The sequence below is a fragment of the Plecotus auritus genome, assembly GCF_963455305.1.
Source record: "Plecotus auritus genome assembly, chromosome: 10".
NCBI lineage: Eukaryota > Metazoa > Chordata > Mammalia > Chiroptera > Vespertilionidae > Plecotus > Plecotus auritus.
This window is the reverse complement of record NC_137785.1, coordinates 16984243-17056331: the sequence shown is the minus strand read 5'-3', so window position 1 is coordinate 17056331 and position 72089 is coordinate 16984243. Positions and strand designations below refer to the sequence as shown.

Below are 72089 nucleotides of genomic sequence, written 5' to 3'. Positions count from 1 at the left end.
TTGTCAGCTTTAGTTTGTGGCCCCATTTTCATCCACACCTCCGCCTTTGGGTCATAAATCAAACGGAATGATTCATTGATGACCAACCTTTTGGTTGGAAATGTGGTCCCATGGTGCTAGAAAGGCTCATCGCTAGGAAGTCTTAGTTCATCCAGCTGAACAATTGACCATTGGGGATAGGGCAAGACTGCAACCTTGGATGGAAGTCAAGGTCAAATTTTCTCAAAAGTGAAAAGCAGGTAAATGGTAGCCAGTCAGGTTCCACAGGTCTTCATTAAGAAAAACACTTTGTCCCTGACCAGTGTCGCTAAGTGATTAGAGTATCAGTCTGCAGTTCTTGGTCAAGGTCATGTGTCTGGGTTGCAGGATCAATCCATGTTCCCAATCAGGATGTGTGCAGGAGGCAGCCAATCATCTCTCTCTCTCTTTTTCTCTCTCCTCCTCTCCCTCCTCTCTCCCTTCTAGTCTTTCTAAAAATCAATGGAAACAATATCCTTGGTTTAGGATTTTAAAAAAACACACAAGAAAAACATTTTGGATCATTCCTAACCTATAAGCTATCATGATCCAAATTTTGCTGTCTGTCTCATTTCTCTGTATTTTTCAACATCTGCTTATAGTTTGAAGGCACACAATACACCTCTTCAGTTTTCACAATCTGCTCATGAGATGGGTTCCCATTTGCAATGGTCCACTCATTTCCCATTGGAAACACTCAAGGCCCATTCATTATTAACCTGATTCCTGCTGGTTGTGTAATTTGGAACTGTAATCATGAAGTTTATTTCGGGACAAGGCTGTAAGAACCCAATGCCGTATATTGCAATTACCATCTAAAAATTTCTTAGAACAGGAATACAGTAAGAGTATTATAAGTAAATTTCCTGTGCCTCAGCAGCAGTTATAGAGGGCCAAGTTTTCATAGCTACTTCAGCTTCATTTGAATTAATATAGTTAGTAGTCTTTGTTGGGTTAGTGTGTAAGCATATCCCCATAATTAGGTTCTAGCATTTCCACATAAAATTTCTCAATATTTCTTTTCCACTAACCTCTACAGCTTCCCTTGTTTCCAGTTTGTCTCTTTTTACTCATTCAGAAATAATTAACTTGTTAGGTCAAACTATTTACTTTTAACTTCTCTTAAAAACACCCAGCCTGGCTGGCGTGGCTCAGTGGTTGAGTATCAACCTATGCACCAAGAGGTCACAGTTGGATTCCCAGTCTGGGCACATGCCTGGGTTGTAGGCTTGACCCCCCAATGTGGGGTATGCAGGGGGCATCCAATCAATGATTCTCTCTTATCATTGACATTTCCATCTCTCCCTCCCTTTCCATTCCTCCCTGAAATCAATAAAAATATTTTTAAAAAACACACCCAGTTCTCTTTCCTTCCTTTTGCAATAGCATTCCCTCTACATTTCAAAATGTTATCAAAAATAAAAGCCAGGCCCTGAGCCATTTTGCCTAAGACCAGCTGGTAGTGTGCAGGTACTTGACTTCATGCAGGAAAGGTTTCAGAATATGAGTCCAGGTGACTTTGAGACTATGTTTATTAAAGCTGGGGACAGTGGAATAAGGAAGGGCATGGAATAGAAGAAGCAGTAGGAGAGTGACAAGGTGTGGCTGCTTCGGCTCTCTAGAAACTTTATGGGAGAGAAGTGAGCCTATGCAAGGCTGCTGTCAGCTCACTGGAGAGCCAGAGACAAGGGGACTTGGGGACAAGTTCAGGGGGTTAGCCCAAGATGACCTACTGTTGCCTATTGTTCCCCTGGTTGCAAGTCTCCTGGGTACCACTTAGAGTGTAGGTGAAAGAAAATTCATTGGTAAAGGAGATTTGACGGGGTGTGCCCCAATGGGAGCACATGCTGGCTTCTTTGTCTTGAGGGGTTTTATCTACTTTTCACAGGTGGGGACTTAGGGGAGGTCTTAGGGAAGATCTCAATAGAATATTTATCAAGCATTTCCAGGTTTGCCCTTTCAGATGGTGGTCTCCACTGATTGGTCAACAGCAGGACAGGAGGTCTAATCCTCATGACCAATGGTATGCCAGGATAGGAAAGGCCACCCTGAAGGCAAGATCTAGGAACAGTTTTGCCCATTGCTAGGTACCTGAGGCTTTCTGCCCTGGTGACCTCCTGTATCTGGCTGTAAATTGCTAGGCCAGTTTATTCAGCTCTCTGTCTCAGTTTCCCCATTCTACATGCCAAGGAATATTCCTAGCTTCTTACTACAATTTGACTACATTTCTTGTGAAAGTCTTTCAAATATTTCTGAAAGACTAGTGATGTGTCAAATGAACCAGTCACCAATATTCTTAAAACGGAAGGCTTCTAGTAAATAAGTTCTTATTTGTTTTTTTAAAGGATCTTATTTATATAGGACAAAATTGTTTCAGTTGAGCTAGAGTTGGCAGAAAAAATGAATGTTCAACAGAATAGAGTCACCCATGGGGTTAATAGCCAGTTAAACCAGAGGGGAAAACAGAAGGATCAGGGGGAAAGTCCACCTTACTTAATCCCCTCACATAGGCCCTGGATCTAAAGTTCTGGAACCCTTGTCCTGTACTCACCTTAGGGAGTCTGGGGCTAGGAGAGGTTTGTGAACTCCCACAGAGGGATGAGTACACAGAGATTGAAGAAAAAAGGAACAAAGCAATTGCTTCTTTAAATATCCATCCTCATTAACAACATCATAAATTAGAGGATTTAATATTGTTAACTGTCCATACTACTCAAAGCCACCTGCAGACTCAATAAAATATATTGTAGTCCCAAAGCATCATATCTAATAAAAGAGTAATATGCAAATTGACCGACACTCCAAAACACCAGATGGCTGCCCCCATGTGGTCAATGATGGCTGCCCCCATGTGTACCCAAGATGGCCACCATAAGATGGCCTGCAGGGGAGGGCAGTTGTGGGCAATCAGGCCAGCAGGGGAGGGCAGTTAGGGGTGAGCAGACCAGCAGAGGAGTGCAGTTGGGTGAGACCAGGCCAGCAGGAGAAGGCAGTTGGGAGGGACCAGGCCTCCAAGGATGGACAGTTGGGGGGACCGAGGCCTGCAGGGGAGGACAGTTGGGGGGGACCATGCCTGCAGGAGAGGGTAGTTGGATGAGACCAGGCCAGCAGGGGAGGGCAGCTGGGGGGTACCAGGCTTGCAGGGAAGGGCAGTTGGGGGGATCCAGTCCAGCAGGGGAGGGCAGTTAGGGGTGACTGGGCCAGCAGAGGATGGCAGTTGGGAGGGACCAGGCCTACAAGGGAGGACAGTAGTGGAGGACCCAGACCAGAAGGGGAGGGCAGTTGGGGGGACCAGGCCTGCAGGCGAGGGCAGTTGTGGGCGATCAGGCCTGCAGGGGAGGACAGTTAAGGGTAACTGGGCTGGCAGAGGAGGGTAGTTGGAGAAGATCAGGACAGCAGGAGAGGGCAGCTGGGGGGCGGGACCAGGCCAGCAGGGGAGGGCAGTTAGGGGTGACCAAGCTTGCAGAGGAGGGCAGTTGTTGGTGACCAGGCTGGCAGAAGAGGGCAGTTGGGAGGGAGCAGGCCTGCAAGGAAGGACAGTTGGGCGAGACCCAGGCCTGCAGGGGAGGACAGTTGCGGGGGGACCCAGGCCAGCAGGGGAGGGCAGTTGCGGGGGGACCCAGGCCAGCAGGGGAGGGCAGTTGGGGGGACAAGGCCTGCAGGGGAGGACAGTTGGGGGGACCAGGCCTTCAGGGGTGGGCAGTTGTGGCTGATCAGGCCAGCAGGGAGGGCAGTGAGGGGTGACTGGGCCGGCAGAGGTGGGCAGTTGGGGGAGACTGTGTCAGCAGGGTAGGGCAGTAGCGGGGGCAGGCCTGCAGGGGAGGGCAGTTGGGGGAACCCAGGCCTGCAGGGGAGGAAAGTTGGGGGGGACCCAAACCTGCAGGGGAGAGCAGTTGTGGCATCCAGGCCTGAAGGGGAGGGCACTTGGGGGGAACCAAGCCTGCAGGGGAGGACAGTTAGGGGTGATCAGGTTGGCAGGGGAGGGCAGTTAGGGATGACCAGGCTGGCAGGGGAGGGCCGTTAGGGGCAATCGGGCCAGCAGGGGAGCAGTTAGGTGTCGATCAGGCTAGCAGGGGAGTGGATAGGGGGTGATCAGGCTGGCAGGCAGAAGCAGTTAGGGGCAATCAGGCAGGCAGGCAGGCGAGTGGTTGGGAGCCAGCAGTCCTGGATTGTGAGAGGGCAGTCGGACATCCCTTAAGGGGTCCCAGATTGGAGAGGGTGCAGGCTGGGCTGAGCGACACCCCCCTACCCCGTGGAAGATTTCATTCCCCGGCCTCTAGTTTTTAAATAAATAAAAATATTCTTAATTCTTATGATATCTCAAGGAACCCTGAGGAGACAAAACAATCTTCAAAAATTGCCAAGTTAGAGGCTTGTGTTTCCTAATTTCAAAACACACTACAAAGCTAACGTAAGAGTAGAGTGGTACTGGCATAAAGATAGACACACAGACCAATGGAACAGAATAGAGAGCCCAGAAATAAACATGTTTTATATTATCAAATAATCCTCAACAAAGGTGCGAAGACCACACAATGGGGAAAACACAGACTTTCACAAAAGGCATTGGGAAAATTGGATATTCTCATGTAAAAGAATCTTATGAAACATATAAAAATTAATTCAAAATGTATTAAAGATCTAAATGTAATACCAAAAGCATAACACTCACAGAATAGCCAAGGGAAAAACTTTGACAATAGTTTCTTGCATATGATACCAAAAGCTCAGGAACAAAGGGAAATAGAAAATGGGGCTATAGCCCATCTGGCGTGGCTCAGTGTTTGAGCATTGGCCTAAGAATCAGGAGATTGAGGTTTGATTCCCAGTCAGGGCACATGCCAGGTTGTGGGCTCCATATCTAGTAGGGAACTTGCAGGAGGCCTCTGATCAGGGATTCTCTCTCATAATTGACCTCTCTCTCTCTCTCTCTCTCTCTCTCTCTCTCTCTCTCTCTCTCTCTCTCTCTTCCTTGCTCTCTGAATCAATACGAATATATTTAAAAAGAATATGGGGCTATATTAAGCTTAAAAACTATTGGCCATCAAAAAAACAATCAACTGAGTGAAAAGTAAAACTTCAGAATGAGAAAAAGTAATTGAAAATTGTATATATATATATATATATATATATATATATATAAAATTATATATATATATATATATATATATATATAGAGAGAGAGAGAGAGAGAGAGAGAGAGAGAGAGAGAGAGAGAGAGAGGGAGGTACATTTAGGGTATATAAAGAAATTCTGCAATTCAACAATAAAAAACAAGACAAAATTGCCTGATTAAAAAATGGTCAAATCACTATAATAGATATTTCTCTAAAGAAGACATACAGCCCTAAATGGTTTGGATCAGTGGATCGAGCTTCAGCCTGCGGACTGAAGGGTCACAGGTTTGATGCTGGTTGCTGGCACATCCCCAGTAGGGGGTGTGCAGGAGGCAGCTGATTGGTGTTTCTAACTCTCTATCCCTCTCTCTTCCTCTCTGTAAAATATCAATAAAAATATATTTTTTTAAAAAAGACATACAATTGGCCAAAAAGCTTATTAAAAGATGCCCAACATCATTATTCAATAGAGAAATCAAATCCAAACAAAAGTGAAATATCCCTCCATACCCATTAGGATGGTCTTGCAATTTTGCCAAATTTGTTTATTAGATTTAGCTTTTTGGTTGAATGTTTTGGGCTCCCTATGTACCATATCATGTCATCTGTAAATAATGACAGTTTTACTTCTTCTCTTTCAATTTGGATACCTGTTATTTCTTCTTGTTGTCTGATCACTGTAGCTAGAACGTCCAGTGCTGTGCTGAATAAGAGTGGTGAAAGCAGAAATCCCTGTCTTTTTTCTGATCCTAAGGGAAACACTTTTAGTTTTGCCCATTGAGTATAATGTGGTTATAGGTTTTTCAAATATGACTTTTATTACATTGATGTATGTTTTCTGTATTCCCAGTTTGTTGAGATTTTTGTTTTTTATCATAAATGGATTCTGGATATTATTGAATGGTTTTTCTGCATCTATTGATATGATCATGTGATTTTTTTATCTTTTATTTTGTTTATGTTATGTAACATATTTATTGATTTGCAAATTTTGTATAGACCTTGCACCTCCAGAATAAATATCACTTTATCATGTTTTTTTTTTTTATTTTTAAATGTATTACTGGATCTGATATGATAATATTTTGTTGGGTATGTTAGCATGCCTGTTCATCAGGGATATTAACCTATAATTTTCTTTCTTCATAGTGTTTTTACCTTTTTTGGGTACTAGGATAATTTTGGCCTCATAAAAAGAGTTTGGAAATCTTTCCTCTTATTCAATATTTGGAATTGCTTTAGGAGGCTTTCTTTCTTGAATGTTCAGTAAAATTCATCTATGAAACCTTCCAGTCTCCGACATTTTTTCTTGGAATTTTTTAAGAAAAATTTATTACTGTTTTGCTTTCATTAATTGTTATTGGTGCTTTCAGGTGTCTATTTCTTCCTGATTCAGTTTAAAAAAATTCTATATTTCTAGGAATTTTTCTGTTTTGCCTAGGTTGACTATTTTGTTGGCACATAGTTGTTAATGCTATTCTCTTACAATCATTTGTATTTCTGTGATGTCAGTGGTTACCTCCCCCTTTCATTTCTGATTGGACTTATTTGGATCCTCTCTCTTTTTTTTCTTGATGAGTCCAGTTAAAGGTCAATCAATCTTGTTTATCCTTTGAAAGATCCAGCTTTTGGTTTCATTGATAATTTGTTCTTTTTAGAGTCTATGTAGTTTATTTCTGTTCTGATCTTTATTATTTTCTTCCTTCTATTTACTGTGAACTTTTTCTGCTGTACTTTTCCCAGTTCTTTTAGGTGTAGGGTAATATTGTTTATGACAGAATTTTTTGCTTCTTTAGGTACGCCTGTAATGCTATGAACTTCACTTTCAGGACAGCTTTTGCTGTGTCCCATAGATTTGGGGTCATTATGTGTTCATTTTTGTTTGTTTCCAGAAAATTTATGATTTCTTCCTGGATCTCTTGGTTATCCATTCATTATTTAATAACATGCTCTTTATCCTCCATATGTATGAATATTTTTGAGGTTTTAAATAATTTATGTTTTTATTTTTTCCATCACCTTTTATCTCTTCTGTGCCTTGTTCCACCTCCACCCACCCTCCTCCACCCCACAATCAACACATTGTTGTCTATATCAATGAGTTCTTTCTCTCTCTCTCTTTTTTCTTTATTGGTCAATCCCTCTCTCATCCCCTGAGCTGTCTGCCTGCTCTCTATGAGTCACAGCTTTTTTTTTTTTTTTTTTTTTTTTTACTGTAGTTGATTTCTAGTTTCATGACATTGTGATCCAATAGGATGGTTGATATGATTTCTAGATTCTTGAATTTCTGAAAACTTAGTTTGTGCCCTAACATGTAGTCTATCTATAAAAATGCTCCATGTGCACTTCAGCAAAATGTATATTCTGCTGCTTTGGGATGAAATGTTCTGTAAATATCAATTTAATCTATCTGATCTAGTGGGTCAGTTAAAGTCTCAGTTTCTCTTTTGATTTTTTGTTGGGAAGATCTATCCATTGACAATGGGGTGTTTAAGTACCCTACTATCCATCTATTGCTGTCGATCTGTCCTTTAAAGTCCACTAAAATTTTAAAACATATTTAGATGTTTCTATATTGGGAGGATATATGTTTCCTAGTGGCCTGGGGCATGAAATCCATGCCCGGGGGGTTGGCAGAGGGGGTGAGAGGAGTATCCCTCAGCCCGGCCTGCACCCTCTCCTATCTGGGACCCTTGGGGGATGTCTGACTACTGGTATAGGCCCGATCCTATAGGCAAGGATCAGGCCTAAACCAGCAGTCAGATATCCCTCTTGCAATCCGGGACTGCTGGCTCCTAACCATTCTCCTGCCTGCCTGCCTGATGGCCCCTAATTGCTCCCCTGCTGGCCTGATTGCCCACAAATGCCCTCCCCTGCCGCGACCTGCCTCATCCACCAGGACCCTCCTCCTCTGCGAGAGTTGGCAGAGATGCAGGGACCGGCCTCCTCAGCACCGCCCAGAGCCCCAGGATCCCCAGGTCTCACCATGTAGAGTGGCTGTCAGGCCTCCGCTGTGTGCACGGGCATCTTGTGGCAGCCATCTTTGTGGCAGCCTCCTGGTGGCAGCCATCTGGTGGCAATGTCATGCATGAGGGCACAAGGATCACCTAGGCTTTTATTATTATAGATAAGGGTGAGAGCCTCTTGTTGTATCAATCCCTTTAGTATTATGTAGTGACCTTCTTTGTCTCTTTTGTGGTCTATGTTTTGATGTCTACTTTGTCAGATATAAGTATTGCTACACCAGCTATTTTTTGTTTCCATTTGCATGGAATATTTTTCCATCCCTTAACTTTTAGCCTATGTATAACATTTGTCATGTGGTGGGTATCTTGTATACAGCATATAAATATGGGCCATATTTTCTTATCCATTCGGCTACCCTCTGTCTTTTTACTGGAGCCTTTAATTCATTTACATTTAAGGTTATTATTGATAGGTAGTTAATTATTGAAACATTTTTTATGCCTATGTTTCTTTCTCTCTCTATATATGTATTTCTTCTTCTTAAAGCAGTCCTTTTAGCATTGCTTGCAATTCTCGTTTGGTGGTAATGAACACCTTTAGTATTTTTTTGTCCGGTAAACTTCTTATTTTGCTTTCAATTTTTAAATGATAGCTTTGCTGGATAAAGCCATCTTGTTTGCAGGTTCTTGGTTTTCATTACTTTGAATACATTATGGCAATCCCTTCTAGCCTGAAGTGTTTCAGTTGAGAAATCATCTGACAGACTTATGGGAACACTCTTGTAGGTTACTGACTATTTCTATTTTGCTACCTTTAAGATTCTGTCTTTGTCTTTATTCTTGGCCATTTTAATTATGATGTGTTTTGGTGTGGGTCTCTTTGGGTTCATTTTGATTGGGACTCTGTGTTTCCTGAGCTTTTTTAACATTTTTCTTCACCAGGGTAGGGAAGTTTTTTTTGTTTGTTTGTTTGGTTTTTTTTGTTTGTTTGTTTTTTGTTTTTTTATCATTATTTCTACAAACAGGATCTCTAGTTCTTGCTCACTTTCTTCTCCTTCCGGTACCTCTATGATATGGATGTTGTTATGTTTCATGTTGTTTCAAAGTTCCCTTAAACTATCTTCATGCTTTAAAATTAATTTTTATTTTTGCTGCTTTAATTGAGAGATTCTCTTTCTATTTTGTCTTCTAATTCACTGATTTGATACTCTGTTTCATCCAGCTTACAGGCTATTTCTTCTAGTGTATTCTGTATTTCAGATATGGCATTCTTCTTTTTCTACTGATTATTTTTCATGGTTTCTATGTTCTTTTACATGCTGTGGTTCTCATTAAGTGACTTGAGCATCCTTATAGCCATTACTTGAAATCTGTCTGATAAATTGTTGGCCTCTATTTCACTTAGCTCTTTTTCTATATATTCCTCCTGTTCTTCCATTTGGGGCATGTTTATTTGTCTCCTCCTTTTTGGCTGTCTCTTTGTGTTTGAATCCATGTATTAGATAGAACTCTATGACTCCCAGTTTGGTGGGGTGGCCTTCTGTATTAGGTGTTCTGTGGGGCAGAATGATGCAGTCTCCTGATCTCCTGAGCTGGGTACTATAGAAAGTCTCTAGTGTGGATTGTTTGGCTGTTCCTGTTGTAATTGGATCTTCATTGCTGTTGGCCCATTCATGGGTGGGATTGGCCCTTAGGCTGTTTGACCATGAGGCTCAACCTTGACCAATGTATGCAAACTGCTGTGCAGGTGCAGTCTGAAGGTGTCTTGATGGGCTCAGTGACACCATCATTAACCCTTCAGGCTGGGTCTTTTTAGGGGTCAAATTTTATCACCATATATGAGATGCTGTGGAGGGGATGGCTGTTCAAGGTGGAGTTGTTCCCCGCAGGGTCTGGAGCCTGCCAGAACCCACCTTTGTGTGTACCATTTGTGGGTCTAGTTGGATTGAACTCTGGTGTTGTCTGAAGCCCACCACTGGTCGCGTTTGATCTGGTTCCTTCTGGGTAGGTTTCAGATGCAACAGGCTCTCTGATATTGTGTGTAACTGGCTTTGGGCTACCTGTGTGTAGTTACTTCTCTGATAGCTGTTTGTATCTGTGTCTACTAGTGGAGCCCTGCTTGGGGATTACATAGTCAAGCACTCAATAATGGGAAATTAGTCTCTGCTTCAAAGCTAAACTCCTCAGTCTCCACCAGAGACACCAACTCTTGTTCCCTGTAAGGGGGCTTGCTGCAGCTTCAGGTTGGGTAGAGCCTGCATTCTCCTCTGCAGAAACAGGGTAACCTCCCTGGGCTCAGGGGGATAGATCAAAAGAATCTTTGGTTGAAGATGTTGTTGGTCCAGCCCACAGGAGGGGGCTAAATACTTCCTCTCTACCTCTGAGGTGTAGGGAGCAGCTATAGAGTTAAGCCTCGGAGTGACCTGTGGCAGAGCCACAAACAAGTTCCAGCTTGGAGGCCAGAGCCCTCTTAGCATAATTAAGCTTGACCTTCTAGTCCTCACTTGCTCCTTTCTAAGTAGCTAATGGGCTGTGGGAGGTGCAGCAAGTGCTGCCAAAACAAGGTGAAACTCACAAGAACATTGTACCAGTAAACATGTTGACCACTAACCTTGTTTTGCTTTGTGCATTCTGACTATAAAATACTTGGCTTGCAGGTGGTGGCCCTATCTCTCCATCAGAGAAGCAGTGTTTGACGGAGCCCCAGCTGTATTCTCTGGTCTGTCTTTTCTTTAATCCTTTACTGCCCCTCCTCAGGCTCACCAAACCTGGCGTGCTGGCGTGGCAGAATGAGGGTCTCACATATTGAATGACCCACTCTGAGCCACTCTCCCACCCCCCATAGGACTGCACCAAGTAGGGATATCCAAGACTTAACAGGACTGAACCAAACAGTCTCCTGTTGGGGGTGTTGTCTGCAGGTTGCAGGATTGAGGGGCGGGGCAGTGGGCTCTACTTGTCCTTCCTGTGGTTGCCTGGCAAAACTTACAGGGAGTTCAGATCAGCCTCCCCACAATGCATCACAAAGCCAAGCCCTGGCCATCTGTCTCCCTGATAGAAGCCCCTGGGGAATATAGCTCCAAAACCCCAACTATGTGTGGCACTGACACCTTTATGACACAGTACCAAGCTGGAAGAGGTGGAAAATCAGCCCTGCATGAGATTCCAATCTCTCCTTGTCACAGATCTCAGCAAGGTGGACGCTGAAATTCTCAGCTCCACTAGGGCTCTGAACTCTGCAGTGTGGGCCAAAAATCCCAGACCTGCACTGATTCCGCCGCCACCTCTCTCTCCAAAAGGAGTGTTCCTTCAACCGGGAGCTTCACCCAAGATTTCGTGTCTTTAGTACTTTTTACAAAAATTGATCATTTATCATCATCATTGGAGTTTGTCATTTTCAGGTCCCTCATTATCTCAGACATGCAGCGATTTTAAGTTTGGGGTCTTCTGTTACATAGCAATAGATGTAAGAAAGCAGGCTCATCCCATGATTCCTACACATTGATGGGGCTGGAATTATTCATATTTTACAGACATTGAAACTGAAGGGATTTTATTCACTTCCCAGCATGATATTATTCACCAGTGAGTAATGAATTACTTAATTGAGCAATGAGCACAATTTTTGCACAGTCTTATAGTGGTTGGAAGGGATATAAAAGTCACTGGATTCATGGAGCTGATACAGTGGTGAGGTAGAAGTAATCAACAAATGAATAAGAAGCATTTCTAACGGGGGTGAAGGAGAGAGGGGGTGGGTGGATTGGGGTTTATTTGCATATAAAAATGGTCAAGGAAATGCTCAAAGATTATGTGACATTTGAGTAAGTCCTAAAAGAGTGAGGAAGGGGTCATGTAGGTATTTGGAGAAAGATTATTTTAGAGAGACGAACTGGCCAGTGCAAGACTCTGAGCCAGGAGGTTGCTTGCTATGTTTGAAGGTCAGGAAGCCACTGTGGCCAGAATAGATAGGATGAGGAGAATGACGAGAAGTGTAGAGAGGGACCAGATTATTTTATGGCAGTGCTATCAAAGGGTGATCTGCAAGGAGCTAAAGAGCCTGGGACAGAAAGTAGACCAATCACATCGCTCAGTGTCCTGTTTATTTCTGCTGGCATGTTTTCATTGCAAGACTTTCTCAACCAAAGCACTGAGCTGCTTGACCTTCGGGGGGAAACTTCTTGTCTTGTGTAGACCAGCCCTTTGAGCAGCGCTAATGTGGGACCTTGTGGGCTGTGGTGATGACTTTGGACTTTGGTGTGATTGAGGTGTGAGCAACAGAACGGCTTTGAGAAGAAAAAAGATGACTTGACTTGGGTTTTAAAAAATTTCATCTCTAAGGATTCACAGGTCCTGCTCTGGGGAGATGGCTATAATGTTGGTCAAGTAGGCCGCAGGAAGACCAGTTAGGAGACTGTTACAATAACCTCAAGTAGGAGTGATAGTGGCTTGGACCTGAGTGTTTGTGTTGTATCTATAGTGTGTAGACCGACTGCAGGTGTGCTGATGGATTAGACATTACTGTGAGAGCAAGGGAGGCATCAAATGTAATGTCCATATTTCTGAGCCGAGCACCTGGTAGGATGGCATTGACCTTGACTGAGAAGTGGAAGGTTCTGGCAAGATCAGGTTGGGAGGTGGGGCAAATAAAGATCTTGGTTGTGTACATATTATAATAGAGACTCCCCAATGCTGTGTAGGAGAGATGCCCCAGATTGGCTTAACTCATTCTTTCCCAAACCCCTTGGAAAACACACAAAAAACTGAGAAACTGAAGGCAGCAATTTCCTGAATCCCTGACAACAGATTCAGTGTGTGAGTCTGGAAGAGGGGAGTCGTTGTGTGAGGTGCATGTTGTTCCTCTCTCAGCACTCAGGGCCATGGGGCTGGTGGGTCCTAGAGGCTACAGAGGGGCTATGGCCTGAGATCAATGCAGCCCATTTGCCAGTTTTTTTCAACTAAGAAGTAACAGGTATTTCCTGGGAAATCTCCAGTCCTTCCCTTGGAGACCATTCTCAAAGCTGCAATGTCAGTCATCTCCCGTATGTATAAGTAAATAATTAAAATTTAACTTAAATAAGTAATGCTTTTCTTAAAAGGAAAGCAGATCATTTACAGACTGGTTCATAAACCAAAGATTATAGTTTTTCAATTCTATGTTCTTGATATCAAAAACAAAACAACCACATAGAACATGTCATTGCCTATCATATGTCATTCGGACAAAAAACCAAGAACTTTGGGTTTCTCAGACAAAACTTAATCAGTATGTAAAGACCCGAAGGGAGCATATTCTGTTGATTTGATCACTTAAAACCTTAAAGAGATTTTAACTTTTCCTGCCGGTGAAACATGAATTTGTTATCCTGTGTCTAATAGTCACACCATGAACAAGCCCTGTTCCAGGTTCCCTCTTCCGGGATGTTCTTTCCTGTATGTATGTGTGACAACACTGAATGTTGCTTTGATAAGCTCTGTGTCTCTATGTTCTGTTCAAAGTGATCACAGGAAGGTTCTGGCTTCTCTCTCTGGGCCATGCTGAGGACATTGTCCCTAACAACGACAGTTCCCCTACATGGAAACAAAGTCTTCTCTAAACAATGTGCTTTGATACTACTTACTGTTCTCTCCCTGGCCCCTTTAGGCATTATCTAATCCAAGTTCTTCTCTCTTTGAAGTGAGGACTCAGGTGCTTTCTGTCTGATCATCATCATCATCAACACACACACACACACACACACACACTCTTCTTATCCTGTCTCCCTAGTACTTTCCTAAAGACCAGTATTTAGTGTACATTTTATTGTGTCTGTTTAATGCTATTCACATTTAAGTCAACTTTCTGAGATTTCTTTAAATTCAAATCTCTGAAGTACATCATAGATGGAGAACCTTCCTTCTGGGAGCTCCAGGGATGGGAGAGGGGTGGTCCTGCTCATTAGAGTATAGAAAGATAAAACCCCTTCACATTCCTTCTCAGCTCCTCTAGGTTGCATTCTGGTGGTGCCGCCCTCTGGTGGTCACATTACAAATCGCACCTTTCAGATAGGGCCAAACCATTTTTTCTTAATTTTTTTTTAATTGATTTAAATTAGTAAGGGAGAGGTAGAGATAGAAACATCAATGATGAGAGAGAATCATTGGTTTCCTTCTGCACACCTCACACTGGGGATTGAGTCTGCAACCTGACCATGTGCCCTGATTGGGAATGGAACCATGAACTCCTGGTTCATAAGTGGACACTCATCCACTGAGCCACGCCAGCCAGGCTCAAACCATTTTTTCCAGGCCGGGGTCTCTGCTAGGGACATAAGCAAGTAAAGTGAGTGCCATTAAGGATTTCAACAATGGGGGATAAGGACACATATGTAATACCTTAATCAATAAAGAAAAAAAGGAATTTCAAATGGCAAAAGCAAAGTATTAAACCTACTGCAGACCCTTCTAAGTGACTGCACAGATTGGGATCCAGTGCAGTTGGCCCTCCCTAGCAGGGCAAATGGATGTGTTCATCCTCTAACATAATTTCACCCCACATTTAAGTCATAAAATACCTAGAGACCTACAGTCATCCTCAGTGTGAGAACTAGAGACTCTCCCAGTAAAGATGAACAACAGTAAGAGTTCTAAGTGCTTTAGTAAGACACGTGTGCTCTGAAGGGTGAAAGTGGATACCTGTTAATGTTGATGTTCTATGACAATAACATCAGTGATGATAGTGACAGCAGTGTCAGGGTCAGTTCTAATGATCAGCGGTTTAAGCAAAGTATGAGCTGTAAGGACATCCACAACTCTGACCATTCAGGGTCTGACCCATCTATGAGGCTTTCATGGTTCCAATGTTCTGGGCCATGCTGGACGGTACCTTCCAGAGTAAAGGACAAGTTGCTGTGCTTGTACCTTCATCTAATCGATGTTAGGAGAATGAAAGGTGCTTTGTGAAGACTCTTGTGATACCTCATAGAGAATGACATGCACATCCCTATGGTTTGGAGCAAAGCCATGTCTTCTAAGGCAATAGAACAACAGCTGCTGACCAGCTTCTAAGCCTCAGGAGAGACAGAGAGTCTGAACATGGGCTGCAAGGTGACCAGGTAGCCGGAACTGCTCATCAAGACCTGGGTTCTATCACACCCACCAACAGAAGGTCAGATGGGGAGAGAAACATCCATCACAGATGGAAGTGACACATCCCCGATAAGATGAGGACAGGTGGCCAAAACCATGGGCACCTACTACTCCAGCCCTGTGACCTGCCACAGAGGTCTCACTTCTGGAATCACAGAGAGTTCACTTTGACTAGTCAACAAAGAAGGAAAAGGCTCCACTCACTCCAGTTTATCCTGGCTCTCAATTCCTCCTCTCCCAACACACACCATCAGCTACTCCCTTGCCTGCCCCAAGGTTCGTAGTCAGACTTAGCGGTACACAAATGCCCTGGGACACGGCTAGCTTATTAGCTCAGCTGAGCCACGTCTAGTGGTATGAGAATTAAATTCAGCCTTTCATGGCTCTCCCAGGTCATGTGGAAACTGCTGCCTCTGGGCTGTGCCTTGAGAGCCAGCTGCACATGTCTCTACTGGGTCAAAACTGGAGACTATACACCTCAGACCCCCAATTTTGACTTCAACTCTAAGCTTACCCTGCATTCCCCACCTTACCCCAGTTCCATGCAATCCCTCTTCTAATTTGACTACCCTGAATTCCAACTCCCTTCCTTCCAAGTCTCAAACTCCCAGGAATCATCTTCTATGGTCATAGTGTCCCTATTCTACAATCCCTCGCTGCTCTTAAGACCCCTAGTCACCAACTGGATGCTCATTTCCTTCTCCCCCTGGCCCCTATCACATGTCCTCTGTCAGCCTGGTGCTCCCTCTTGTCCCAATGTCAGTGCATTAAACGGAGTCTTCAACTACCTTGTCATTTTCCTGACCCTGTGTCTCACCCTTCATGCCCATCCAAGTCTAGGAGAATGGAACTCCTCCACCCTTCACCGTACCAGCTCCAGAGGCTTCTCCCGCAATACCTAAGTTGGCCTCTCACTCATAATTCTAAACCCCATTCTGAGACCCCCAAAAGCCCTATTCTATAGCACCCTAGGTCCCCTTGAACCCATATAATGCCTGACATCCAAACCTTCCCAGGCTTTATAATTTCTCATCCTGACTTGGAGAAGACACCATGCCTCCATGTCTTCCCCCTTCATATCCATCTTTTCTTATCCACAGTCCTTCACTGGCCAGGTCTCCAAGGATTTCAGCTAAATACCCCAGAGGCCACAAGGAGCAGAAAAGGAAATAGAACCAGAAGAGAGATTTATTTTTGATTTCCCAGGTTCTGGTTGTGGACTCTCTAAGAACAGGCACATGGAGTTTGTGAAAACAACAAAGAATGAGGATACTGATGTCTGGCCTGAGCTTCAGGTCACAGAGGACCCAAAAGAGGCTTGTTCACTACAGGCTTGCACGTGGCTGACATGACAAAGATCCTGCATATTTACCAAAGTTCTTGAGTTTTATGAATTAATATTTTTTTTAAATCTCTGTGATCTTTCCCTTGAAGGTGCAGTTAAAATGAAAGTGGAATGAGAATACCCTTAATGGTTAGGCGGTTGTGCAGGTGCACTCAGATTCTGGGACAAAGACCACTCCAAAGCCACCTGGGGCCACAGAAGGATCTGGGCAGTCAGGTCATCTGTTTGGGAGGGTAAGTCAGAAGTGAGGGAAAAAAGTTGGAAACATTTATTTGGAGGATTATAGCCAGATAAGGAAATATTGGAAGATTTGAAAATAAGGTAAGATGAGCAAGATGACAGGATCAGCTAATTACAGGTAGGTGATGTCAAAAGAAAACATGCATTGGGCAAATTTAAAGAGGCAAGAAACACTTTATTGAAGATCATGCACTAGGACAGTGAGACTAAGCTCAACACCTTCAAAATAAAAGGCTGGGGAGATTTTAAGAACAGGAGCAGGAATCATAGGAATCTGTGTTTGCTATTTGGCTTTACACAAAAGAAAAGTAAAACTTCTCATGAAATTGTGACAGGAGGTCCTTTCACATCTTGGCTCTAAATGTCCTCACCCAAGTTAGGATGCTACCCTCCCTCAGAGACTGGGACACAGGGACTCCAGGACGATTAAATTTCAAAGGGATGGGCCCAGGCTCTTGAGACAAATATTCTATGGGACATAACACTGGCAAGAAGTTTGTAAGGAGACTTATGTATATTTCAAAAGGGCAGAGAAAAAAATCTGCAATTGCAAACAGTGATTACATTTGTGAAGAAAATGCTCTAAAATAGTGGAGGTCAGAGGCCTGCAGTCAGGAAGATCCCATCTAAACATAAGTGACTCTGAGGCAACATTAAGGCCCCCAGGTCATAACAAAACTGCTTTCTGCACAGTGGAGGAAAACACAATTAAATATCTTTCAGACAAGGTCCAGTTTGCATCTTCATCAGTTCCTGCAATTTATAAGCAGTTGAAAAATAGCTGAGAGTCCCTGAACAGAGCTAGGATATTGCAGAAGGCGAAGGAAAACCAAGCATGCTTCAAAGAAATGGAGGGACACTGTTTAATACACCACCGGACTCAGGGAACAGCCTTCCAAATCTGAGTGAAGGAACATGCATGGGGCCCTACCTTGTATCTCCCTGTGGTCCTTGTCCCGCAAACATGGATTATGCTTCAGGTCATTTTTGCGGGCCTTGCAAGAGGGCCCCAGGTGTTGGGGGTCTCCAGGCCATATCTGATGTCCTGGCCTGGCGGCAGCATTAATAGACCTCCCTCCGGGGCAGTGCACTGTCCACAGCCCCATGGCCTCTGTAACCGGTTCTGCAAGACCAGTATCTGGGAAGAAGGTAGTGACTTAATTATAGGTTACACTGAGCTTGCTGGCATGGGTTCAGATCACTAGCCTCCAAATATCAGGGTTACATTGGAATTAGCCCTTTTTACCCTTCTCAGGATCTGATCTCCCAGAAGGCTGTGCTTTGGAATTTTCCACGGAGACATTACATTGCTCTCTACAGTCACCTTCTCTTTGATGAAATGACATCTCCAAGGAAGAAGAGTAATTCTCAATCCTCCAACATGGCTGTCACTCAATTTGGCTGATTAGTGACCTAAGTGCAGAGGAATGACATTCACCTCATAGTTTGCTCTGATTCAGGTGTTTCTATGACAACTAAGATGGGAGTTTTAACAGCTTCTTGAGGTTAGGAAGCCTCACCTTCACACTGCACCTGCAGTCTCTCTAGCTTTGGGGGATGCCCTCTTCTTCAAGAGATTCCAAAATACCCTTCAGGTCAAAATAGCTCCATAAAGAGTGAGGTCATTTTTAATTCTGTGAGCATCAGTCTGAACTAGGACATTTGAGCAAAGCCTTGGTTGTATTACCAGCATTTCCAATTATATCCTATTAACAAGGAAGACAGTGTCCTACTGAACTTATGGAAGTAGATCCACTGCCACAAAAATAAAAAATATTTAGAGGGCTTTAGAAATATTTTGGGAGAAGTAAAACAGGAAGAAAAAGATCAGTGTTGATACCCATTTGGGAGTCCTCCTGTACATTCTTGCTGTCCAAAACAGTGTCCACGTGCCCTCCACAGGACCCATGGGAGAAGGGGCAGAGCTTGGATTCCTGGAAGCTTATCGCATGCTCCCACTGGTTAACACATGACCACTACCCGTGCTGGGAGGGACTTGGTGTCACCTTCACTGTGGAGATGGTGCAAATGGGACCAACCAGAGGTGGGATCTGGTGTGGAATGTTAGCTTAAGTCAACAATAACCTCATTGCTAGCTCTCATTTTTGAGCATTTATTGACTCAGTTCAAGTCTCCTAAGGACTTTCCACCTTCACAACAAATTTATTTCAAGGGTGAAAAGAACTTATTCAGTGTTTAACAACATAAAGAAGAAAAGTAGGGCCACTAATATTTAACATCCAGCTCAATTGCTACACTATCAGCAGAACTGATGGGGTTGGACACTTCACACTGGTAGTGCCCAGCATCCTCCCTCCTGACAGGGTCTATGGTGAGGGTTCTGTTGTTCCAGGACAGCTTCATCCTCTCCCTGAGCTGCAGACTCTCAGCATTGAACAACCATTCAGTGAAGATCGCATTTGTGTAGCAGGTCATAACCACGGCGTCCTTATTCTCTGTGGCTGTGGTGATGCTGGCTAAGAGTGTGGGCACTCTCACTGGCTCTGTGGAGAAACAGAGGGTGTGAATGATTTAGTGTGGGCTTGGGACCTGGGACCATGCTCCTCCCTCAAAGATATCAGCCACTTAGATTCCATGGTAAGCTCTGTAAATGTTGCCAGAGGCTTGTCTGTATCTCTGCAGAATGATTTTCTTTGCTCAGGTGATAATATGTAAGGAAAAGGGATGGCTTCACCTCCTCTTTGACCCCAGATCACCTCAGGGTTACTCCTGACCTGTTCTGACAGACATCACCATAGTATTGGCACAGGGAACCCCTTCGCAAACCTTGTGTCCTATAATCTCACTATCAGTTGGAATTTCCCGCTCATGAGCTTTTATTGACCTTTTTCTAGAACTATTTTTAATTCAAAAAAGATGAGGCTCACTCTTTAGGAAAAATTCCATGTATGTTTTAAAAGGCAGGTTTACCACTTCTGTACACCTCTAGGGCCAAGGCAACTTTACAGAAAGTGAAAAGGCATTTACCTTTTGTTAAATAATTTACTAGGCAATAAAGATGGCCCAACCTGTCTTCATGACCTTGGACCAGAAGTTCCATCTGAAGGATTCTTCAGTCTGAACAGGACTATATTCCCTGGTCTGCTGATTGACTATCACAGTGAAATAAATTTTGGAGAGATTTCATTATGGTTGCAACAAAACCCAGGACAATAGGAATAGAAGGAAACTACTCAATATGATAAAGACTTTTCATGAAAGTCCACGGCTAACACAAAACGTCATGGAGAAACTTGGAAATTGTTACTAAGATTGCAAATAAGACAAGGATGCTGTAGTTCTAAGTTATTCAACTTAGTACTGGAAGTCATGGCAAAAATAATTAGACAAGAAGATGAAATATGTGGTATACAAATTGGGAAAAAAAGAAGAAAAATTATATTTCTAAAAAGATACCATAGTCTTATATGTAAGAAACCCCTAAAGAGTTTGCCCACCCCCCCAACGCCACACACACACATACACACATCTGTTACAACTAATAAATAAGGCAAAGTTGTAGGAGACAAAAATTAACATTTATCATCATTTTCAATTTGTGCAACAACAATGAACAATCCCAAAGTGGAATTAAGTAAACAGTTCCACCCTAACCGCTTTGGCTTAGATGATAGAGTTTCGGCCTGTGGACTCAAGGATGCCAGGTTCGATTCCGGTCAATGGTATGTACCTTGGTTGCAGGCACATCCCCAATAGGGGGTGTGCAGGAGGCAGCTGATTGATGTTTCTTTCTAAACAATGTTTCTAACTCTCTCTCCCTCTCCTTTCCTCTCTGTAAAAAATCAATAAAATATATTTTTAAAAAAGAAAAAAGAAAAAAAAAAACAGTTCCATTTACAATAGCATCAGAAAGACTAGAATCTTTAGGAATAAACTTAATCAAGGCTATGAAAGATTTATACACTGTATATTACCTAACATTTCTGAATAAAAGTAAAGAAGAAACAAATAGATGGAAAGACATGGGCATGTCCACAGATTAGAATTTCCCGCCACTATCTACATATTTGGTACAAACCCTATAAAAAAATGCTGACTTTTTTTGCAGAAATAGGAAAATCCATCATAGAATTCATATGAAATTTCAATGGCACCCACAATGGTTGCAATGATTTTAAAACAGAATAATACAATTTGAGTTCTTACACTTTCTAATTTCAAAGCTTACTAAGAGCTCAAGTAACCAAAATAGTGTGACATGGCATAAAAACTTCTTTTCATGAAAAGAAACAATCAGATTGTCGGGGAGAGGGTGGTGAGAGGGCAATGGAGGAAAAGGGGAACATATGTAATACTTTCAACAATAAAATAATTAACAAACAATTTGAAAGACACAAATTACATGATTTTATCAATAAATACCGAAAAAACATTCAACAAAATTCAACATACATTTTTTTTATAAAAACTCTCACCAAAGTGGGACTAGAGGGATCACACTTCAACATAATAAATGCCATATATGACAACCTACCGCCAGCATCATACTCAATGGGCAGAAACTGCAAACATTTCTTTTAAGATCAGGAATAAGATAGGGATGTCTGCTTTCACCAATGTTATTCAATATAGTACTGGAATTCCTAGCCACAACAATCAGAAAAGAAGAAAACATAAAAGGCATCCAATGGATAGGAGAAAGTAAAATGGTCATTATTTGCAGATGACATACATGATATTGTACATAGAAAACCCTAAAGACTCCACCAAAAAGCTACTATATTTAATAAATGAATTTGACAATATAGCAGAATACAAAATTAACATGCAGAAATCTATGGCATTTTTATACACCGATAATGAATTCTCAGAAAGAGAAATTAAACAAACAATCCCATTTGCCATTGCAACATAAAAAATTAAGATACTTAGGAATAAATTTAACCAAGGAGGTAAAAGACTTGTACTCATAAAACTATAGGACACTGAAAAAAAGAGATAAGAGGTTGAGATAGAGGAAACTTGTACTCATAAAATTACAGTACACTGAAAAAAGAGAAAGTGGAAGAATATACTGTGTTCATGGATTGATAGAATTAACATCATTAAAATGCCCATACTACCCAAAGCAATCTGTAGATTCAATGCAACCCCTAGTAAAATACCAACAGTATATTTTACAGATCTAGAACAAATACTCCAAAAATTTATATCAACCAAAAATGACCCAGAATAGTTGCAACAATCTTGAGCAAGAAAAGCAAAGTTGGAGAGATCACAATATCAGATATCAAGTTATACTACAAAGCCACTGTAATCAAAACAGTCTGGTATTGGCACAAGAACAGGCATATAGATCAATGGAACAGAACAGAGACCCCAGAAATTGACCCAACCCATTATGCTCAATATTTGACAAAGGAGGCAAGAGCATACAATCTAGTCAAGACAGTTTCTTCAATAAGTGGTATTGGGAAACTTGGAGAGACATATGCAAAAAAAAAGTAACTATACCACACAACTTGACCACCATTCACAAGAATGAACTCAAAATGAATTAAAGACTTCAATGTAAGTTGTGAAACCATAACAATCCTAGAAGAAACCATAGGCAGCAAAAGCTCAGAGATCTCTCAGAGCAACATGTTTGTGGATACATCTCCTAGGGCTAGGGAAACTGAGGAGAAAATAAACAAAAGGGAGTACATCAAAATATAAAGCTTCTGCACAGCAAAAAAGCAAAAACCCAACAAAACAAAAAGGGAGCCCATTGTATGGGAGAACATTTTTGGCATAATACATTCAATAAAGGGTTAATATCCAAAATATAGAAGGAACTCATATAACTTAATGAAAGGAAGACAAACAATCCAATTTGAAAATGGGCAGAGTGCCTAAACAGATACTTCTTGCAAAGTGGACATATAAATGACCAAGAGACATATGAAAAAAATGCTCAAACTCACTGATCATCAGAGAGATGCAAATTATAAAGACAATGAGGTATCACTTCACACCTGTCAGGCTATCATCAACAGATCAACAAATGACAAATGCTGGTGAGGATGTGGAGAAAAGGGAATCCTAGTACACTGCTGGTGGGAATGCAGACTGGTGCAACCATTATGGAAAATAGTGTGGAGTTTCCTCAATAAATTAAATATGGAACTGCCATATGGCCAGTGATCCCACTTCTAGGAATATATATCCTAAGAAACCTGAAACACCATTCAGAAAGAATGTATGCACCCCTATGTTCATAGCAACACAATTTACAATAGCTAAGAGGTGCAAATAGCCTAAATGCCCATCAGTAGATGAGTGGATAAAGAAGCTGTGGTATATTTACACAACGGAACATTATGTGGTTGTAAAGAAGGAGCTCTTACTCTTTGAGACATCATTGAGGGACCTGGAGAGTATCATGCTAAGTGAAATAAGTCAGTTAGAGAATAACAAGTTCCACATGATCTCACTCATATGTGGAATCCACTGAACAAAATAAACTGATGAACAAAATAGATCCAGAGACACAGAAGCATGGAACCAACTGTGAAATCTCAGAGGGAAGGCTTGGGTGGGTGGGATGAGATCAACCAAAGAACTTGTATGCACACATGCATAACCCATAGACACAGACAATAGTGTGGTGAAGACCTGGGGTGGGGGATGGGGACGGGCTAGAAGGGGTCAATGGGGAACAAAAAGGGATATATGTAATACTTCCAACAATAAAGAAGAGTCACAATCAAATGGTTTGGAAAACAGAGCCAACACTGCTCAATGGAGAATGGACAGTCTTTTAAACAAATGGTGTTGAACAGCAATATCCCCATGCAAACAAATGAAGTGGACTGTAACTTATACCATATACAACAATTAAGGCAAAATGAATTGAATTCTAAAAGTAAGACCTAAAACTATAAAATTCTTAGAAGAAAATATAGGGGGAAACATTATGACATCGGTTTGGCAATGATTTTTTAAATAGCACACTAAGAACACTGGGGAAAAAGGAAAAACTAGATAAATTGGATTTTATCCAAGTGAAAAATTTCTGCTTATCGAATGCACAATTAACAGAGTGAAAGGTGACCTATGGAATGGGAAAAAATTCTTTGCAAATCATATATAAGATAAGGAGTTAATATCCACAATATGTAAAGAACTCCCACAACTCAACAACAAAATCAAATACCTTGATTTAAAATGGGCAAAGAACTTGATAGACATTTCTCCAAAGAAGTTATATAAATGGCCCATAGCACATGAAAAGATGCTCAACATCACTATCATTAGGAAAATGCTAATCAAAAATCTAGGAGTTGGAGTTGTTGCTTGTGATTTGGGGTGTGGGTAACTCAGCTGTGCAGGTGACAGAGAGAACAATGCTCTATATGGTACCTTTGATTCATCCAATGGCATCTCCAATCAGAGCTGGCACCTCTCACCTCTCAGCCAATGTGACTTCTTAAAGGAATAAGGCAGGTCTATGTATCACAAGACAAATGCCTGGGGATCTGAGCGCTCAGAGAATGTAAGACCTCCAGCTCTATAAATAGGAGAAAGCACAGACTTTCTCAGGTGTCAGTTAAGAATCGGGGTTTGGTCATGGAAAGATATAGAATGGAAGTCAGAGACCACTCTGAAGTTCTCCTGGTTCTTCCCTGACCAGCTGAATGAATGCCTGTCTGATCAGAGGCCATTCTTTCAGGATGCATGGACTTTCATCACCCTGCTGAGGTGTGTTTCTATGAGGCATATTTACAGGGCATCCTAGAGACTGGGGGTGGAGTGGAGCTGACACATGGGTCCCAGGAAAAAGCCAATGGTCAGTTGAATACCAGGCCCTGGGCCCAAAGGTTGGGTCAGGATTTTCCAGGTGAGTATGACTGACATGAGCCAGTGAGCCAATAAATGATAGAGCAGAGTCCAAGGAATGAGCTTGAAAAACGTGAAGGGGACAGGCTGGAGCTGACTGGCAGCAGAAGCGTGGCTCGGCCCTTGGTCAATAAAGTCATCCTCCCTCTGCTGAAGACAGGTGAGGAGGACTTGTGCAGATGCAGAAGGGATGATGGATGGCAAGAGGGTGGCATGGATTGCTGACATTCTGGCCCTTTTGGACCATTTGTGTTTGGTGGTTCTGAGACAGAAATTTGGAAAAAACTTAAAATTCTTCTGTATGAGAAAATTATTATTAATACCCCAGGGCTTAAGACCAATTGAAGGAAAGACTATTTCTCTAGAGAGCAGCAAATAATCTGAGAAATGGGTCTCATTCCCTGGAGAGAAAGGGAGCCTGTCCCAGGTGGCTAGAATTCTAAAAACTCCGCATCAACTTCCCAGTCTCTAAAGAGATTTTGGATCATTCATTGTTCATTCAATCACCATTTATTTCTTCTTCATTCATCAAAAGCAATTGAGTGTATTTTTACATGATGGTCCCTGAACTGGTTGCAGGTGTAGAGTGAGGAATAAGGATGCAACGTTCTTTCCTTTCTATCCAGTGGGAGTAACACCAACACACAGAACAAATAAGTGGTTTCCAGGCCAGTGCAGGGAGGGAGTGCAGGGAGGGTTGGATCAGCCAAGTGAGGGGAAGGCCTGGGCGTTCCCAGCACTGACTCTGATTGTTACTACAGGTAACTTAGTTTTAGAGTAAAAACTAATTAATTCTCCATTCGCTATCACTCCCCAGACCAGAATCGCTCCCTCTGAGTCGAGGGCACCTAAAAAGAAAGGATCTGAACCAATAGTTGGTCTAGGGAACCACAGACACCTAATAGGCCCTGGGGTGGAGGAGAAATGGGCTATGCAGAACAACCTTGAGGTACTCTGATCACCTACTAAGGGCCTGAGGGACTCTGTTTTAGTGACTGTATTATCCATGCTTTGGTTTCCCCTCACTGAAGGAAAGTGGATATTTGGCTATCAAGTTATCAGTGTGTTAACTGTAAAATAATCACAGTATCTGACCTGAATCTTGGGGATAGGGAAGCTGCACAAATAAGAGGCATGTGCTATTAATCAACTCCAAGAGAAAATCTCCTGGGTTGATCCCTGGTGTATGAGAAGCTGCCAGAAGCATTTTTTAATCCTCTATTTCTCCCCAGGGATGCTGACCTTTCTGTGGACTCTCCTAAGTCCACCAGAACAGTCAGCTAATGATCTGGGGAGCTTGTCTGCCTGTGATCTCCACACAGTGTCAGGTGAAGGACCCAGCTCCTTCCCTGCCCAAATGTGCCTCTTGTTGCCGAGCCCTGGCTGGTGATTAGCTCAGGAGCCCTGTGAATCAGGCAGTTGTGAAACTGTTACCCACTCAGCCCTTCCCAGGAAGGCAAACCCAACCTAACACAGGCTCCCCAGGGTTTCTAGAGTCAGGATCCCTGGGACAGGGGTCTGGGGAATGGCTGCCAAGTAGAGCTTCTCTGTGAGGATCCCCTGCAGAGCCTGTCTCAGGGTCATGGTCATGGGGATGGGCCCAGGGACCTGGACGGAGACTGGCCTCCCTCTGCTGAGCAACTCCCATCAGACTGGCCCTTCTCTCTGTGGAGAATGTCTGCAGGGCAGGAATCCGTGAAGGGAACTCTGATTTTAGGAAGTTTGTCTCCATTGTGTGTGTCCTGCACCACATGCCCTAACCCAACCTAGGATGTGAGACAGAGGGGGATGGAGGAGAGTCCAGGGCTGTCAGTCCTGTCAAGTAGAGTTCACCCCACCCGACACCCAGAGGTCAGAGAGCAATCACTCACGGTATACATTGAGCCGTCCAAATCCTATTTCCTTTTTTGAATTGTGAAGGAGGGTGACCACGGTGTACATTCCTGTGTCTCTCAGGGTGACCTTCTTTATCAGCAAGCATCCTTCTTTGTTTATTGTCTCTCGACCAGTGTATTCAGGCCCTCTTCCAATGTCGTTTATGTCCAATGAAAAAAATGCAATATAACGACTATCTTCCGCCCCTTCCCCCCGATACCAAAAATAACCTGAAGCATCAGGAGGGTTATTGCGGATACGTAGAATCACATCCTCCCATTCAGCAGCATTGGTGGACACAATCGCAAGTTGGGCAGTGGTGGGCCGGCTCCAGAAAGTAAAGAGTAGGACTAGGAAATAAGAGAGAAACTGATCAATATTTGCATCTATGTATTGGGATGGAGAGATGAGGCCCTGGATCTTGAGCACATCTCTTCATCTCTCAGCCTTGGTGCGTGTGTCAGTGTGTGTGTCTGTGTGTGTGACTCCTGTGGTTAAGGTCAGCAGCAAGGCCACCATTATCTCTGACACTGTTCTTTTCTCTTTTTCAAATACACTTCCCTAGGTGTCTGTCCGGCCCATCCCCTCACTGCTCACATACCCCTGTAGACACTCAGGGCCATCCTTGGGAGAAACCTTTGCTGACCACCTCCTGTAAAGACCCTCTGCTTTCACTGTCTCACCTGTCCCTGCTCTGTTCTCTTCATGAAAATTGTGGTACCTGACATCACATCCAGATCTTTCCTTGACTGTCTCCTCCAGATAGAACATACAAGCAGGAACGTGTCTGATCTTGCACCCCCAGTGCCTACATCAGGCTACAGATGCTGTAGTCACAGTCCCCAGGGTTGTCCACCTGCTGGGGTGTATGTGCCCATTTCTGAGGTTCATGGTAAGAACAATGTATAGCGCCCCTGGTTAAGATTTTTCTTCTGTTGCCTGTTGTAAATATTTATTATTATCATCAGTTTTCAAAATTCATTATTCAGTGATGAACAGCTTAGGAAAGGAACAGCCATTGAGGTTTTCCTGCCCCACAACACTTGCAGATTATGTGATTTTTCTGCTTCTGAACCCTTTCTCATCTGACTCTGTATCCATGTCCTCTCCCCTTAGGTCCAAAAAGAAGCCCTCCCTCCATTCTCAGAGTGCCGTGCTCCCCAGAAGATCCCAGCCAGTCTCTGTCTCCCATCCTCTGGGGTCCACACACAGGAACTGTCCACTCCTTACCAGCCAGCAGGATTCCCTGCCTGGAAACAAGCCATCTGCGGGCAGGGGCTGAGGGAGACTCCATGGTGTCTGCTGCCTGCTCTGTCCCTCGCTCTGTAAGAAGAACTTGAGGTCCAGTAAAGCTCACAGGCACCGCTACCTGGACTAGTAGAATCTGCTATCCCTACTCAGCATGCACTGAGCCTCCTCCTGGGACAAGAGCACTTTTCTAGTCATGTAGGTTGGGGCGGGGCCTGTGCCCAGGATGCTTCCCTCATTTTTGCCAACTCTGTTTCCCCTTTTAAGTTTACCTTTACTTTATTTTGGTTCCCTGGAAACTGCTGAAGCCTCTGACAACACACACACACACACACACACACACACACACACACACACTCACAAGCTGTGTTTGGAGAAGCACTAGCCTGGGGCATCCTATTCCAGTCATTCCCCAGCTTCCTGTCAGTTGCACAGTAACCTCCCCTACAGCCCTCCCTCTTTCGCATTTTACTTTTCTCTTCAGAGCGAGAGTTTTGGGGATACCTCAAAAAAAACTTGACACACCAATGTCACACCAGCTGTTCATCAGATCACCTTTCTTTCTGAGAATAAAGAATATGTGTTGGATCACCTGTGAAACTTTGTAAAGATTATGATGCCCAGGTGACACCTTAGATGCTGCTTCAGCAGCTGTCCAGCTAATGTGGATGCCCAACCAGAATGCGATCTGTTGATGTGGTGATGGGGCAGCTTCTCCCCCTCTCCTGTGCGCAGGGAGGGTCTCCAGATCCTGTTAAAATGCAGATTCTGAATCAGCAGGTGTGCAGTGGACCAGAGACCCTGCCTCTGAGGAGCTCTCAGGGGAGTGGATCTTACTGGCCTGTGGAGCCCACTTGCAACAGCAAGGCTAATGGAGGCACTTGCCCCCTGAGAGGATGACCCTCTCACCCCAGCATTGGCCTCTGCTGTGTCTTGACCTTGGGTCTGTCAGGACCACACCGAGAGCCCCAGAGGCCCCAAACCTGGGGATTATTTCTGTGACACAGACACCCAGCTGGGCACCGGGTCTTCCCCGTGTTCTCAAATGCTCCGGGAAGGTTGGATTTCCTTCCAGCAGGAAGGCCACACAGGTGACTATGGGGGTGAGAAGGGGTGAAGCTGGGTGGTGACTGCAGAGGGGCCTCTCCCTCTATCTCAGGTTGCCACCAGCCTGGCCTTTGCTTCTGGGAACAGAGACCCAGGACCAGGAGTCTCAGAAGGATCTGCAGTTCCTGGGTGTGAAGAGGAAGGTATCCTGCGTTTCCTAGGAAGAGAGAACTGTTGTGGGAGCTCAGGTGGCTCTGGGCTCCCTGGTCCTCCCTGGTTTCAGGGAGACCCTCTCTCTCTATTTCTGTCTGTTGAGTCTGTCCTTGTGCTCATTGACCTTTGGGGCAGTCTCTGTTTCTGGCCTGGGAGATGTTCCTCTGGTCACCCCGCCTTGCCCATGGGTGGTGCCAGGCTTGGGGGAGGTGGGCAGAGCAGCACAGAGACTCCTGAGAGAGCAGTGTTCCCAGGTCCTGCCAAAGTAAGAAACCTGCGAAAACATGAGTTTCAGTGAAACTGACGTCATATGCCTGAAAGCAAGATCTCAAATCCTGAGAAGAACGGCAGTTTTGCAGCTTATTTTATACATTACTAGAGGCTCAGTGCACGAAATTCATGCACGGGTACAGTCCCTAGGCCTAGCCTGCTATCAGGACCATCTTCCCCAGCTGCTGGCAGCCGGCCCCACCACCCTCCACCACCCACTGCTGGTTCCCCATTCCCCATGGGGCAATCGGGGCCTGGGGGCTAGGGCAGTTCCTGCGTTGAGAGTCTGCCCCCTGGTGGTCAGTGTGCATCATAGTAACTGGTCATTACGCTGTTAGGCTGACTCGCATATTAGCCTTTTATTATATAGGATAACCAAAGGAGAAGATTACTACAAAATTGTGTGAAATCTATTCAAAGGTAAGATAAAGCATATCTGGGAAATCTCTAGAATTGAATAAAAGGCAAAATGGAGAAATACATATTATTTTTACATGGGAGGGTCTGGAGAGTTAACATTTACAGCACGTGGAGAGGCTGTGCAGGGACCAGGCAACATGAGGGGTCTGTGGTCTCCTATTCTGGTGCCAGAGGTTCTTCCTTCCACTGGTCTACCAAAGAACATTACTCTGACGGGTCAAAGGTATGTTATCCAAGCTGCCTAAGTACAGGGCACAGGGCTCCCTTAAGGCACAGTCTCACCTTTGCTAAGGAAGCTATAACCCTGAGACATAATTACCTGCCATCAACTGCCCAGTTGATAATTTCTGATCAGACCATCCTGGGCAGTTACTTATTGTCCTGAGCCTATCAGACCCACATGTGGCCCCCTGAGCTTGTCAGGTTTATTGCAGAGTCCCTTTTGTGTCCACAGTCCCGAGAAAGAGCAGATAGGATGCATCAGGCACAAGAAAGGTTCCCAGAAGGGCCTGTTGAAGCAGGGATGGAAGTCAGGCTCCTTCTTTACCTCCTTAGGCAAAGCCAGGTTCCTGTGGGAATTTCCTGTGTTGTCGATGTCTCAATGTCACCCACTAGAGAGCAAGGGGGACCTGCAGCCAGGATTAGGTGTTGCACCAGGAATAATGTCCAGGCTCCAGAGAGTGGGAGGTGACCCTAAGCCCTGGGCAGAGGTGGGCTCTGACCTCCAGGCTGACAGATCATTCAGTCAGGGCCCTTTCCCTGTGTATTCCTGGTTCCTGAATCCATCCCAAGGCCATGTGAGCCCAGTGAAAGGACAGGCATTGTCCACAGTGCTATGAGTCCAGTGTCAGGAACACTGTCCCCCCGTTGGGTGTACTGTTTCAGGAGGAGCTCTCCTTTTCTGGGTTACAAAGCAAGAGCCTGGTGAGGGCTCTCCTGAGTCTTCTGGGCGAGCCTGCCAGGCTGGAGTGCTGATCTCCAAATTGCCCTGTCTGTTATTCATCACATCCAAGTCACCTGTGTCCCTGTCTGTCATCTGCTCTAGACCTCCCTGCAGGGCCCAGGATCTGGAGCAGCTCCACATGGAGACTTAGCCAGGGGTCCTCACGGGCTCTTCTGTTAGGGGAGGGGAGGCCCCTGTGGGACCGTTAGCTTATCTGAAGTGGAAGCAACCCCAGATCCTGAGTTCTCCTGCCCCATCTTGCATGGGAAATCCCCCTTGTTCCCCAGGACACCATGGGCAGTTGAGATGTCTTCAGGGACCACAGGAAAGTCCCATAGACCAGAGAGCTTGAGGATGGGAGTCATACCCTGATTCCTTTGAGGTCAGTGTGGGCTCCCTCCTCTCATAGTAGTAACTCAACCTGGGGTGGAGGATCCAGAGATTCTGCCAGGTCAGGGCTCTGTGAGAAGAGGAAGGACATAGGCTATAGTCCCAGCCCCAAGGTGATGAGATGTCACTAAGAATTTGAGGGTAAGGAGGGCTGTGATTTTCTGAGAATAAAGTAGGGCCCAGCCCCTCATAGTTAAGAGGTCCCTATTCTCCCTCCTGTCTGCGAGGGGTTAATACCCAACCATGGGACATTCCATTTGATGGACACTCCCATGCTGACACCAATGTCTTTGTGTTAATAATGAACATTCTCTGTCGGCAAGTATCACACAGGGTGACAGGCTTCCATTGCGTGGTCACCCACATCCATTTAATGAGTGTATACTGAGCATCTGTAATGTGTCAGGTTCTTGGCTGGGCCCTGAATACTCCACAGAGAACAGGACACACATGGGCCCTGAGCTCATGGAGTAAACCTTGCAAGAGGGACAGGCTCTCAGATAAATCACAGCACTAAGGACTTAATCATAATCACGAGAAGGGCAACAAAGGAAACATTCTGGTGTGTCCAGAGCATGTGCTTGAGTCTCAGCTGGTCTGGGGATCATAGCGCGTACTTCTGAGAAAGTGACCTTTTTGCTGAAATCTGAAGCCTGAGTGTCCTTTTTCCCCTTGAAGGACAGAGGGTGGTAGTGAAGAGCTGCCTGCAGACGACTGGCTTTTGGTGGGCAGATGCCACGCTGGATGGAGGAGCTCACAGAGTCCAGAGTGTACAGCCTGCAGAGTGAGAAGTACTGTGGACTCAGTGATGCTGGTTAGGTTGGACCCATTGGGCTTGGGTGTTGCTCAGGTGGGGTTAGCAGCCTCCTGGAGAGGCTCCATGTCATGGTGTAGCTTTGCCGCCCTCTGGTGGACAAGCAGAAAATGTGCAAAAAAGTCGTTACATTTAGGTGGGTTTTTTTGTTTTGTTATTTCTATTCAACTTACACTTTAAGCAATGTGTCTTATGTGTATATATAATTTATAACATATTTACTTAGTTATTGTTGACATATAATAAACTTAACATATTGAAAGTATACAATTTATTATACTTGCAGATGCATTCACCAGAGAAGTTGTTACAATAAAGATAGTGAACATACCCCTCATCTTAAAGTCTCCTCAGGCCCTCTTGTAACTTCTCCATTCTGCCCATCTCACACTCCTTTCCCCAGTGTTAAGGAAATTCTCATCTGCTTTCTGTTATTCTAAATTAGTTTGCATTTTTTAGAATTTTCAAAAATTGAATTATACAATATGTAATTTTGGGCAGAGGTTGGCTTCTTGACTCAACATGATTATTTTAAAATAGTTTTTATTTTAATTTCTCAGTTCTATTACATTGTAAGTATGCACTAAATTTGTCTATCCATTCATGACACTGCTGGTGCGAATGCAGCCTGGTACAGCCACTATAGAAAACAGTATGGGGTTTCCTCAAAAAATTAAATGTGGAACTTCCATTTGTCCCAGTGATCCCCTTCTAGGAATATAGCCTAAGAAACCCAAAACACCAATCAGAAAGAATATATGCACCCCTATAGTCATAGCAGCACAATTTACAATAACTAAGATTTGGAAGCAGCCCAAGTGCCCATCAGCAGATGAGTGGATTAGAAAACTGTGGTACATCTACACAATGGGATACTATGCAGTGGTAAAAAAGAAGGAACTCCTACCATTTTTAATGGCATGGATGGATCTGTGGAATATCATGCTAAGCAAAGTAAGACAGTCCTAGAAAGATAAGTATCACATGATCTCACTCATATGTGAAATCTAATGAACAAAATAGATCCAGAGACACAGAAGCATGGAACAGACTGAAGAATTTCAGATGGAAGGCGGGGTGGATGGTGTGGTGGGGGTAGAGATTAACCAGGAAACTTGCGTACTTATATACATAGCCCATGGACATAGACAATAAATAGTGTGGCGAAGGCCTGGGAGGTGCGGGGTAAAAGTGGTCAATGGGTAAAAACAATAAAGATAAATTCTTTTAAAAATAAAGAATTAAGTGCTTGTAAAACCATTGAGGAGCTAAGAAATGGAATTTAGGAAGTTGCTGCTGGAAGTCTGGTTTCAAGGTTGCACTGCCACAGCCCCCACCCAGAGGTAAAGTTATACCTGCTTCTTCACATAAAGCTGTGTCTGCCAGAGCCCACCCAACACTCACCCAGTAGCAGAAATAACGGCCCCATGTCCCTTTCAGCTTCCAAATGACACCCAAGTACATCTCAGGGGCTGAATTTAATTTACATTTGATCCTCAATCACTAGTTGTGGGGAAAAAGTAGTATTTAACCTTTCAGTCCCTCTGATCTAGGAGGGAAAATAGAAGGACATGGAGTGTAAATGCCAAAGACAATACAGGGCATGTCTGAGTCCACTTTCAGGCTGTGTGCCTCTGGGCAAGTGACCCCATCTTAAGGATTCTCAGTTTCCTCATGTGATATCATAGAAAGATATTGGGTCTATTTTCCTCCTTCTCAGAACAGAGCAACTAAAACTCTTGGAATTTTCTGAGCGATAAAGGTGATAAGAGTATTTTTTGCCATGATCAGGCCACTCTTGGCAGGCCTGTGGATAGCTGCAGGGTGATGGCTAAAGGGAGGTCTTCATACAGTCTTGACTGGAATTTTGTCAGTGTTAAGAAACCTGTAGTGAAGTTTTATGAGTGTGGGTCAAACGGAGGACAATTGCCCAGAAGCCAAATCTCAATGGACTGAGAAAATGCTCCAGAGAATGGCAATTTGGGACCTTATTTTATATATTACAGTCAAAGCAGGAGTCGTAAGGGGTTACATGAAATCCATTGGTGATAGTCAGAGAGGCTGAAGAAAGCAAAGCAAGGAACTCTCTGAGGTTGGATAAAAACTAAAACAAATAGACACATACTTTTTTTTTTCTTTTTTACAATGGTTGGTCCAGGATAGATTGCAGTTAACATGAACACAATAACAATACCAATGAGGACTTTTGTTGCCTCTCTGCAGTGTGGGTACAGAAAAATGGAAATGATTCTGGCGTGCCTTTGACCAGGAGTCGAACCCGTGACCCTTCAGGCTGATGATCTAATCACTTAACCACAGAAGCCAGGGCAGGATGCTGTAACTTTATGGCTTATTTGAAAACAACGCTGTAAGAACACAATACTGTAAATTATAATTACTGTCTACAAATTCCAGAAGCCAGGAGGATAGTAGGAGTTTTGTAAGTAAACTCACTTTGCCTTAGCTACAGTTACAGAGAGCCATGTTTTTATAGCCACTTCAGCTTACATTTGAATTAGTATAGTTAGTTGTCCTTGTTGAAGGAGGATGTAAACACATTCGCATAATTAGGTTCTTGCATTTACACATAAAATTCCAAAAGTGTGTTATTATAGATGCAAAAATATAATAGACAGGCTCAGTTAAAGATTGACCCTTGCCAGAGAAGATATTGGCCTAGGACTTGACTACCCAGCATGACTCATTTTCATTAGAAAGTTTTCATTTCAGACCATCCCATGTGTTTACTTTAGGTCTCTGAGTTTGTAAGTCCCAACATGCAGGCCTCTCCTGAGTTTCAGGTTTAGTCTGTGGTCTCTTTTTTGTTCTCACTTTGATCATCAATCAATTTAAATAATTCATTGATGACCAACCTCTGGGTTAGATGATATGGTCCAACTGTGCTAAACAGGCTTGTTCCTAGGAAGTCTTAGTGTCAGTGTTTGTCTTGTTGAATGATGGACCTTTGGGGATGGGGCAAGGCTATAACTTTGGATGGAAGTTAAGGCCAAGTTTCCTCAAAAGTGAAAGGTAGGTAAATGGAGGGGGCAGTCAGGTCCCATGTGTCTTCATTAAGAAAACACTCTGGATCATCTCTAACCTATAAGCTATCATGATTCAAGCTTTGCTGTCTGTCTCACTTCTCTGCATTTTGCATCCAGTGTAACATTTACATATAGTTTGAGGACACAGTATCCACCTCTTCAATTTTTACAATCTGACCTTGAGATGAGGTCTCATCTACTTCCCAGTGGAAACACTCAAGTGCCATTTATTATTAATCTGATTCCCACTAGTTATGCAATTGGCAGCTGTAACTTTAATCATTTTTTAATCCTCACCTGAGGATATTTTTTCTATTACTTTCTTTAGACATAGTTGAAGGGGTGGAGGGAGTGGGGAGAGAGAAAGAGAAAGAGAGAGAGAGAGAGAGAGAGAGAGAGAGAGAGAGAGAGAGAGAGACAGAGAGAGAAATATGGATGTGAAAGACACACATTGATGGGTTGCCTCCTGCATGAGCCCAGATTGGGGCAGGGAATGAACCTGCAACCTAGGTACGTGCCTTTGACCAGGAGTCGAATCTGTGACCCTTCAGGGTGATGATCTAATCACTTAACCACAGAAGCCAGGGCAGAATGCTGTAACTTTATGGTTTATTTGAAAACAATGCTGTAAGAACAGAATACTGTATAAATTACAATTACCATCTACAAATTCCAGAAGCCAAGAGGATAGTAAGAGTTTCATAAGTAAATTCACCATGCCTTAGCTGCAGTTGCAGAGAGCCATGTTTTTATAGCCACTTCAGCTTACATTTGAATTAGTATAGTTAGTTATTCTTGTTGAAGTAGCATGTAAACACATTCCCATAATTAGGTTCTTGCATTTACACATAAAATTCCTTTCTCAATATTCCTTTTCCACTAGCCTACTACAACTTCCTTAGTTTTTCTCTTTAACTCATTCAGAAATAACTAACTTACTCAGAAAAACTACTTAGTTTTGATTTCTCTTTAAAATATACTCATCCTGGATTTGAAGATGGCTGCCAGAGTAGGTGGATCCCTCTTGTACCTCTTCCCAGAACCTAACTGGGAATAAAACTAAATTGGGGAATTCACCCTGAATTACCAACTGAGGACTAGCTGAAGAGGAGACTTGAAACAAGGAAGGGCAGAAACCACCTCAAGTCTGGTGGCAATGGTGGGGTTGTGAGAAAGGCTGGCCCAGCTCCAATGGTGGAAGGCCAAGGGAGAGAAGGAATGTGTCATCTGCAGGGAGGTTTTCCCTGAGAGGAACGAGGCTTGGACCCCAGGTTGAGTTCCTCAATTCAGAGCACCAGAGGGAGAACAGCAGCCCACGTAACATCCTGCTGAGAAAGGCAGTGGGCTTCTATCCACCAGGGATAGAAGGAGCCTTTTAGAGACATAGCCACTTAAAAAATAAATAAACAGAGCACAGGATTTTTTTTTTTTTTTTTTTTTTTATAGTCACTCACCCCTGAGGGGAATCTGGGCTTGGAGACATTGTGGGGAGACATGGAGGAACAGCAGCTGGAAGACCTGAGCCCTGCTCTTCCTCCCGCCCCCAATACTGCACCAGCCATTTTTCCTGAGAGGCACAAGCCCCTTCAAGTAGCAACAGCCTGGGGAAAGGCAAATAGCCCGCCCTCAGGGGTATATCTTGGCCCACCCTCAGGAGTCCCACTTGCTCCACCCAGGATCTTACCCTTGCTGAAGAGGCTGCAGCAGAGGCCAAGCTTATGGTCTGGGAAGTCACAGGGGGCCTACGTGACTGGTTTTAGAGTGAGGCCACTTCCCCACTGGATTGCATACAAGCGACTCCACCCTGTTAAGGTCAGGGAAATAATCCGGGGTCACAGACTCAGACATGTGGCTCTGGGGAACATACCTACCATCTTTCCTGTAATCTGAATGGCATCTCATCCTCCTGATTCTGCCAAAAGCCCTTTCAGCAACAGCCTTTTCAGTGACTAAGTCTGACATGTGGCCAGCCAGGAGAGGCCTCTGGAGGCAGAACCTGAGGTGCTGTGGGACATTTTATGACCTGCCCCTGAACCCTGTGTTGCTAACAAGCCAGCCCTGGAGAGCAACTTGGCTCCTCTTGATTGCAGCCGAGCCCTGTGGAGGCAGCCACAAACTGTGGGTCGCTTGAAGCTTCAAACAGGTTGCTGTGAGCCAAACATGAAGAGCTTCTGACAGTGGCTAGCACCAAGGTACCTCCTGGGAGGCCCAGAAATGTCATAAAAGCAGTCAGCCTGGATCAACATAAAAGCAGGATCGAGAGGGTGCTCCCAGAAGGCACCAAATTCTGAGAAAATCTCTACTTCCTTTTTTTTTTTTTCATTATTCTGTTTCTTTTTTAAAATTTCATTGTCATTATTTTGTCTCTCTTTTTTCTTGTATTGATTTCAGAGAGAGGAAGGCAGGAGAGAGACAGAGAGAGAGAGAGACAGAGAGAGGGGGGGGGGGCATTGATAATGAGAATCATTGAATCTTAAAGGCAGCAAGACAGAGACAGAAAGCTACATGCAAGTGAGTGCCCATTAGAGTCAACTAATTTCTCAACAGAAACACTTCAGCCCAGAAAGGATTGGCATGAAGTTATCAAAAGTAATGAATAGCAAGGACCTGTATCCAAGACTGCTCTATCCAGCAAGGCTATCATTTAAAACTGAAAGCAAAATAAAGAGCTTCTCAGACAAAATAAATAGTCTAAACCAGCATTGCAGGAAATGTTAATAGGATCGCTGTAAGCAGAAGAAGAAATATATAGAGAGGGACATGGACATAAAGAAAAAAATGACAATAAATAAGTACATATCAATAATAACTGTAAATGTAAATGGATTAAATGTTCCAATAAAAAGATAGAGGGTAGCTGAATGGATAACAAAACATGATCCATATATATGCTGTCTGCAAGAGACACAATTCAGAACAAAAGATTCATACAGACTGAAAGTTAAGGGATGGAAAAAATATTCCATGCAAAGGAAACAGCAACAAAAGAAACCTGGGGTAGCAATTACTCATATCTGACAAAATAGACTTCAAAACAAAGCCATAACAAGAGACAAATTCTAAAGGGATTAATACTAAAGGAATTAATCCACCAAGAAAATATGACCCTTCTAAACATATATTTACCCAATATAAGAGCACCTAAATAAATAAATAATCCCTTGGTGGACTTTAAAGAGAGAGTGACAGCAATATATCACAGTAGCATGACTTTAACACCCTGCTGATATCACCTGATAGAACTTCCAGTCAAAATATCAACAAGGGAGAGACAGAAAAATGGCGGCGGAATAGACAGACGTGTTCCGAGCCTTGTCCAGGAGCAGAAAGAAAGAACAGCTGAGGGTCGCACTAGGAGTGTTTGTTGGCAAGTTGGGGGGCAGCTGAACTCCAGAAGAAGGTGGGAGACTGCTAGATGGGGTTCCCCTGACCTGGCAGCTCCCACTGAGACTGGGTCCCCTCCCGGAGCTGCAGGCTTGGACGAGGAGTCTGCGCCATCTGGAACCGGAAAGTGGAGCTTATCAGAAGCCTGAGAATCCACAACTGCGGCACCCACCGAACAGCTGCGAGCCCCAGAACAACGATCCCCAATTGGCGCAAACACACGGGTTCAGAGGAGCTCTACACTCCACCACGGAAAGGTCAGATTTCGCCTAGGATAAGGTGAGGTCTCTGGTCCCAGCTCGAGAGGAAAGCTCGCGTTTTGTGGGAGCTGGAGGACCAGGGAAGTCTGTGCCTAGAAAATTCTGTGGCTGTTGGGGCTGGCGTGATCTGTGAATGTGGAAGGGGGTCCTCAGAGCTGCTAACAGAAGGGCTCTCTAAAAAGCAACCCATTTTGATCTGAAGTGCAGGGACACCCTAAGAATTTCAGGGGTGTGCTAGACTTACGCGCAGCCACGGAGTGCGCACACTTGGGCTTTTTCCTCTTGAAATTCTTGCTTCTGATTACTAAGCCCAATACATAGGATCACCCAGTTGGGGACACCCTGGGAGACTGCAAGGGAAAGTTGTTTTTCTGGAACCTGGGGATTGGAGCGGGGAGTGACCAATACAAAAGATCAACAAAACCAAGAGCTGGTTCTTTGAAAGGATAAACAAGATTGATGAACCTCTAGCCAGGCTCACCAAGAAGCAAAGAGAGAGGACCCAAATAAACAAAATCAGAAATGAAAGAGGTGAAATAACAACAGATCCCACCGAAATACAAAGGATTGTTAAAAAATACTACGAACAACTCTATTCCAACAAACTGGACAACCTGGAGGAAATGGACATATTCCTAGAAAAATATAGCCTTCCAAAACTCAATCAGGAAGAATCTAAACAGCTCAATATGCCAGTAACTATGGAAGAAATTGAAGCAGTCATCAAAGAGCTTCCGGCAAACAAAAGCCCGGGGCCAGACGGCTTTACAGGAGAGTTTTACCAAACATTCAAGGAAGAACTAAAACCTATCCTCCTCAGACTATTCCAAAAAATTCAAGAGGAAGGAACACTTCCAAGCTCCTTCTATGAAGCCAGCATCACCCTAATACCAAAACCAGATAAAGACAACACAGTGAAGGAGAATTACAGGCCAATATCCCTCATGAATGTAGATGCCAAAATCCTCAACAAAATTCTAGCAAATCGGATCCAGCAGTACATCAGAAAGATCATACACCATGACCAAGTAGGGTTTATCCCAGGAATGCAAGGATGGTACAATATCCGAAAATCAATAAATGTGATACATCACATAAACAAATTGAAAGATAAAAATCACATAGTCATATCAATTGATGCAGAAAAAGCATTTGACAAAATCCAACACCCTTTCTTGATAAAAACTCTCAACAAGGTGGGAATAGAAGGATCATACTTCAACATAATAAAAGCTATATGTGATAAACCCACAGCTAACATCATACTCAATGGGCAAAAACTAAAACTATTTCCCCTAAGAACAGGAACAAGACAAGGATGCCCACTCTCACCACTCCTGTTTGACATAGTACTGGAAGTATTAGCCATTGCAATTAGACAAGAAGAAGAAATAAAAGGCATCCAAATTGGAAAAGAAGAAGTAAAGCTGTCCTTATTTGCAGATGACATGATATTGTACATAAAAAACCCGAAAGACTCCATCAAAAAACTAACAGACTTAATAAATGAATTCGGCAATGTAGCAGGATACAAAATTAACGCCAAGAAATCTATGGCATTTCTATACACCAACAGTGAATTTACAGAAAGAGAGACTAAAAAAGCAATCCCATTTTCCATTGCACCAAAAAAATTAAGATACTTAGGAATAAACCTCACCAAGGAGGTAAAAGACCTATATGCGGAAAACTACAGGACACTGAAAAAAGAGATAGAGGAAGATGTAAACAGATGGAAGAACATACCATGTTCATGGATTGGTAGAATCAACATCATCAAAATGTCCATACTACCCAAAGCAATCTATAGATTCAATGCACTCCCCATTAAAATACCAACGGCATATTTCACAGACCTAGAAAGAACTCTCCAAAAATTCATCTGGAATAAAAAAGACCCCGAATAGCCACAGCAATTCTGAGAAAGAAGAATAAAGTAGGAGGGATCTCAATACCAGGTTTCAAGCTGTATTACAAAGCCACTGTCCTCAAAACAGCCTGGTACTGGCACAAGAACAGACATATAGATCAATGGAATAGAATAGAGAATCCAGATATCGATCCAAACCAATATGCGCAATTAATATTTGACAAAGGAGGCATGAGCACACAATGGAGTCAAGACAGTCTCTTCAATAAATGGTGTTGGGAAAATTGGACAGATACATGAAAAAAAAATGAAACTAGATCACCAACTTACACCATACACAAAAATAAACTCTAAATGGATACAGGACTTAAATATAAGACGGGAAACCATAAAAATACTAGAGGAATCCACAGGCAGCAAAATCTCAGACATATGCCAAAAGAACTTTTTCACCGATACTGCCCCTAGGGCAATGGAAGCCAAAGAGAAAATAAACAAATGGGACTACATCAAAATAAAAAGCTTTTGCACAGCAAAAGAAACCATCAACAAAACAACAAGAAACCCCACTGTATGGGAGAACATATTTGCAAATGGTATCACTGATAAAGGTTTAATTTCCAACATCTACAGGCAGCTTATACAACTTAATAAAAGGAAGATAAAGGATCCAATAAAAAAAATGGGCAACGGACCTAAATAGAATCTTTTCGAAAGAAGACAGAAGGAAGGCCAAGAGACACATGAAAACATGCTCAAAGTCACTAATTATCCGAGAGATGCAAATCAAAACGACAATGCAATACCATCTCACACCTGTCAGAATGGCTATCATCAACAAATCAACAAACGACAAGTGTTGGCGAGGATGTGGAGAAAAAGGAACCCTCGTGCACTGCTGGTGGGAATGCAGACTGGTGCAGCCACTGTGTAGAACAGTATGGAGTTTCCTCAAAAAGCTGAAAGTGGAACTCCCATTTGACCCAGTAATCCCACTCCTAGGAATATATCCTAAGAAACCAGAAACACCAATCAGAAAGGATATATGCACCCCTATGTTCATAGCAGCACAATTTACAATAGCTAAGATTTGGAAACAGCCTAGGTGCCCGTCAGCAGATGACTGGATCAGAAAACTATGGTACATCTACACAATGGAATACTATGCTGCCATAAAAAAGAAGGAATTACTACCATTTGTAGGCACCTGGATGGAATTAGAGAACATTATGCTAAGTGAAATAAGCCAGTCAATGAAAGAAAAATACCACATGATCTCACTCATTTGGGGATAATGAAAAACATTATAAACTGATGAACAAAAAGATAGTTACAGAGGCAGTAAAGCATCAAACAGACTGTCTAATTACAGCGGTAAGGTTAGGGAGAGGTGGGGGAAATAAGAGATCAACTGAAGGACTTGTATGCATGCATATAAGAGTAACCAACGAATGCAAAACATTGGGGGGTGAGGGCATGTATGGGAGTGGGGTAGGGGGGGTCAGTGGTAAGATATGTACACATATAATACCTTAATAAAAATTTGAAAAAAAAATATCAACAAGGAACCAGCGACCTTAAATGACACACCAGATGAGATGGACTTAATTGACTTATACAGAACATTTCATCCCAAAGTGGTAGAATATTTACTCTTCTCAAGTGCACATGGAACATTCTCAAAGATAGATCACATGTTAGTACACAAAATAAGTCTTAATAAATTCAAGAAGATGGAAATTGTATCAAGCATCTCTTCTGACCACAATGGCATAAAATTAGAAATCAAATACAGTAAAAAACTAAAAAATATTCAAACAAATGGAGGCTAAATAACATGCTATTAAACAATGAATGGGCTGCAAACGAGATAAAGGAAGAAATAAGAAAACTTCCGCTGAAACCGGTTTGGCTCAGTGGATAGAGCGTCGGCCTGTGGACTGAAAGGTCCTGGGTTCGATTCCGGTCAAGGGCATGTACCTTGGTTGCGGGCACATCCCCAGTGGGAGGTGTGCAGGAGGCAGCTGATCGATGTTTCTCTCTCATTGATGTTTCTAGCTCTCTATCCCTCTCCCTTCCTCTCTGTGAAATATCAATAAAATATATTAAAAAAATATATATATATATTTAAAAAAAAAAGAAAACTTCCTAGAAACAAATGAAAATGAACACGCAACATCCCCAAATCTAAGGAACACAGCAAAAGCATTCCTGAGAGGGAAATTCATAGCATTATAGGCCTACCTCAAGAAACAAACAAAAAAAAAAAGCTCAAATAAACAATATAACCCTATAACTAAAAGAATTAGAAGGAGAAAAAAAAAAAATCCCAGAGCAAGTAGAAGAAAGGAAATTATAAAGATCCAAGTGAAAATAAATGACATAGAGATTAAAAAATCAATACAAAAGATCATTTAAACCAAGAGCAGATTCTTTGAAAAAATAAAAATCATTGATGTACCTTTAGCCATACTTATCAAGAAACAGAGAAAGGACCCAGATAAATAAAATCAGAAATGAAAGAGATGAAATAACAACTGTCATCACAGAAATGCAAAGGATTGTTAGAAAATACTATGAACAACTATATGCCAACAAATTGGATAACCTGGGGAAAAGGGACAAATTTCTATAAATATAACATCTTCCAAAGCTCAATCAGTAAGAATCAGAAAACCTGAATAAACTGATAACATCTAATGAAATTGAAACAATAATAAAAATAAAATAAAATAAAATAAACTCCCAACAAACAAAAGTCCTGGGCCAAATGGTTTCACAGGTAAGTTTTATCAAACATTCAAAGAATTAACACCTATCCTCCTCAAAATATTCTAAAAAATTCAAGAGTAGGAAAAACTTTCAAGCTCCTTTTACAAGACCAGAATTATCTCAATTCCAAAACCAGATAAAGACACTACAAAGATTGAAAATTACAGGCTAATATCCCTGATGAACATAGATGCTAAAATCCTCAACAAAATATTAGCTAATCAGATCTAACAATACATGAAAAAGATTATACACTATGACCAAGTGGGATTTATCCCAGGGATGCAAGGCTTGTACAATATTCACAAATCAATAAACATAATACATCACATAAACAAAATGAAGGCTGAAAATCATCTGATCATATCAACAGAAGCAGAAAAAGCATTTGACAAAATCTGGCATCCTTTCAGGATAAAAACTATCAGTTAAGTGGGAATAGAGGGATCATACCTCAAAATAATAAAGGCCATATATGACAAACCTATAGCCAACATCGTATTCAATGGACAAAACCTAAAAGCGTTTTCCTTAAGATCTGGAAAAAGATAGGGATGTCCACTTTCACCTCTCTTATTCAACATAGTACTGTAAGTTGTAGCCATAGTGATCAGACAAGAAGGGGAAAAAAAAGGCATCCAAATTGAAAAAGAGAAAGTAAAACTTTCATTATTTGCAGATGACATGATATTGTACCTAAAAAATCCTGGAAACTCTACCAAAAAACTACTAGATTTAGTAAATGAATTGGAAAAAGTAGCAGGATACAAAATTAACATCTGGAAATTGATGGCATTTTTATACACCAATAGTGAACTCTCAGAAAGACAAACTTAAAAAACAACAACAATCTCATTTACCATTGCAACAACAACAACAAAAAATAATTTACATACCTGGGAATAAATTTAACCAAGGAGGTAAAAGGTCTGTACTTGGAAAACTATAGGACATTGGAAAAAGAAACAGAGGAAGATATAACCAAGTGGAAGCATAAATTGTGTTTATAGATTGGAAGAATTAACATTATTAAAATGTCCACACTACCTAAGGCAATCTACAGATTCAATGCAATCCCCATTACAATACCAACAACATATTTCACAGATCTAGAACAAATATTCCAAAAAATTATATGGAGCCAAAAAAGACCCCAAATAGCCAAGGAAATCTTGAGAAAGAGGAACAAAGTTAGAGGGATCACAATACCAGGTATCAAACTATACTATAGAGCCATTGTAATACAAACACCTGGTACTGGCACAAGAACAGGCATATAGACCAATGGAACAGAAGAGATACCACAGAAATTGGACCACACTAATATGGTCAATTATTATCTGACAAACGAGGCAATAACATACAGTGGATTAAACATAGTCTCTTTAATAAGTTGGAAAAATTGAACAGGTATATACAAAAATATGAAACCAACTTATACCATACTCAAGAATAAACTCAGAATGGATAAAGACTTAAATGTGAGTTGTGAAACAATAAAAATCCTAGAAGAAAACATAGTTAGCAAAATCATAGACATCTCATGTAGCAGTATTTTCAGAGATACATTTCCTAGGGCCAGAGAAACAAAGAAAAAAAATAAACAAATGAGACTACATTGAACTAAAAAAAAAAGCTTCTGCACAGGAAAATGAACCAGCATCAAAACGAAAAAGGAACCCACTGTATGGGAGAGCATGTTTACCAATGATACATCTGATAAGGGGTTAATTTCTAAAATATACAAAGAAGTCATTCAACTCAACACCAGGAAGACAAACAATACAATTAAAAAATGGGCAAGGGACCTGAATAGGCACTTCTCCAAAGAGGACATACAGATGGCCAATAGACATATGATAAAATGCTCAACATTACTAATCATTAGAGAGATGCAAATTAAAATTACAATGTGGTATTACCTCATACCTGCCAGAATGGCTACCATCAATAATTCAACAGACGACAAGTGCTGGCGAAGATGTGGAGGAAAGGGAACTCTAGTACACTGCTAGGAATTCAGACTGGTACAGCGACTGTGGAAAACGGTATGGACTTTCCTCAAAAAGTTAAAAATGGAATTGCCATTTGACTCAGCTATCCCACTTCTTTGAATATATCCTAAGAACTCCAAAACATCACTCAGAAAGAATGTACCCACCCTGCCTGATGTTCATAGCAGGGTTATTTACAATAGCTAAGATCTAGAAACAGCCCAAGTTCCCATCAGTAGATGAGTGGATAAAAAAAGCTGGGTTACATTTACACAATGGAATACTTAATGCGTGGCCATAAAAAAGAAGGATCTATTACCCTTGAAGACAGCATAGATGGACCTGGAGATTATTATGCTGAGCAAAATAAGCCTGTCAGAGAAAGACAAATATCACACGATCTCACTTATATGTGGAATCCAAAGAACAAAATAAACTAATGAATAAAATATGTCCAGAGACATGGATACATGGAAGAGAATGACAGATCTCAGAGGGGAGGGGATTAAAGGGAATGGAAAGAGATTAACCAAATAACATATGTGCATATAGGGTTAGGCAATGAACACAGACAATATAGTGTGGGAAAGGCCTGGCATGGTGCAAGGGTTGGGTGGAGTGGGACAAGGGAGGGGAAAATGGGAGACATCTGTAGTACTGTCAACAACAAATAAAAGAAACAAAAAATGTCTAAAAATCTATGACCAATTATAGAACAAAAAATGTCTAAAAATCTATGACCAATTATAGAACAAAAAATGTCTAAAAATCTATGACCAACCGTTATGGCAGAACGACCAGACCAATTGGTCGCTATGATGCACACTAACCACCAGGGGGCAGATGCTTAATTCAGGAGCTGCCCCCTGGTGGTCCGAGCGCTCTCACAGGGGAAGCGCCACTCAGCCAGAAGCGGGGTTCACGGCTGGTGAACCTCTCCCACCTCCGTGGCAGTGCTAAGGAACAATGAGCCGAACGGCAAAGAGCCAGCAGGCTGGTGGTAAGAAGAGAGGGGTCCCAGACTGTGAGAGGGCACAGGTCGGGCTGAGGAACCTCCCTGCCCCCATGCGCGAATTTCCTGCACCAGGCCTTTAGTAAATAAATAAAACATACACATCCCTTTCTTTCCTTTTGCGATAACATTCCTTATACATTTCAAAATGTTACTGGAAAGGGGTCAGATCTGGAGGAGGTTTGCGTAAGGCCAGCCAGTAGTGTGTGTGTTCTTAACTGCATGCAGGAAAGATTTCACAACAGGAATCCAGCTGATTTTAAGCGTATGTTTATTAAAGCTGAGGACAATTAACAAGGAAGGGCCTAGGATAGAAGAAGCAACAGGAGAAAGACTAGGTGAGGTTGCTTAGGAACATCATGGAAAAGAAATGAGTCTAGGCAGGGCTGTTGTTAGGTTACTGTAAAATCAGAGGAAATGGGATATGGGGAGAGGTTCAGGAATGTGGCCTAGGATGAGCTGCTTCTGCCCATTGCTGCCCTGGTTGCCAGCCTCATGGGGACCCCTTAGAGTTTAGGAGAAAGCAAATTCACTTGAAATGGTAATTCAAACAGGCATGCTTCAAGGAGAATGCATGCTAGCTCCCTTGCCTTAAAAATTTATTTTCTGCTTTCCAAAGGTGGGCATTTTAAGAAAGATCTCAGGGGACACCTCAAGAAATATTTTTCAGCTTTTCCAGGAGTGCCCTTTCAGGGTTGTGGTCTCCACTGTTTGGTTATCACCAGGGCAAAAGGTCTAAACCACATAACTAGCAATGTGCTAGGGGAGAAAGGCCACCCTGAAGGCAAGCTCCGGCACCAGTTTTGCCCATTGCAAGTCACCTGGGGCTTGTATCTGGCTGTAAATTGCTCAGCCAGTTTGTTCAGCTATCTGTCTCAGATGCACCATTCTACTTGTCAATGAGTATTCCTAGCTTCTAACTAACCTACCTCTAAAGGAGAAATCATTAAAAGCATATGATTGATAATATAAAAGTTATCATATACACCTTTAGCAATTATTAACAACTAGAGGCCCGGTGCATGAAAATTCATGTACTGGAGGGTGGGGGGGTCCCTCAGCCCGGCCTGTCCCCTCTCACAATCAGGGAACCCTCAGGGGCGGGAGATGACCCAGTGATCAGGGGAAGGCGACACCCCCATCACACCTCTGCCGCTGCCACTGCTGGCAGAGCAAGCCTTGGCCGGCCCTGGTTACCTGAGCCTCGGGCGGCCCTGGGTGGTTGGGCAGTCACCATTTGAGGCTTGCCTGCACCTCAGGCCTGCCTTGGGTGGCTGGGCAGCCGATATCCGAGGCTTGCCTGTGCTTCGGGCCAGCCCTAGGTGGCTAGGCAGCCGACATCTGAGGCTTGCCTGCACCTCAGGCCAGCCCTGGGCAGCTGGGGGATGAGGGCGGGTCCAGCTGCACTGTACGCCTGCCACCCCCTTGGTGGGGCTGAAGGGACTGGGGGACTCTGGTGGGGCTGAGGGGACTGGGCGCCGCCATCTTGTGGCTATGGGCACCGCCATCTTTGTGATGTGTGCCAGTCAATTTATATATTCCCTCTTTATTAGATAGGATTGGACTTTATACACAAGGTTAGAGAAAAGCCCAAAGAACAAGTTCAATTAATATTATGACTAATATTAGCAGACAGGTGAAGACAATTAAACTAATAAAATTCAACATCAATTTGTAGGGATATAGGCCTTTTCAATGTCTATCCCTGATATCAGCAGCTTCTTATTCTTGAGAAATCTTTGTTAGCTGTAATTGGAAGCAAGTGTTAGAGAAAGGAGTAGATGTCCATTCATGGTTGGAGAGAGTCTAATTGATGTCTTTTCCAATGGCCCAATTAGGTTGTGGCCCTTGTAGGGCACTTGTGAAATAATTCTCACTAATTTATCAGTCCCTATAAGCTGGTTAATAACCTCTTAATAATAATGCAGAATGTCTCTTTACAGTAAGGTTGATGCATATGTTCCTTTGTCTAGATGTGTAGGGTGACCAGTGACTATTTAATTAGGAGAAAACAAATGTGTTTACCAAAGAAAGTAGATTCAGGTTGAGGAGAATAATGAGAGCTTTAGGCCAAGGAAGATTAAAAGCTTTTGAAAATTTACCTAATTGAGTTTTAACTGTACCACTTGTATGTTTCACCAATCCAGAGAACTGGAATAATAGGCACAATAAAAATACTGTAGAATGTGCCAAATATTCAAAATGGATTGCATTAACTTACCCAGTAAAATGAGTCTCTCAGTCACTGTAACTCACACAGAATTCCCAAATTGGGATTAAATTTTCCCAGAAATAATTAACCATCATTAAAGCTGTTGCTCTCCTTAACCCAGTGAGAAAAACATGCAAGTCATAACTAGCATATACTTGTATTTGTGAGATTCTGGACTTTTAATAAAATTTAATTGCCATACCTTAAATCAGTGGTCAGGAAACAGTGGCTCGCGAGCCACATGCGGCTCTTTGGCCCCTTTAGTGTGGTTCTTCCACAAAATACCATGGCTTGGGCGAGTCTATTTTGAAGAAGTGGCATTAGAAGAAGTTTAAGTTTAAAAAATTTGGCTCTCAAAAGAAATCTCAATCATTGTACTGTCGATATTTGGCTCTTTTGACTAATGAGTTTGCTGACCACTGCCTTAAATGATTCTAAAAGAAATGGGAAATGTCCTTGGCACCCATGGAATGATTTTCCAGGGTTACATTTGTATAGATAGAACATCTGCTATACACTTTACAAGCTTTAGTAGGAGGAGATTTCCAGTAATAGTGCTCAATTCATGAAATCATTTTTAGGACCCCACTGTCTTAGCTCATGCATATGCTAAAGTATAAGTAATTGAGTCCCTATATAAAATATTGGTTTCTGATTGGGACCATATCTGCTTGTCTGGGTCAAAGATCCCTACTTATTGTTTCCACATCCTCTTTTCTTCTTCTGCAGCTGTCCCTTGACATGTAAAAGAAAGTCTTTTACTGATTTAGTAGGAAGCAAGGAGCATTCTCAGGTGTAGAATATTTGGTTGTATAATGCTGCTTGTCTAGCTGCAGCATCAGCTAAATGATTTCCTTTTGCTTTCTTTCATGGTGGCAGCTTTAGAATGTTCTGGGATTTTTATAATTGCCAATAGTTTCGATTTCTGTATGATATCTAATAATTCTGCAGCCTCTTTTCTATTTTTTACGCGCTGCCCTGAGAAAGCTCAGAAGCCTCGCTGCTTCCATAACATTCTAATGAGTTGTGGGCTACACCAAGGGCATAACTCCTGTTAGTGCAAATATTGGCTATTTGATTTTTGGCTGATTGGCAACCCTGAGTTAGAACAATTAATTCAGCTTGTTGGGCAAATCTTATTCAAGTAAATAAAAACCTTCAATTATGTCTACCATGGAACTTACTGCATATCCAACTCAATGACACTCCTGCTCATCTTTTAAAAATCCACCTATAAACTAAATTAAGTCAGCATTATCGAGGAGTTTCTTGTAAACCATTCTGAGGATTACTGTAGAAGGTGGTCACTAGGCAAAAAGCAATTGTGGATGTCTTCATGCTGAAAAAAAAGGTAGCACAGTTGCTGGGTAAAGACTGTTACATTGAGTTAAATAATACTAGGTACGGAAAGCAAGAGCCAATCAACTGACAGAAGTGTTGAGTTTGATGAGAATTCCGTGACTATTTAACAGAATAATAAACATGAAGAAAGAAGAGCCCGTCTTTTCTGTTTGCATAATATGTCTATAGCAGAGATAGCTGTCATGCAGGGAGGGAGCCCTTTGACTACTAAGTCTACTATTTGACTCTAATATCCTGAAGATCTATGGTGATCTCTATGTTTTTTAGTAAAAACTTCCTAAATATTTATTTTTATTTTTATGTATAAACGGGACCTTCAGATAATTCTTTAGAGATTTTACAGCTTGTTTCCCTTTTGGGTTCCACTGAATTGAATCAGGTCCATTTGATTTTAATAAGACATATAGAGGCTGGGACATTAATGAAAAAAAAAATGAAACCTAATTGTGACAATATCCAGTCAAATTCAGAAATCCTCTAAGCTGCTTTCTTAATTTTAGAATAGGAAAAGATAGGATTCCTCTGAGTCTTTTAGGATTAATCAGTAGGCCATCTTTTTTTTTTTTTTTTTAATATATTTTATTGATTTTTTACAGAGTGGAAGGGAGAGGAGGGATAGAGAGTTAGAAACATCGATGAGAGAAAAACATCGAGCAGCTGCCTCCTGCACGCCCCCCACTGGGGATGTGCCCGCAACCAAGGTACATGCCCTTGACCGGAATCGAACCTGGGACCCTTGAGTCCGCAGGCCGACGCTCTATCCACTGAGCCAAACCGGTCTTGGCAGTAGGCCATCTTTAGATATGAGATAGCCAAGGTATTTATTTGCGATAAGCAAAATTGAACCTTATCCTTTGAGACCTTAAGTCCTTTTATAGCTAACGGTTGTAAAGGTAAGTTGTGTGCTTTTGGGAGTCTAGCAATGTTCTAGAGCAGTGGTCGACAAACTCATTAGTCAACAGAGCCAAATATCAACAGTACAACGATTGAAATTTCTTTTGAGAGCCAAATTTTTTAAACATAAACTTCTTCTAACGCCACTTCTTCAAAATAGACTAGCCCAGGCCGTGGTATTTTGTGGAAGAGCCACACTCAAGGGGCCAAAGAGCCACATGTGGCTCGCGAGCAACAGTTTGCCGACCACGGTTCTAGAGTATAAAAGTAAAATGCCCAGATATTAGATTAGAGTGGAATCTCTAGGAAATTTAACACTATTTAAATCAGCTTTTAATATCTGAGAGAAATAGGTGTATATCCCTGGGGCATTGCAGTCCAAGTACATTGGACATCTTCCTAGGTAAAGACACAGTGCTATTGATTGTCTGTTTCTACTGGAATGCTGAATAAGGCACCACATAAAACTATTACTGGAAAATATTGGCAGTCCATAGGAATGGATGATAGCAAGTTATGTGGGTTTGGAACCTCAGGATGTACAGATCACCATCCTTTTCCATTTGGTTTCTTTATTGGAAAAATTGGAGAAGTACAAAAGGTTGTACATGCAATTAATATGTTCCCTTTTTAAATAATCTTGTATAATGTGCTTAAATCCAGCTAGTGCATCAGGTCTTAAATGATATTGGTGAATATTAATAAAAAGGCCAAGTATTATCCATAGCTATTTTCTTAGGAATGGCTGACTTGATCTTGCCAATATCTGTACTTGAAAGGGCTCAGAATTGCATTGGAACATCCTGCAACAAACGTTCAGTCTCAAGATTATTTTCCTCCTGTGGAAGTTTCTTTAAAATAATTATTTTTCCACTTGGTTCATTATTGGATTTATTTAGTTCTAAATACGTTTCACCCTTTTGGGAAAAAAGATATGTGGCTGTCGTGGGTTTTAAGATAATCTCCCTCTCAGGTGAATTAAGACCTATTTTGCCAGGAAAAATATATGTTGCCCCAAAACATTTCCTAGTATAATTAGGGACAAGTTCTGATTTAAAAACAGGCATTTTTTTATTATATATTTCTACCATTTGCACAGAGAAGGTGACTTAGTTGGGTATCTATATATATATAAAAGCCTAAGCAACCGAATGACTGGATAACCAACCAACCAGTCGACTGGATGCTATGGTGCACACTGACCTCCAGGGGGCAGACGCTCAATGCAGGAGCTGCCTCCTGGTGGTCAGTGCACTCCCACAGTGGGAGCACCACTTAGCTAACTGATGGGCACCAGATGCTGAGCTCACAGCTGGTGTGAGCCTCTCCTGATGGGAACTGACTGGGTGCAAGCCCAAGGCAGGTGCAGTGGGACTGGGATGAGCAGGAGGGGTGCGGCGCCAGGCCCAGGCTTGGGTTCCTCCCTGGACTCCTGCGACTTTGAGCACTACTACATCCCTTGAGGGATGTAGGACTGCCGGTTCCGGCCCGATCCCCGCTGACCTGTAGGGATCGGGCTGAAACCGGCAGTCTGATATCCCCCGAGGGGTCCTGGATTGTGAGAGGGCACAGGCCAGGCTGAGGGACCCCACTGGTGCATGAATCCATGCACCGGGCCTTTAGTTGTTAATAACAGATAAAGTAGTCCCAGTATCTATAAGGGCCTTAGTAATTTTCCCTTTTGTAGTAATTTCAATTTATTTTAAACTATTAGTAAGAAAAAGGGGAAATGCCCTAATAGTCCTGGAGCAACCATATGCGCTTCTGTTTATTTTCTCTTTTTGAATCCCATTTCAGTTTTCTTAAGGTGAACAGACTCCTCTATAGAAATTTCCCAATGAACATTTTTTAGTAATTCTATTGCTTTTTTCCAAGAAACCAGGAGATATAATAATTGGCATAGGTCAGAATGGCCATGATCACATATTCTAACAGTTAAATTAAATTCCGTTGTGAACCAATCAGGGTTCTGGGGAGGGGGGGGGGTTGGAAATTTTTAGATAGATTCCTTAATTCTGTTCTAGTCCAAGATATATATATATATATATATATATATATATATATATATATATATATATATAATCACTGGTTTTCTCTCTGACTGATCTGCCTGAGACTTCCTCTTCCCTTAAGGGAGCTGCTAGAATTCCTAGATTACCCTTGTCTGACTTTCTGTTCTTATTTTCCCTTAGGTCAGTAGGCATTGGAATGGAAAAGATATAGAGGGAAATAGAAGGGGAAGGAAGAAGTGAGGGATAGGGGAAGTCCTCATAAGAAAGCTCAGAGAGCAAAAAAGATGGTGAAGAAACTGTAGAAAAGGGAGGAATGGTGTGTTGGCATTTATTAGCATCAGAAACTTTCCTTAGTTTAGAGACAGTGTCTAAAATTTGTTATTACTACTTTAAAACAAACAAACAAACAAAATACCCACTTGTGCTCCTCTTAAAAGTTTCCAATTTCCAATAGGTTTCCCATTCATCAAGTTAAATTTTAGAGTTGCCTTTTTTTTCTAATTATGCATGCAAAAAATTAATTCGTTGTTAAAAAAGGTTCCATTTTGGCCATCATAAATTGATATCACTTCTAGTTAAATCTTCACATTTCTGCACGTCCTTGCAAGTAAATACTTCCTATTTATTGTGTATCTGTAGGAGTATTGATGGGGATTGGAGCTGGGAGTTTTCAGCTTTGGAGGCATGATTTCCCATGTTTATTTTAGTTTCCTTTGGATATCTGCAGAATCTAAACAAATTTCTAGGAATATTGTGTGGTGGGATAAAATGTGCTGTGTATGGGTTGAGCTGCAAGAAGCTGTTGCCTCCTGAGTCACATAAAAACTTCTTAAACATCTCATTTTCTCTCTCCAGCTGTGTATCATAGCTGTGAGAACTCAGAGTACTAGGTAACTAACCTGTGTGTGTGTGTGTGTGTGTGTTTAATTACAGTTGAGTTGAAATTCTCTATGGGGTTTATGCATGTCATGAGGGATGCCCTCTCTGACCCTTCCAGAGAGGCTCTTAGTCACCTAAGAATACCGAAGATTTCAGCTGGAGGCAGGAAGTGCCCTTATCTTTGCTGGAGGCAGAAAGTGCCTTTATCTTTGGACCCAAATGAGGTCAGGTTCTCATTTACCAAAAGGTTTTGTTCAGATTCTCAGAAAGCAATTTCAATTGAAAGCTAAAGTTAAAAACCAGCCACCCATTTTTCTTCTGTCCTGAGTTTTCAACTCTTATCTTAATCCTGAGTCTTTTTACCTTTTACTTAAAACAGGGATGTTCAAAATTCCAAGAAAAATTCACCCAAGCTCACCCTATGGAAAGTGAGGAGCTGGTTCAGCACAATGGGCCCCTGCTGGTACCTACCTAGCACAGGTGTGGGTCTTCAAGGTGGTTCTAGGTAAGCTTCTCTGGAATCCCACCAGACTACTCCATGCAAATGTTAAAATAAGAAACATTTAAACCTGTAGAGAATTCTTATGAGTTAATTTGAGCCTGTCAACATAACAAACATTCAAACTTGCAGATAATTTTTATGAGTTTGAGTCAAAGTGATGACAACTGCAGAGAAGCAAAATCTCAATGGAATGAGAAAATGCTCCAGAGAATGGCAGTGTTATACATTTTAATCAAAGCAGAAGACGTAAGTGGGTACATGAAATCCATTGGTGATAGATTAGGGTTGTGCTTAGATACAAAGTAAAATGATAGACACACACTACTTTTACATAGAAGAATACAGGATCGTTAACAGTCAACAATTAACACGATAACAATTATAATGAGGGGATTTGTGGTGCCCACTCCTGTGCAGTGCCTATGCCTTGAGGGATCCAGAAAAAGGAAATTACTTTGACATTGCAAAGGTATGGTAGATACAAAAAGACAGTAGACAGGCTCAATTAAGATAAATATTGACTTTTATCGGGAAATGTTCTAGCCTAAGACATGACTATCCATCATAAACTGCTTTTAGTTAAAACATTTTCATTTCAGACCATCCTACGTGGTTACTTTAGCTCTCTGAGTTTGTAACGTTGTCACAAGGGCCGGCCTTGAACTTGTCAGGTTTAGTATGTGGCCCCTTCTTATACACACATTCCCCCTTTTGGTCATAAATCAGTCCAAAAAATGCATTGATATCCAACCTTTTGATTGGATAGCCAAAAGAAAGCTCATTCCTAGAAAGTCTCAGAGTTAGTGTTTGTTGCTGATCAGGGTGGACTGCTGGGGATGGGTCAAGACCATTACCTTAAATGGCATTCATGGTCATATTATTATTATCATTATTCAAAAGAAAAAGGCAGGTGAATGGAAGGGAGTCAGATCCTATATATTCTTGTTAAAAATATTCTGGATTATTTCTAATCTTTGAGCTATCATGGACCAAGTATTTTGCCAGTCTCACTTTTCTATATTCTACATCTAATATAACATTCACTTATAGTTTGGGGGTACACCATTCACCTTTTCAGTTTTCATAATTTGTCCATGAGATAGGTTCCTACTTACTATGGCCTATCTATTTCTCATTGGAAGCACTCAGGTGCTGTTATAAATTTGAGTCCCACTAGTAGTGCAACTAGAAGCTATAACCTTAAGTTTTAATTGAGGCCAGGCTGTAAGAACACAATCCTGTAAATTACAATTACCATCTAAAATTCCAGAGGCCAGGAGAACAGCAAGAATTTCATAAATAAATTTCCTGTACCTCAGCAGCAGTTATAGAGGACCATACGTTTATAGCCATATCAGCTTCTATCTGAATTAATATAGTTAGTATTGTTTGTTGGGTTGGAGTATAAGCACATTCCCATAATTGGGTTCTAGCATTTATATGTAAAATTCCTTTTTAAAATATTCCTTTTTTATTAATTTTTTACTGCTTCCCTTGTTCCTCTTAGCTTATCTCATGTTATTCATTCAGAAATAACTAACTTGCCCTGGCTGGTTTGGCTCAGTTGATAGAGTGTCAGCCTGTGGACTGAAGGGTCCCAGGTTTGATTCCAGTCAAGGGCATATGCCCAGGTTTCAGGCTCCATCTCCAGTAGAGGGTGTGCAGGAGGCAGCTGATTAATGATTCTCCCTCATCATTGATGTTTCTATCTCTCGCTCCCTCCCCTTACCTCTCTGAAATCAATAAAAATATATTTTAAAAAAAAAGAAATAGTGTGACTGCTGTCTCTGTAATAGCAGAGAGAGCCTGATATTAGTGATGCTATAAATAGCATGTTGAATCCATAAATGATACTGAAGAAACATGCGTATTTAATTCAGAGTTCATTGGTTTTTATTTTGTTTGTGCACTTGCTTGTTTTATATTCTATTTGGTCCCATTACAAAGTAAACTCTCTTTGGAGCAAGAATATAACCTTCTCAGAGGAGACAAAATGGCAGCGGAATAGATGGACATGTCCTGAGCCCTGTTCTGGATCAGATAGAACGAGCAACTAAATCGAATAACATCCACCCCAAATTAGCAAAGTAGACACAGCTGGTGAGACAGTCCACAGCCAGGAAGGGGAGAGGACACCTGGAGAATGGTAAAATCAGGGATCTGGGCTGGAGAGAACTGTGAGACCTCTGAACTCAGAGCCTCAGAGAGAAACCGCACGGCACTGAGGCCACGTCCCTTGGGTCAGGAACAACATCTGACTGTGGAAAGGAGGTCTTCAGGACTGCTGGTGGCAGGAATTCTAGATCTGGGTCCACAGTCATGACATACTGAGCTCAGAGGGGGCATTCAGGATGACTGCCCAGACCACGTGGTGCTGGGAGGAGAGGGGCTCTCAGAGGTGCAGCTCCTTCCCCTCTTTGTGGTCTTTGCTTTTCTTCACCGAACCTAGTTCATAGGACCTTTCGGATATGGACACTCACCCGTGGCTGAGGTGCAGGAGGAGGTGCAGACTTGTGGAGTCTAGGGAGAGACTGGGGTGAGGGGAGGGCCCGGGAGAGGTGGCTGCTAGTCTGGCACTGAGTCATACCTGACACGTGGGACCTAGGTAGCCATTTTCTCCTGAAGAGATAACCCCTCCCTGCAGTCTCCAGGCAACCAATATAGCCACACCCAGACTATGCCCTGAGGGGTACAAAGGGAAAAAAGAATCTGAATAGTCTCTGAGAGTCCACAGGGACTGGCCTAAAGTGAGGCCTTCAGTCCCAGCAACAGGAAACTGAGAAGCCACAGACAGTACAGAAGAGTGGGATCTTAAAATCAGTCAAAGGAATGACACTTCACTTTCTCATTTTTATTCTTATTCTTATTTTATTTTATTATTATTTTGTTATCTCTTTTTTCTTTATTTTCATTTGTTTCTTTATTTTCTATTTCTTTTTGCATTATTTTCCATCATTCTAATTTATTTAATTTTATTATCCTATTTTAATCAATTTTTTAAATTTTTATTATTATTATTATTTTCTTCTCTTTCTCTTTCTTCTTATCCACTCATCCTCTTTCTACTTCCTCTATACCAGTAGTCAGCAAACTGTGGCTCGCAAGCCACATGTGGCTCTTTGGCCCCTTGAGTGTGGCTCTTCCACTAAATACCACAGCCTGGGCGAGTCTATTTTGAAGAAGTGGCTTTAGAAGAAGTTTAAGTTTAAAAAACTTGGCTCTCAAAAGAAATTTTAATCGTTGTACTGTTGATATTTGGCTCTGTTGACTAATGTGTTTGCCGACCACTGCTCTATATTGAACTGAGGTCCTCCCCATATTTATCCATTTCTTAACCTTACTTTCTGTATATAAGATTCTGCCCCCACCCTCTTTACTGGGAATTTGGTATTTGTATGTTTTGGTTTACCTGTTTGTTCTCTGGTGTTTTCTCCCCATATATATATATTTTTTTTCCTTTTTCTTCCTTTTTCTCCTTTTTCTTTTCTCTCATACCATTTTTTCTCTCTTTGACATAATTTGTGCTCTATTTTCTCTCCCCTAATTCTCTTTTCTCTGGTGGCCACTTATATTGGAGTTATCAGTGTCATGAGTACATTTGTGTTTTGTTCCCTTTATGTCATGTCTTGTTGAGGTGAATTTTATCCTGTTTGGCCAATGTGCTAGAGAGCGAGCCATATAACTAGACACCCAGAGAGGAGAATCCATTCATGAATGGGTCAATAACACTCCAGACCCAACTACTGAGGCATGAAGAAAGCGGCAGTGAGGGAAAGAGCATGAGTGAATGAGGGAGCAAAAGAGGAGTGTGTGGTTGTGGTGTGTGTGTGTGTGTGTGTGTGTGTGTGTGAGTGTGTGTGACTGAGGCAGAATTAGATCCCACAGGACCTTCAGGGGCAGGCTAACTGGGATTGCCTAACTAGGCAGCCTCTGCTACAGTTGTAAACAGTCCCGGAGCAGCCGGCTCTTCCACAGAGGACTTGCCTTTTTGAAGGGGAGAGATGCTGTGACTGGGAACCCAGCCCCACCTCCACCCAGGGTGCCCTCAGATAACATCTGGGACTCTACAGCCACCCCCGCCAGGGACCTGCTACCTCAGCTGCAGTCCCATGGTCACTGAGACTCCAGCCTCCCTGAGCACAGGCTCCTGTGAGTTCCAAAGTGCACTCCCCTCTGACAGGCCCAATGCTTTAGCCCAGGGCACTGCAACCATGTGAGCAGCAGACACATGAGCAGTCTGCCCCAGGACAAGGAGCAGCAGCCTCACGCAACCTGCCCCCGTCCAAGGAGCAGCAGCTGTGCAAGTGGTCCGTGCCCCCATCCAAGGAGCAGCAGCTGTGCAACCAGCCCACAATGGCTCAAGGAGCAGCCTGTCCCCGCCCAAGGAGCAGCAGCCACATGAACAACCCACCCACTACCAAGGAGTGGCAGCCCCACACAGCCTGCCCCTGTCCAAGGAGCAGCAGCCACACGTAGCCCACACCCATCTGAGAAGCAGCAGCAGCACGAGCAGCCCAACCCCATATGAGGAGCAGCAACCCTGCGAGCAACCTGCCCCTGTCCAAGGAGCAGCAGCCTCACAAGCAGCCTGCCCCCATCCAAGGAACGTCAGTCCCTGAGAGCAGCCCACCCCCATCCGAGGAGCAGCAACTTGAGAGCAGCCCACCACCTTCCCAAGAGCAGCAACCCCGTGAGCAGTCTGCCCCTGTCCAAGGAGCAGCAGCCCTGCGAGCAGCCTGCCCCCACCCATGGAGCAGCAGCCGCATGAGCAGCTGCCCCAGTCTGAGGAGCAGCAGTTGTGTGCAGCCCGCCCCCATCCAAGGAGCAGCATCCACGTGAGCAGCCTACCCCTGTCCGAGGAGCAGCAGCTGCGTGAGCAACCTTCCCCCACCAGCCAAAGGAGCCATCACCGCTGTGAACAGCGCCCACCAGAGGATTTGCTGCCAACTGAGGAGCAGCCGCTGTTGCAACTACCTGAGGAGTAACTGCCACCAGAGGAGCCACTGCCACTGAAGGAGCAGCCCCTGAACAACTTGACACTTAGATCCTCCAGTGAGAACAAAAATGGGTAGACAAAGAAACCCCCAAAGGAAAGAAAAGAATTGCCAGAAAAGCTGTTAAGTGAAATGGAGGCATGCAATATGTCAGAAAAAGAGTTCAGTATAAGGGTCATACAGTTCGTAAACCAGATGGATGAAAAAATCAACAACTTATGTAAGAATCAAGAAGAAATAAAGAGTGATATAGATGCAATAAAAAACACCATGGAGCCCTGACCGGTTTGGCTCAGTGGATAGAGCGTCAGCCTGCGGACTAAAGGGTCCCGGGTTCGATTCCGGTCAAGGGCATGTACCTTGGTTGCAGGCACATCCCCCGTGGGAGGTGTGCAGGAGGCAGCTGATCGATGTTTCTCTCTCATCGATGTTTCTAACTCTCTTTCTCTCTCCCTTCCTCTCTGTAAAGAAAATCAATAAAATGTATTAAAAAAAAAAAAAAACACCATGGAAAGTTTCAACAGTATACTAGGAGAAGCGGAGGACCAAAAGAGCGAATTAGAAGACAGGGAAGTAAAACACACCCAAACTGAAATGCAATTGGAGAAAAAAATTAAAATACTGGAGGAGAGCCTAAGGGAGCTTTGGAACAACATGAAACAAAGCAACATACGAATAATAGGAGTGCCAGAACAACATGAAGAGGAACAAGGGTTAGAAAACCTATTTGAAGAAATAATATCAGAAAACTTCCCTGATGTGAGGAAGAAAAAAGTCACACAAGCACAGAGAGTCCCAAACAAGATGAACCCAAAAAGACCCACACCAAGACACGTCATAATTATGATGGCAAATGTTCAGGACAAAGAGAGAATCTTGAAGGCTGCAAGAGAGAGACAGAAGGTTACATTCAAGGGCTTTCCCGTTATATTATCAAATGATTTCTCAACAGAAACACATCAGGCCAGAAAAGAATGGAAGGAAATTTACAAAGTGATGCAAAGCAAAGGACTGAATCCAAAAATACTCTATCCAGCAAGGCTATCATTGAAAATTGAAGGAGAAATAAGAAGCTTCACAGACAAAAAAAAAAAAATAATAAAAAATAAAAAAAAATCTAAGCGAGTTTATCACTACCAAGCTAGCAATGCAAGAAATGCTAAAGGGACTGGTATAAAAAGAAGAAATTAAAAAGGGAAGAAGGAACACAGCTTAAAAAAATAAAAATGGCTACAAACAAGTACCTTTCAATAATAACTTTAAAAATAAATGAACTAAGTGCTCCAATCAAAAGACATCAAGTGGCTGAATGGATAAAAAAACATGACCCATATATATGCTGTCTACAAGAGACCCAACTCAGAACAATGGACACACACAGACTGAAAGTGAAGGAATGGAAAAATATCTTTCAGGAAAATGGAAATGAAAAAAAAAAAAAGTTGGGGTAGCAATACTTATATCTGACAAAATAGACCTCAAAGTGAATGCCATAACAAGAGATAAGGAAGGCCACTTCATAATACTAAAGAGATCGATACAACAAGAGGATATAACCCTGGTAAACATATATGCAACCAGTTCAGGAACACGCAAATACATAAAAAAAACTCCTGGAAGATATCAAGGGAGAGATCAACAACAATACAATCATAGTAGGGGACTTTAATACATCACTGACATCACTGGATAAATCCTCTAGACAAAAAATAAGCAAAGAAACATTAATCCTAAATGACTCACTAGATCATCTGGACTTAATTGACATCTTCAGAACATTTCACCCCAAAGCCATCAAATATACGTTCTTCTCAAATGCACATGGGACATATTTAAAGATAGACCACATATTGGGTCACAAGGAAAGTCTCTCCAAATTCAAGAAGATTGAAATCATATCAAGCATCTTCTCAGACCACAATGGCATAATATTAGAAATAAACTACAATAAAAACAATCATAAAAATTCTAACACTTGGAAGCTGAATAGCATGCTATTAAACAGTGATTGGGTTACCAACAAAATCAAAGAAAAAATTAAAAACATCCTGGAAATGAATAACAATGAAAACACAACAATCCAAAATCTATGGGACACGATGAAAGCAATCCTGAGAGCAGCTCTACAGGCCTACCTCAGAAGTACAAGAAAAAAAGGTAGTAAATCATCCAACTCTACAACTTAAAGAATTAGAGAGCAATAATAAAAGCCCGAGTGAGCAGAAGGAAGGAGATAATAAAGATCAGAGCAGAAGTAAATGGCAGAGAGACAAAAAAAAAAAAAACAAATACAAAAGATCAATGAAACCAAGAGCTGTTTCTTTAAAAGGATAAACAGATTGATGAACCACTAGCCAGGCTCACCAAGAAGCAAAGAGAGGGGACCCCAATAAACAAAATCAGAAATGAAAGAGGTGAAATAACAACAGAACCCACCAAAATACAAAGGATTGTTAAAAAATACTATTAACAACTTTATTCCCACACACTAAACAACATGGAGGAAATGGACGTATTCCTAGAAAAATACAACCTTCTAAAATTCAATCAGGAAAAATATAAAAATCTCCATAGGCCAATAACTATGGAAGTTTTACCAAACATTCAAGGAAGAACTAAAACCCATCCTCCTCAGACTATTCCAAAATTCAAGAGGAAGGAACACTTCCACGCTCATTCTATGAAACCGTCATTACCCTACTATCAAACCCAGATAAAGACAACACAATGAAAGAGAATTACAGGCCCATATCCCTCATGAACATAGATGCCAAAATCCTCAATAAAATTCTAGCAAATCAGATCCAGGATTATATCAGAAAGTTCATACACCATGACCAAGTAGGATTTATCCCAGGAATGCAAGAATGGTACAATATCCACAAATCAATAAACATGATACATCACATAAACAAATTGAGAGATAAAAATTACATAGTCATATCAATTGATGCAGAAAAGCATTTGACAAAATCCAACATCCTTTCTTGATAAAATCTCTTAGCAAGGTGGGAATAGAGGGATCATACCTCAACATAATAAAAGCCATATATGATAAACCCACAGCCAACATCATACTCAATGGGCAAAAACTAAAACCATTTCCCCTAAGAACAGGAACAAGACAGGGATGCCCATTCTCACCACTCCTTTTCGACATAGTACTGGAAGTACTAGCCATTGCAATTAGAGAAGAAGAAGAAATAAAAGGCATCCAATTTGGAAAAGAAGAAGTAAAACTGTCCTATTCACAGATGACATGATACTGTACATAGAAAACTCTAAAGATTCCATCAAAAAATAATTAGACTTAATAAATGAATTCAGCAATCTAAGAGGATACAAAATTAACGCCATAAAACTCTATGGCTTTTCTATACACCAATAATGAACTCACAGAAAGAGAAATTTTAAAAAACAATAACATTTACCATCACACCAAAAAAATTAAGATACCTAGGGATAAACTTAACTAAGGAGGTAAAAGAACTGTACTCGGAAAACTACAGGACACGGAAAAAAGAGATAGAGGAAGACATAAACAGATGGAAGAACATACCATTTTCATGGATTGGTAGAATCAACATCATTAAAATGTCGGGGGGTGTGTGGGAGGCAACCAGCTAAAGTGTCTGTCTCACATTGATCTCTCTCTCTCTCTCTCTCTCTCTCTCTCTCTCTCTCTCTCTCTCTCTTTCTCTCTCTCCTCCTCCCTTCAACCTTCCACTCTCTCTAAAAATGAATGGGAAAAATATCCTTGGGTGAGGATTAACAAATATATATATTTCTTTCCTTTTGCAATAGAATTTATTTAAATTTCAAAAAAGAAACCATAAAAAGAGTATTATTGATAATACAAAGTTATACAACTTCAGCAATTATTAACAGTTGGGCTATACTGTATATACAAGGTTTGAGAAAATACTAAAGAATAAGTGTAATTTTGTTATTATTAATATTAGCCAACTGGTAAAGACAATCAAAAATTAAAATTTAACATTAATTTGTAGATATACAGGCCTTGTCAGTGTCTTGGGATAGCTGTCTATCTTTGATGTGGCAGTTTCTTATCCTCAAGAAATCTTTGATCTCTGCTGTAGGTGGAGGCAAGTGTCGGAGACAGGGGCAGATGTCTATTCATGGTTAGGCACCTGATAAGTTTTCCTCCAACAATGTTGGAGAGAGGCATTAATTAATGTTTTTTCCAATGGACAAAAATCTCCTGGTTGTTAGTAATAGTCTTTGAAGTCTCCATCTCTTGGGAGCATGGTATGAAATTAATGTTACTAATGTATCAGCCCCTATAAGAGAGTTAATTAGTCCTTGATAATAATGCAGAATGGCTACTTTTAATTTTTATTATATTTGGAAAACAAAAAGATTTTTAAATAAGTGGTATTTTGAATAAAGTCAAAAGAATAATTATCCTCAGTTCAGATTTTACAGCTTATTTCCATTCTGGGTTACACTGAATTGGATCAGGCCAATTTGATTTTAACAAGACATATAGAGGCTGGGCCATTAATGAAAAAGTTGGAAACTAATTGTGATAATATCCAATCAAACCCTGAAATCCTGCTTCTAAGTTGCTTTCTTGTTCTTGTTAGAGGAAAGGATAGGATTCTTCTGAGCCTTTCACGGCCTGTTAGTAGCCCATCTTTAGTATTAGAAGCAAAGTATTTTACTGGGGTAAACAGAATCAGAGCTTGTTCTTTGGTATCCATGTGTTGTAATAGGGATATTGTGTCTTTTTGGGAGTCTAGTAATTTTCTAGAGCATAAAACCAAATCACCCTCATGGAGGATTAGAGTGGAATATCTAGAAAATTTGACATAATTTCAATCTTTAGTATCTAAGACAAGAGGTGGGGCTCTTCACATATCCCTGGGCATTACTGTCCAAGTAAACTTTAATCTTCCAGGTGAAAGCAGAGGTATGGACTGTCTTTTTTTACTGGAATGCTGGAAAGGCACTACATAATCTATTACTGGAAAATATTGACAGTCCACAGAAATAGCTGATAATGAGTTATATGGATTAAGAACCACAGGATGTTGGGAAATAATTTTCATTTATAGCTATGAGATTCTGTATATATCTCCCTTCTTGTCCATTCAGTTCCTTACTGCAAGTATAGGAGAATCACAGGGGCTTATATATGCAATTATAAACGCTTTCTTAAAAGTAATCTTGTATATTGGGCTTAATTCTATCTCTTGCATAAAGGTTAGTTACTGGTGATTGGAAAAGGCCTGAAGTTGCATTGGAATGTCCTGTAACAAACATTCAGCTTCTCTTGTGGAAGGAGGTTTGTTTAAAATCATTACTTTCACAATTGGTTCAACATGTGACTTATTTAATTCTAAATACATTTCACCCTTCTGGAAAAAAAGAACATGTGCATGTCACTGCTTTCAAGAAACTCTCACCAATCAGGGTAGATATGATTAGCAATCATAGATCTGCTGCCTCCTGCATGCTCCATACGGAGGCAGTGAGCCCGCAATCCAGGCGTGTGTTTTGACAGAGAATCAAACTCTGACAGCCTGGTTCATACATTGACACTCAACCGCTGAGTAACACCAGCCAGGCTGTTTTCTGTTTTGGGTGTTTGGTGTGTGTGTTTTTTAAATTCTACTTCATTTTTCTATAATCCTTCAGGTGAATATACTTCTCTATAGGGGTTTTCCTGTGAACCTTATCTAATAATTCTGTTGTTTTTACTCCCAGAAACCAGTAGGTATATTAATTAGAATAAATCAGAATAGGCAGCATTACATATTCTAACAGTTAAATTAAATTTCTTTGTAAACCCATCAGGAATCAGGAGAAAATAAGTAAAAAAATTGCTGGTTCCTCTCTGCCTGAGACCAGCTTTTCTCTCAAGGGAGCTGCTAGAATTCCTGAATTATACTTGTCTGAATTCTTATTCTCATTTTCCCTTAAGTCAGTATGGAGTAGTGCTAGAGGAGATATAGAAGGGGAAGAGAGAAGGGGGAGGGCAAGTCCAGAAAAGAAAGCTTGAAGAGCTAATATAGTGGAGGAGCTATAGAAGGGGAGGAAAGGGGTGTTGGTACTTAGCTTCAGAAGACTTCCTTATTTTTAAGACAGTCTCTAAAATTTCTTATTAATGTTTTTTTTAAAGATTTTATCTGTGCTCCTTCTGGAAGCTTCTAATTTCCAAATTAAGATATGCTTTCCATTCATTCGGTTTGAATTTAGGGAAGGCATTTTCTAATTTGGCATGCAAAAAATTAATTTAGGCACCAAAAGAAAGCTGCATTTTGGGCATTTTAAGTTGATATCATTTTTAGTTAATCTTCCCATTCCTGTAAAGTACTTGCAAGTAAAGGATTCTTACATCTCCAGAAGTATTAATTAGAGCTGGGATCTGGCGGTGTGGGGGGTAGGTTGGCCCTGGTGGCACACTTTCCCATGTTAATTTTAGTTTTATTTTGGAAGCTGTACAGTCTGAACAAATTTCTTTTTTTTTAATCTTTATTGTTGAAAGTATTATATAGGTCTCCCTTATCTCCCATTAACCTCTTCTAGCCTGCTCCCATCCCCCTCAGGCCTTCACCAACTCAATGTCTGTGTCCACAGGTTATGCTTATATGCATACAAGTTCATTGGTTGATCTCTTCCCACCCACCCTCCCCTGCCTTCTCTCTGAGGTTCAACAATCTATTCATACTTCAATGTCTCAGGGTCTATTTTTGTTCATCAGTTTATTTGGTTCATTGGATTCCACATATGAGCAAGATCATGTGGTACTTATTTTTCTCTGACTGCCTTATTTTGCTTAGCACAGTGGTTGGCAAACCGCGGCTCGCGAGCCACATGCGGCTCGTGAGCCACGGTTTGCCGCTTTGTTGACTAATGAGTTTGCCGACCAATGGACTAGACTAAATGTTTCCGTGTAGTTGGAAGCTGTGAGGATTAGGCAATTGTGGCATATTGTGTGCAAAGAGGTAAAGGGTAGTATAAAACAGTGGTCGGCAAACTCATTAGTCAACAGAGCGGTAAACTGCGGCTCGTGAGCCGCATGTGGCTCGCGAGCCGCAGTTTGCCCACCACTGGCTTAGCATAATACTCTCCAGGTCCATCCATGCTGTTGCAAATGGTAAGAGTTCTTTCTTTTTTATTGCTGCATAGTATTCCATTGTGTAAATGTATCACAGTTTTTTTATCCACTCATCTGATGATGGGCATTTAGGCTGTTTCCAAATCTTAGCTATTATAAATTGCCCCTCTCTATGTCCACCTCTGCTTACCCACTATCCAGCTCTCGCCAGGTCTCTAAGGACTTCAGTCAAATGCCCCAGAGACTACAAGGTACAGGAAAGGAAACAGAACCAGAGGAGAGATTTGTTTTCCATTTTTCCAGGTTCTGACAGTTGACTGTCTAAGGACAGGTACACAGAGTCTGTAAACACAACAAAGAATGAGGACCTTAATGTCTGGCCTGAGCTGCAGGTCACAAGGGCCAAAAACAAGTCATCCACTGCAAGCCTGTGGGTGGCTGACGTGACAGGGAACTGCACATTTAACAGAGTTGTTCAGTTTTATGACAGACTATCTTTCAAAATCTCTGTCATCATCTTCCTGGGAAATGCAAGAAAAATAAATGTGGAATGAGAGCACCGATAATGGTTAGGTCACCACAAAGATTAGCTTTTTCATGCCTGCACGTCTTCTCAGATTCTGGGACAAAAGCTGCTCTGAGGCAACCTGGGGCCCCACATGAATCTGAGCAGTCAGGTCGTTTCCTGCTGCGGGTGCCAAGTCTGGAGCGAGAGAGAAACATTGGAAACGTTTATTTGGAGGACTATAGCCAGATAAGAAAAGAAATTGGAAGATTTGAAAATATAGTTAAGGATTGATACTGTGAGCAAGATGACAGGATCAGCTAATTACAGGTGGGTGATGGCAAAGCAAAACATGCACTGAATGAATTTAAAGAGGCAAGAAAGACTCTATTCAATACCATGCAACAGGGCAGTGAGACTGAACTCAACGCCCCTGAAACAAGGGGCTGGGGTAATTTTAAGAAAAGAGGGAATTATAGCGTCTGTGTTTGCTATTTGGAATTACAAAAAAAGTGAAGTGAAACTTCTTATGGAATCCAGACAGGAGGTCCCTCTACAGGTTGGTTATAAAGGTTCTCAACCCAAGTTTGGCTCCTACCTTCCCTCAAAGACTTGGACACAAAGACACCAGAAAAATAAATGCCAAAGCAATGAGTCCAAACCCTTTGACAGATATTATCTGAGTCATGACATTAGCAAAGAGCTTTTAAGGAGACTTATGTATATTTCAAAAGGAAAGAGAAAGAATCTGTAATTACTAATTACAATTTCATTTCTAAAAGAAATGATCTAAAAAAAAATAAAATGGAGCTCAGAGACCTGTAGTTAGGAAGAACCTGGGTAAAAGTTAGTAACTTTGAGGGAATACTAAGGCATCAGGGTCATAACAAAACTGCTTTCTGCACAGCGAAGGGAAACACAACTAAATCCTTTCAGCCCAGACCCAGTTTTATCTCCATCAGCCCCTGTAATTTATAAAGAGGTGCAAGTTTCTAGCCATTTATAAACAAGAGTAAAATAGCTGAGAGTCCCTGAACAGGGCCAGGATCTGATTTCCCAGAAGGCTGTGCTTCTGGAGTTTTCCATGGAGATGTTACATTTCTCTCTACAGTCACTTTCCCTTTGATCAAAGGACATCTCCAAGGGAGAAGAGTTTTATTATATCTACATCATGGCTGATGTCACTTGACTGGCCTGATTAGTGACCTAAGTGCAGAGGAATGACATTCACCTCATAGTTTGCCCTGATGCAGGTGTTTCTATGAAACCTAAGATGGGAGTTCTAACAGCCTCTTGAGGTTAGGAAGCCTCACCTTCACATTTCACCTACAGTGTCTCTAGCTTTGGGGGATGCCCTCTTCCCCAAGAGATTCCAAAATACCCTTCAGGTCAAAGTTAGCTCCATAAAAGAAGAGGGCATCAGTCTGAACTAGGAAATTTGAGCCAAAGCCTAGGTTGTATTACCAACATTTCCATTTATATCGTATTAGCAAAAAGGAATGAGTCCTACTGAATGTATGCAAATAAGTACATTGCCATGAACATGAGAATATTCAAGAAGAGTTGGATAATTTTTTGGGAGAAGTCAGACAGGGAGAAAAACACGGCCAGTTTTGTTACCAACATCAGTGTCTTCCTCTCTATTCCAAGTTATTCACAACAGTGTTCAGGCGTCCTCCACATGTCCCCCTGGAGGAGGGACTGGGCTCAGCTTTTAATATCTTAAAGAAATCTGTGGGACTCTCTGTATATCCCTGGGGCATTTCAGTCCCAGTAAATTGTAGATATTCCCAGTTGAAGGCAAACAGATATGGGCTGTCTGTTTCTATTGGAATGCTGAAATATATATATATATATATATATATATATATATATATATATATATATATATATATTAGAGGCCCAGTGCACGAAATTCGTACACGGGGGGTGAGGTGTGTGTCCCTCAGCCCAGCCTGCACCCTCTCCAATCTGGGACATCCCTCTCACAATCTAGGACTGCTGGCTCCCAACCACTCACCTGCATGCCTGCCTAATTGCCCCTAACCGCTTCTGCCTGCTAGCCTGATCACCACCTAACCACTCCCCTGCCAGCCTGATCCACACCTAACTGCTCCCCTGCTGGCCCAATTGCCCCTAACTGTCCTCCCCTGCAGGCCTGGTTGCCCTAAACTGCCCTCCCCTGCTGGCCAGGTAACTCCTAACTGCCCTCCCCTGCCGACCTGATCACCCCCAACTGCCCTCCCCTGCAGTCCTGGTTGCCCCTAACTTCCCTCCCCTGCAGGCCTGGTCACCCCTAACTGCCCTCCCCTGCTGGCCTGGTTGCCACAACTGCCCTCCCCTGCAGGCCTGGTCCCCCCCCCAAACTGCCATTCCCTGCAGGCCTCCTGATCTCCCCCAACTGCCCTCCTCTGCCAGCCCGGTCACCCCTAACTGTCCTCCCCTGCTGGCCTGATTGCCCACAACTGCCCTCCCCTGCAGGCCATCTTCTGGTGGCCATCCTGTGTCCACATGGGGGTGGCCATTTTGTGTGTTGGAGTGATGGTCAATTTGCATATTACTCTCTTATTAGATAGGATTACTGAAGAACATTGAATGGCTGATAATAAGGTGTTTGGACTTGGAACAACAGGATGTCTGGATTAACTATATTATTTATATCTCTGAGATCCTGGACAAATCTATCTTTTTCCATGTCATTTCTTTACTGAAAAGATAGGATAATTACAGGAGTTTATACTGGAATGATACATTTCCTTTTTAAGTAATCTTATATAATGGGCTTAATTCCATTTAGTCTATCATGTCTTAAAGGATATTGGCAAATATTAGGTAGAGGCAAATACTATCAATGGCTACTTTAATAGGAGTGACTGGTTTGATCTTGCCAGTATCTTCACTGGAAATGGCCCAAAGTTGCATTGGAATATCCTGCAATAAACATTAAGTGTTAAGAGTATTTACCTCTTTGGAAGGACCTTTAAAGTCATTATTTCCCCACTTGGTTTGGTCTTTAATTCATTTAGATTTAAATACTTTTCACCCTTCCAGGAAAAGAATATATGGGCATCATGGCTTTCAATAAAATCTCCCCCTCTCAGGTGAATTGGGGCCAATTTGACCAGTAAAAGTATATATTGCTCCATAACATTCACAAGTTGGAAAGGGACAGTTCTGATTTAAAAATGATCATTGGTTGATTAGATATCTCTACCATTTGCACAGGAGCTTTATTCAAAGGGAGAAGTAAACTTAGTTAGGTGTGGTTAAGAACAGATAAAGTAGCCCCAGTATCAACATGAACCTTAGTAATGTCTTATTTTATGGTAATTCCAGCTGCCTTCTTCCTAATTTTGCATTAAAAAATTTCATTAGGTGTCAAGAGTTTCATTTTTGGCCATTATAAGTTGATATCACTTTTATTTTAATCTTTCCATTTCTGTAAGTACTTGCAAGTACAGGCTTCCTATTAATTGTAGATCTGCAGGAGCATTAATGGGGCTGGGGCTGGGAGTTTTCAGCCTTGGAGGCACAGTTCATTTTACTTTTCTTTGGATATCTGTTGAGTCTGAACAAATTTCTAGGGATATTGTGTAGTGGGTTGAAATTTGCTATTTATGAATTGAGTTCCAAGGGGCTGTCACCTCCCAAGTGGCATCAAACCCATTTATATGTCTTGATTTCTCTCCCTGATGTCCAATACAGCTGTGAAAACTTGTATCACACCCCAGTTGGTGTGGCTCAGTTGGTTGGGTGTTGTCCCATGCATTGAAGTGTTGCAGTTTTGATTCATGATCAGGGCACATGCCTGGGATGCGGGTTTGATCCCTGGTAGGGGGCGTGCAGGAGGCAGCCAATAGATGTTCCGATTTTGCATTGATATTTCTCTGTTTCTAACCCTGTCCCTTCCTCTCTCTCTAAAAATAATAAAAATATTTTTTAAAAAAATTTGGAGCCTTAGGTAGTTAACCTTTAAGTGTATGTCCCTGTATAAGTTAATCATTTAATTACAGTTAAGTTAGAATTCCCTTTGTGGAATGCCCATCATGAGGGATGCCCTCTGACACCTCCACAGAGATTATTAGTCACTTAAGAATACCCAAGATTTGAACTGGAGGAAGGAAATACACTTTATCTTCAGAGCCAAGCAAGTTCAGCCTCTCATTTATTCAGCAAAAAGGTTTTATTCAGACTCTCAGAAAGCAATTCCAATTAAAAACTTAAAGCCCGGACAGCGCGGCTCAGTGGTTGAGCATTATATGTTGATGAACCAGGTCACTGTTCGATTCCGGGTCAGGGCACATGCCCAGGTTGCGGATTCAATCACCAGTGTGGGATGTGCAGGAGGCAGCCGATCAATGATTCTCTCTCAGCATTGATGTTTATATCTCTCTCTCCCTCTCCCTTCCTCTCTGAAATCAATAAAAAAGTATTTTTAAAAAGTTAAAGTTTAAAAACAGACACCCATTTTTCTTCTGTTACGATTTTTTAACTCTTATACTTTGCCTGGGTTCTCTCAACACTTAACTTTTAGCTGCACCTTGAGGATTAAAAAAAAGAAGAAGGAGGAAGCTACAAAAAAAATCAAGTCAGGCCTCTTACCTTAAACAGGAAGTTCTGGAATTCTGAGAAAAACTTGCCCAAGCTCACCTGATACAAAGCAAGGAGTTGGTAGGGTACAATGGGCCCCCCACCCCCAGTACCAAGCACAGGTCCAGGTCTGGAAGGTGGTCCTGGATGGGTTTATCTGATATCCTGTCACACTATCCCAAGTAAATATCCAAGTAAGAAATGTTTATATCTAACATGATTTTTATGATTTTATTTGAACCAAACTGACAACAGTTGCCAGAAAGCAAAATCTCAATGAATTGGGAACATGCCCCAGAGAATGGCAGTTTTGTGCCATATTTTATACATTACAAAGGGCATAAAGGATTACATGAAATCCATTGGTGATAGATTAAGGAGGCGAGAGAAAGCAAAGCAGAGAAATCTTTGGGATCGAATAAAAAGTAAAACAAATAAATGCTTATTTTACATTGGTGGGTACAGAATAGTTAGCAGTTAACAATGAACACTATAACAATAAGAATGAAGGGTTTTGTTGTCTTTGCTCTACTACAGTGAGGGGTTCAAACAAAAGAAAATTTGCCTTATGTTAGCTTCGGCAGCACTTATACTAAAATTGCAATGATACAGAGATTAGCATGGCCCCTGTGCAAGGATGACACACAAATTGATGAAGCATTCCATATTTTTTCTGAATCCAAGAATACTGTACCCAGTAAGGCTATCAATCAAAATTGAAGGTGAAATCAGGAGCTTCACAGACAAAACAGGACTAAGGGAGTTTATTACCACCAAACCAGCAATGCAAGAAATGCTTAAGGATCTGCTGTAAAAAGAAGAAATAGGAAGCGAAGAAGGAAC

The 72089-nt window shown here is 42.0% G+C and overlaps 1 protein-coding gene across 1 annotated transcript; it reads right to left on the bottom strand.

Annotated features, from left to right (window-relative positions):
- Positions 1-18921: 18921 nt before the first annotated feature.
- Positions 18922-27154, bottom strand: LOC308235391 (cell adhesion molecule CEACAM21-like; the record flags this gene model as incomplete). Its single annotated transcript, XM_080644151.1, has 3 exons — positions 18922-19318; positions 26528-26881; positions 27133-27154. The coding sequence occupies 3 exons, from the start codon at positions 27152-27154 to the stop codon at positions 19041-19043; spliced, it is 654 nt and encodes a 217-aa protein (XP_080500277.1). The 3' UTR covers positions 18922-19040.
- Between the last annotated feature and the right edge of the window lie 44935 nt (positions 27155-72089).